Source organism: Bufo bufo, chromosome 2 (genome assembly GCF_905171765.1).
Source record: "Bufo bufo chromosome 2, aBufBuf1.1, whole genome shotgun sequence".
Lineage (NCBI taxonomy): Eukaryota > Metazoa > Chordata > Amphibia > Anura > Bufonidae > Bufo > Bufo bufo.
Window position 1 is genome coordinate 33602533 of NC_053390.1, and position 72089 is coordinate 33674621.

Genomic DNA, 72089 nt, shown 5'->3' on the forward strand with positions numbered 1-72089 from the left:
ATGGTTTTGTGATTTATTTATTTTTTCTTTGTTTTCTGCCATAATTTTTTTTTGCAGTTACTAAAAAAACATTATAAAACTATACCTATATATAGTGCTGCATCTGTAAACGCCATACAATATCCTGGTGTATATAGACATGTATCTGTAGATAGCAGTACATAGGAATACATTATACAGGGTGGGCCATTTATATGGATACACCTTAATAAAATGGGAATGGTTGGTGATATTAACTTCCTGTTTGTGGCACATTAGTATATGTGAGGGGGGAAACTTTTCAAGATGGGTGGTGACCATGGCGGCCATTTTGAAGTCGGCCATTTTGAATCCAACTTTTGTTTTTTCAATAGGAAGAGGGTCATGTGACACATCAAACTTATTGGGAATTTCACAAGAAAAACAATGGTGTGCTTGGTTTTATTCTTTCTTGAGTTATTTACAAGTTTCTGACCACTTATAAAATGTGTTCAATGTGCTGCCCATTGTGTTGGATTGTCAATGCAACCCTCTTCTCCCACTCTTCACACACTGATATCCCATAGTTTCCTTCTGCGCCCTGCCGTGTGCTCGTACAGCAGTTTACGACCACATATGGGGTGTTTATGTAAACTACAGAATCAGGGCAATAAATATTGAGTTTAGTTTGGATGTTAACCCTTGATTTGTTAGCGGAAAAAAATGATTAAAATGGAAAATCTGCCAAAAAAGTGAAATTCTGAAATTTCATCTCCATTTTCCGTTAATTCTTGTGGAACAATGTTTGTAAAATCTGTTTTTAATACCTTGAGGGGTGTAGTTTCTAGAATGGGGTCATTTTTGGGTGGTTTCTATTATGTAAGTCTCACAAAGCGACTTCAGACCTGAACTGATCCTTAAAAAGTGGGTTTTGGAAATTTTCAAAAAAATTTCAAGATTTGATTTTAAACCTCTAAGACTTGTAACATCCCCAAAAAATTAAATGGCATTCACAAAATGATCCAAACATAAAGTAGATATATGGGAAATGTAAATAAATAACTATTTTTGGAGGTATTACTATGTATTATAGAAGTAAAGAAATTGAAACTTGGAAATTTGCTAATTTTTCAAAATTTTGGCTAAATTTGGTATTTTTTTTATAAATAAAAATGATTTTTTTTACTCCATTTTACCAGTGTCATGAAGTACAATATGTGACGAAAAAAACAATCTCAGAATGGCCTGGATAAGTAAAAGCGTTTTAAAGTTATTCACACATAAAGTGACACTGGTCAGATTTGCAAAAAATGGCCTGGTCCTTAAGGTGAAAATGAGCCCGGTCCATAAGGGGTTAAGGTTCCATTCACATCTCAGTAGAAGTACACATTAGGAGGATCACCCGACATGTACCTCCAAATATAAGGCTGTGATGTATCCCACTTGTTAATATTTTTTACATGAGATTTTGTGTGGTTTTTACGTTGTTTTATCTTGTTTCCATTCAGGTTCCTACAATATAGAATCATCTCCGTTGATATCTTCTGTATAAGAGAATTTTCCTTATTCACCCATCAAGAATGGATGGGGACAGAGACAAGATGACAGAGAGGATATTCCATCTCACCCTAGAGATACTCTTCCAACTTACTGGAGAGGTGAGAGATTCTGATGATGTCACATTACATCATTCTTATCTATGGTAATAACAGATGATATGACTGGAGAGGTGAGAGATTCTGATGATGTCACATTACATCATTCCTATTATTTATCTTATTTGCTTATATAATGCCTTCATATTCTGCAGCACTTTACAGCATTTTCATCATTCATTGTACCCAGTGGTGCTCACAATCTCCCTAAAAATATGTCTTTTGATGTGTGGGAGGAAACTCATGCAAACACATGGAGAACATACAAACTTGACCCAATACATTGACTCCATCACTGCAAGACAGCAGTGCTAGCTTCTCAGCCACCATTCTGCCCAACAGATGGCCATAGTGATATGTATTATTGTATCTCCCAATATCCAGGATTACACAGTGGTGAAGAAGACCTCTAGTGAGCTCTGTCAGGCTCCTGTGTCTGAAGGATGGGGAAGAACCTTGAGCCCAATCACGAGGCCTTCACCTCACTCCATTATACATGAGGAGATCAATGAACAGAAGATCTTAGATCTCATCCACAAGATGATGGAGCTGCTGACTGGAGAGGTGACACTGCTGGGAATGCTGGGACATTATACAGTAACAGCACTGGAGGGGTCTGGGTGATGACTGTATCATTGTGTTGTCAGGTTCCTATAAGGTGTCAGGATGTCACTGTCTATTTCTCCATGGAGGAGTGGGAGTATGTAGAAGGACACAAGGATCTGTACGAGGACGTCATGATGGAGAACCACCAGCCCCTCAAGTCACCAGGTAATAGACAGGACTGAATACACCCGTCCTTTAAAATTCTGTATCGAAAAAATGAATTCAGTCACTGTATGTGTCTCCTACAGGAAGATCGAGTAAAGGAATGGCACCAGAAAGATGTCCCAGTCCTCTTCTTCCTCAGGATCATCAGGTAGATGGAAATATTCCCTGTGATCTGTAGAAGGATGTGAAGTCTTGTTTTGTCAGTCTTGTTTATCCCCATAGAATTATATGTTTATATCTGTGTAATGAGAAAGGTGGAGATGACGGGGTTAAAGCTGACCATAGACATTAGATGTTGTCTGGATGTAATCACTATGTTCTGACCATGAAGACTGCTGGTGGGAATAAGGGTCCTTTCACAGGCAGATTCTCTGTCCACTAAGAAGCACCAATCAGCAATACAGCATGCTGACCGGTACTCATTTACTGCTGCATTTATCTACGTGCGGCTTTTATGGTTAGTATGGGAGGAACATTCATAAATACATTCCCATACAGATTTCCTTTGATGGCTGTACATCCTCCGTCTACACAGGGCAATGTGCTGCCGTCAAATTATGATCTATTAAATCATTCAGTCACCCAAGAAATGAGTGTTTGCCAGGAGATCAAGAGCATGATTACACGTGAAAATTATCAGTCAAATGAACATTTATATGAATGTTTGTTTTCTATCATGACCTCACTTAAATTGTACTAAAGAACCAGCAAGTTGGATTAATACCCATCTATTCCCAGACAAACAACCAAGAAGCTAATCTTGCTCCACTAAAGCAACCCGAATCATGTCTAGGCATGCTGATAATACATGTGGATGTGGTTCTCATCACTGAGCCAACATCTAATATCTATGGCTCTGAGCCAAATATCATTTGGCTCAGATAACTACTTTTACGTCATTTGTGGACGTCACGATAATTTATGATTTCTTCTGCTCTTTTAGAACCTTCCACGTAACTTCTCTAATTGTCTGGTGACTTTTACAATATTGGTTTCACAGCTTTTGAAACAGGATGAAGATCTGAGCAATATCAATGCTACAGAGGTGTATATGAGGGGTGATGACCAGTGTATGGAGGAAATTCCTACACAGACATATGTGAGGGGTGATGACCAGTGTAAGGACATTCCTACAGATAACCACCAAGGTGAGTCAGTACTGATGAGGAATTTAACTTTTAGTCAGTTAAAGGGGTATTCCCATATCAGACCATATATTTTAGCTATATGCCCCCATTGTCTGATAGTCGCATGTTCTAGAGGTTCTAAAACAAATCCTAAAACAAAGCCATCAAAGTGGTGGCTGGCAGTGCCAGGTCTAGCCGCCACCAACCGTTCTTATTGGCCCGCTGAAAAAAATGGAGGGCGGACATGCATGCCTGGTGTGCCCTCCTTCATTTTCCTGGCTGCGTTTATGAGATAGGTGCAGGTCCTAGCAATATGCCCCCATTGTCTGAGATGGGAAAACCCCTTTAAAACAGTGCATATTTTACCTTATAGTGTTTAGAATGGTACCTTTAAGTCGGGTACATTCTTAGATTGTGCTTGGATCCCAAGGAATTAAATGAAAATTAAATAAAATTATTGCGCTGAAACGCCCCACTCTTTTTCAAGGGCGCTGCGCTACTCGTACAATGGCCTGGGTTTGGGGTGGCCCCACTGCTACGCTGAGTCCCCTGGACACCGTCGAGGTGTCACCACGTGTTGCTGCTCTCTGGAAGAGGTGGTAAGGCGTGGTGCATCCCAATGGGAAATAAGTCCTGAGAGTACGGGGTCTGCAGTAACCAGTCTGCTTCTTTACTGGAGGAACTCAAGGTGCAAAACAATACAGTCAAGACATGGGGTTGGCTTCTCCAGTCTCCTCCCTGGCAGAAGGGTTTGATGCTGAGGAAAGGCCTGAGATAGCTGTTCTTCTCTCTGTCTTCAGAAGGCTGGTACCCTGGTCAAAGGCTGGTGATCCAGGGTCTGTGGCAGCATATCCCCGTCTCAGCATCTTCTTCTGGTTACTTAGTAGTCTGGGAGAGTCTCCTCTTCCCTTTCTTTTTAGAATAGGGAAATGCTTCGATAGTCATTTTCAATGTGTAGAATTTACACTGGAAACAGAAGGAAAAGTGCAATCTAGGATGTCCACATCTCCAAACTTGATGTCTACTTAAACAATTTAAACTATCATAGTACTTGAAAGGCAGAATAATAAACTGTGTCTTTTCATCTTCAAGCAATAGGAACATAGAAAAAAGTACATAGTAAACCAACTGCATCAAACCATTGTGGTAAACCAGCTTGTATATACCAAACCCTTCAATGGCTGCTACTGAAGTTATTTGTCACTTGGTATGGTAAAATTGACTTTTTCCTGAGCAGGTGGGAGAAGGTCTTCCCATGCTGGAGAATAGTGAAGCATAAAAGAATAAAAAAAATAACTTGAAACCGTATCAGAGTTTTTTTTTGTTTGTTTTTTTAAATATGGCTCTGCTTCTTTGTACAATCATAACTGTGTAGAAACAGGTCTTTTTTTAGCTTCCCTAATGTCTCTTTCATCCATATTATTCCCTGTTTCAGCTGCACAGCTAAATACATTTCTCTCAGAAGCTGAAGGTCAGGGGCGTACCTAGAGCATTTGGCACCCGGGGCGAACCCTTTGTTTGGCACCCCCCCCCCCCCCCCCCCCCCCCTTCAAGAAAGTTAAGAAAACATGCACAAACTTTTTTCAATGTTTTCAATAATATTTATTACAAATTTGTAAGCTCTATACCCCCCTAATAAAACCCCTTAACCTCCCTTAATAAAGTAAAACCCTGCACCCTCCTTAATAAAATAAACCCCTGCACACCCCTTAACAAAATAAAACCCCTTAATATAAATAAACCTCTGCACACCCCCTTAACGAAATAAACCCATTAACCCCCCTTAATAAAACCCATTAACCACCCCTTAATAGACCCCTTAACCCTTCCTTAATAAAATAAAAACCTGCACCCCCTTAAAAAAATCACTTTCCATCTGCACCAAAAAGAAAAAAAATCGAAATCCCCATCAATAAAATGAACAAATCCTGCACCCCCCCTTAATTACACCCTCTCTTCTCCCCTTAATTACACCCCCTCCCTTAATAACACCCCCCCTTAATTACACCCCCTCCCTCCCCACCTTAATTACACCCCCCCTTAATTACACCCCCCCCTTAATTACACCCCCTCTCTTCTCCCCTTAATTACACCCCCTCCCTTAATTACACCCCCCCTTAATTACACACACCCCCCTTAATTACACCCCCTCTCTTCTCCCCTCAATTACACCCCCTCTCTTCTCCCCTTAATTACACATCACCTCCTCCCTTAATTACACCCCCTCCCTTAATTACACCCCCCCTTAATTACACACTCGACTCCCCCCCTTAATTACACCCCCTCCCTCCCCACCTTAATTACAAACCCCTCCCTTAATTACACACACACATCCCTTAAATACCCCCCCCCCCCCTTAATTACAAACCCCCACTTAATTACACAATTATTTACTCACATTTTGATGATGCCTCAGGCTCCGTCCGACCGCTGGTAATGGATCCTTCCGCTTCTTTAAAAGATCCGTGAAGGCGGCGCAGCGTCAGCGTCGTGACGTCATGTTGCGCGCCGCCGCAATAATCCTTCCACAGAACTTGAAGCCGGCGCCTGGCGGAGTCGCGTCGCGGTGCAGCAGTGGATGGAGGAGGGGTGACTCCGTCATGGCACCCCCCTTGTGAGTGGCACCCGGGGCGGGCTGCCCCCCCCCGCCCCCCCCTTGGTACGCCACTGCTGAAGGTGTCTCTCTTCTGTGAAATCTGCCAGGACTGTATTGTTGTGATGTCCTTTCCTTGAAATCCCATTATGTTTCTTTTCAGCTCTGGAGCTCATAGAACAAACAAGGAGAGATACATCACACAGACAGGCAGGATGGATGCTCTAGTGATCTTCAGAAGCAGTGTAGAAGCAGTTGTTTTATCAGGCTCAGGATCTCAGCTAACTCTGGCATGCCCCCACTTCCTGTGAACTGTCTTATGTTACTAGGGATAGATCTTGCCTGACAACAGACAGCGGTCTGCAGATAAAGTGGAAATGAGGCCCCTAGTCATCATGACTTTATAGCTTTTGTTTAGGTGGATGTAGGCAGATCTTAAAAAATCTGACAAGCTCAGATTGATTATGCCATCCCCACCTAATTGACTCTAATACTGCTCTGGCTTGGTGCAATAACTGCATATTCTTCTGATCAGTTTTGCTGCCCAGGATCCCCTTTTCATGCCCTAAACTTTTTCCTTTTTCCCCTTATATTTCCACATTGTTGGTTTCACCCATGTTCATTTACTATGTTGGATATATCCTGGGGACTGGGAACATTACTAGGTCTAGCTCACATGGCAGCCATCTTTCTTGTTGCTGGTAACTGAATATACTTCAATTATCTCAATTAGTGTTGAGTGAAGTGAGTTTCGGATGATTCATTCAAAGTCGCTTCGTTCAAAACTTTGGAATAATATTGTACAGAGATTTGTCTCCATACAGTATTAGAATGTAACTTCATTGAATAACTTCGGTAGTTGATTTTTAAATGGAAAACCACTTTAAAACTTGAAACCGAACTCGGCTTCAGTTCCGACTAGTACCTCGGAACCGAAGCTGAGTTCAGTTTGGTTCTCCTGTGACATTTTGTAATGTGAATGTTTTGTCCACTGATGACTCAATTGCCTTCAATGTTGTATTCTCTTTATTTCAAATGATAAAATTATTGAAATAAAAATGTCTGGTGACAGGCGCAGTGCACCTTGACCCTATGAAGATGCTGGCTTCAACTTAAAAGTGAGAGTGTGTCTGGTGTTCTGATATCAAGATCTAATGGTCCTTGCTCGGAGGTCTACTGTTAGATTGAGATCTTCTTTGCCACCAGTATTTCCATTGATAAATTAATTGTTTTACTATTCGTATGAAAATTCTATATAGAAATTTTATAAAATATCAATAATTTTAAGCTTATTGCTTTCAAAATTTTATTCTTGGCAGATAACTATAGCGGGAGCTCAAGGGGACATCTGATATCTTCAGATTTGAAAGCAGATGAAGGTGGTATCACACAAGACACATATGAAGAGCGTGCCATTATCTCAGATGTACCCTCAGCCATTCAGAGCAAAGATTTATCATCTGATCCTGTTAAACATCTCCGATCTTCTGATTCATCACAGGCTGCTCAGCAAAATTCAAGTCACAGACGGGGTGTTGTATATCAAAGAACACACTCAAAGAAGTCATATTCGTGTCCCGAATGTGGGAAAAGTTTTAAACAAAAAACACATCTTCTTCAACATCAAAGAAGTCACACAGGAGAGAAACCATTTTCATGTTCAGAATGTGACAGATCTTTTATTAAGAAATCAGATCTTAATAGACATCAGAGAATTCACACAGGAGAGAAGCCGTTTTCATGTCCAGAATGTGGAAAATGTTTTAGTCAGAAATCATATCTGGTTAGTCATTTAAGAAGTCATACAGGGGAGAAACCATTTTTATGTCCAGAATGTGGAAAATGTTTTACTCAGAAATCGTGTCTGGCTACTCATGTAAGAATTCACACAAGGGAAAAACCATTTTCATGTTCAGAATGCGGCAAATGTTTTACTAAGAAATCAGATGTTGTTAGACATCGCATAGTTCACACAGGAGAGTACAAATTTTCATGTTCAGAATGTGACAGATGTTTTAAAAAGAAATCAGATTTTGTTAAACACCAGAGAATTCACACAGGAGAGAAGCCATTTTCATGTCCAGAATGTGGGAAATGTTTTAATCAGAAATCACATCTGGCTGTTCATCTAAAAAGTCACACCGGGGAGAAACCATTTTCATGTCCAGAATGTGGGAAATGTTTTACTCATAAATCATGTCTGAATAGTCATCTAAGAATTCACACAGTGGAGCAGCCATTTGCATGTTCAGAATGTGAAAAATGTTTCTTAAGAAGAGCATGTCTCCTTGAACATAAGAAAATTCACACATGAAGGCGATCTCCAATTCTGTCCAGGATGACCGAGAGTTAGTGAAGCTCTGTTTGCATACCATCAACCTCCAGCAACTCTCTCCTCCACAAATCTTTTCACTTAACCAAGCCAAGAGGGTAACAAAACTGATCAAAGTAGCACATGGCAATGATGTATTAAAAATACCATCTTTATTGAAACGACATGTAAAGAACACATCTAATCAAAGGACACATCATCCTCAGGGAGAGTGGGTCAGAATCTCAAATTGCAAGGAATGGACACAAAATACTAATAGTACAAGATACATAACAGTAATACAGACAGTAATGCTATTTTTAAGTACAAACTTAGTGGCTCAAAAGCAGCTTATCATCATTTTAACAGAGTTAACAATAGCCATACAATCAGGGCTTAATCATGCTTGCCCATAATGCCTTGTAGTCAGCAGCTCACCGCAGCCAATCAGGAGCAAGTATACTGATGAGTCAGTCAACATTAGTCAGGTACTGATCAAAACATGAAAAAATATTTTGCAGCGCTCACCTACGTTAAGTACTTCCGAAGCATGGACACAGATGGACATGAAGTCCAGCTTCTTTAAAATGTAGTATTCTTTATTTCAAGTGGTAAAATCCATAAGCAGAATACAGTGTAAATCTACGCGTTTCAGACCCTACAATCCTGGTCCTTACTCATGACTCATGGTACTGGACTTTATCCATTTTGTTTGCAAATTAGTAAGGTACTATATAAGCTCCCAAGCTGGAGATACATGTGTATTCTAGGCTTGTACGTTGATGTGTGAGGACACCTGACAAATACAAAGCAAAGAAAAAATATCTTTAAACACACAATACATTGAGCTAGTTTTATGTCAGGGGGGAGTTTCAGGGAAGACAAACACTAGTTAGATGAAATCAATTGTTAGAGCGTGAGAGAGGTTTTAGCTAGGGACAGGACAGCCTCTGGTCAGTGCGCCATTATGTAAAAAGCTGTGCCAGCCATTTTATACACTGCTCCACTGGTATCGCAACATTAAAAGCTAAAGGACTCACTTTTTTTTAAAATTAATGAGCATTAGCCCAATGGCCATCAAATAATTCCCAATCACAGCCACAAATGGTCTAAAATTTTAATCCTGGTGCTGCTAGCATACTGTCTGACTTATTCTTCTGTGTCACAGTTATAGTATATTGTACTACATCTTTCAAAGTTTATAAATAAAATTCAGTTCATCACTATCATACCTGTCCTGATGTATTATTCTGCTCCACTGTTTTACTGTACTGGAATTTTTTTAAAGTTTCAGTTGATCACTAGTGTATGTGACCTGACGTACTGACTGCATCATGTCTGCTAAACTCTAGAGTCACTGCTAGGGCAGTGGGTGTGGAACAGATTTGGTCCTAAGGGCATTATCGTGGCAGTCTTCTGGTATTCACCTATACAGGGATCTTGACTTTGCTGTAGGGGAACCACCAGGCTGCTACTTCCTGGAATAGCCTCTGGGTGGTTGATAGCTGAGTCACAGGGTAAGCGATAACAAAGTAGGGGAACAAGGGGACAGGCACAACTGTAGTCAGGGATATGTCGAGGTCAGGGAAAACAGAGTAGGTGCTAAATGGTCTGAGGCCAGGGCAGGCAGCGAATGGTCAATACGGAAGTCAGGCATGGGTCGGGTCAGGCTGCAGAGGGTCAGAGTCCAGTAAAAAGGCAGAGGTCAGTACACAGGCAGGCAACAAAGACAGCACACATTTGCAGTAACTTGGCAAGCTATGGAACCTATTACTCAGGCACCTTCCTACAGAGGAAGTTCCCTTAAGTACCCCAGGGTTGCCAGCCATTGGCTGGTAAAGATTAGGGTGCACACACTGGCCCTTTAACCAGAGTGAACACGTGCATGTGACCTATGGACACAGGAACAGAGGTTGAGCCAGAAAGCTGGCTGCATCCTCTGTGGCGGGACAAAGCAGACCCGCCAGGAAGAAGGCAGTGGGAGGTGGGTCCAGGCCATTGGGTGAGATACAGTAAGTAGGACAGGAATGGCTAACAGACTTTACTATAACAGTAGCCTCCCCATTATGACCTCTCTTCTTTGGTCCAGTTGCTGCACAAACTTCAGAAGAACAGGGGCATCAATCTTTTCAGCCAGTTCCCAAGATCTTTTTTCTTGGCCATTGTCCTTTCAATCCACTAAGAAGAAGATGCTACCTCTTTTCTTAATTATTGCAATCAGCTGAGCTTTTCATGTGAGTAGAAGCCTGAAATAGAGTTTAGATTTTTTGCCATATCTGGGTAAAGTTGTTGATTGAGTGAACTCTGCTGACAGAAGGAGACAGTCATAGAAAGAGGAATTGCAGTGGCTACGCTGGGTCCCCCAGGCACTCATGATGTGTTGCTGCTCTCCGGAAGGGAAGGCGTGGTGCACCCGAATTGAAAATTACTTCAGAGAGTCAGGGTCTGCAGTAAACCAGTGTGCTTTTTTATTGGAGGAATTCAGTTACAAAACAATACAGGCAAGGTATAGGGCTGGCTGAACTAGCTATCCCTCTCTCCCTTCAGAAGGCTGGTAGCCTGTTCAAAGGCTGGAGGCCCATGGTCTGTAGCTCAGTAGTCCGGGTGGCTCCTTGGTCATAGGGATGGTGACCCATGGTCTGTGGCAGAGTATCCCCATGTGTCTTCTTCTGGTCACTTATGTAGACTGGCAAAGTCTTCCCCTCCAAGCACTGGTCCCTAACTGCAGAACACTAGAGGCTCTGACTGCTCTCCTTATATACCATTTCTAGCTAAACTAGAACCTTCTAGTGAGAGGGGTGGAGTGGAGAAATTCAGTACAAATAGATACATTGTTACACTTAACATCTCTCATAGACTTACATTAGAACTTCAATGGCAATGACAGCAGTTTTTCCAGACAAAACATAGCTAAACCAGACATCCAAAAGGTCAGTCTGTCTAGTTTTGGTGATGAACAAGTTTGGCTTTTTCCCCTCCAAAACATGCTCTTCTTTAAGCCCTATGGTAGCTGTGGAAAATTACCAGCTTTTCAATCAAAGTCCCAAAAGTCTCAGTATTAACTCTTTCCGCAGTACTGTGCAAAACAACAAGGTATATGTCACACCATACATATGAACTGCAGTTCCACAGTATTAAACAAGTCACTGCAAGTTAACCCTTTAAAGTGAAACAAAGGAAGAAGTTTATAACTTTGCATAGGGGAAATGGGCAAGTGTCCACAAATGTCGAGACTTCAAAGTACCCCTGCTCCAGGGCACTACAGAATTCGTAATTGGCCGCCATACACCATGAAAAAAGTGGTCTTACCAGAATATTCGCTAGAATGGTTGTTGTAACAAAACTTTGCTCAGTGGAGTAAAGCAGCCCAATCATCATGACATGTCTCAGAGAGTTGATCGGGACTTGATTAATGCGCACACCTGACAATTAGTTTACGATGGTAGGCTAAGGAAAAATCCAGTTTAATATACAGCAACTTTCGGATAGCTCTCCACTCTTCACACCCCTATCGGACATTACATGTAAGCGCAACCAATGTAGTTAGAAAATATGTTCCACAAACAATTTGGCCAGTTGGTTGGCAGGCGAGAAATCAAGCAGAGGTACAAAGTGAGCTATCTATGAGAATCGATCAGCCACAACCTAAATTAGCATGCACTCTGACAAAAGAGAAAGTTAAGTGATAAAATCCATGGTGATATGCTGTCATGGGGCATCCAGCACTGGCAAGAGGGGTAGGAGTTTTGCAGGTTTTTGTTTAGGAGACTTGTTCTGGGCACAGGTAGGACAGGTGGCAACAAAGTCCTGATCATCTTTAGAAAATATAGACCACTTGTAATGCAAGTAATCAGATTAACTGTTTTGAGGAGACCAAGGTGACTAGTGACTTTGGAGTGATGCCCCCAGAATAAGACCTCCTTCCTTTTGGCCATAGGGATAAACGTCTTGCCAAGCAGAATGTCCATAAACTGAATTGGAGCAACAGGGATGATGTGGGCAATACTGATGATGGGCTGGGGCTCCTCAGACCGATCAGCAGGGTCAAAGGAATGGGAGACCAGACCTTCTTTTAGACATGGTGACAAGGGTACTAACTTCAGGGCGAATCTCTGGATCTTCATGAGGGTCTTGGAGACTGAAGACGCTTTGAGTAGGAGTTTCTTTACTCTAGTTGAGCAAAAACTCCGGACCTATTAACCAAGAAGAGACTCTACCAGATATAGTGCCACTGTTCAGGTTTAGAGGACCTTCTAATCCTTTCAATGCGGTTACTGACATAGACGTAGAAGCGTTTCGACTGGTTGTATATATAACCCAACAACCTTACTATCTGTGTAAAATTAAATGTCATCCATATGAATATCTAGCTCATGCTGTATGAAGTCTGCAATCATTACAGTTAGTACAGTCCCACAAAGTTCAAGCCTAGGAATGGTGTGCTCGGGTTTTGGAGCTAATTTAGCCTTTCCAAACAGAAATCCAACATGAGCTTCATTGCAATAGTCTATTATCTTCAAATAAGCAACAGCTGCGATTGCTTCAGTAGACGCATCAGAGAAGATGTGGATTTCTTTCCTCCGAGTTGTTGTAAGGGATGTTGGAGTGTAGCACCGTGGTATGTGAATCCTGTCTAATGCATGCAAGCATTCCTTCCAAAACTCTGTTGCTGTTTGTCAGAGGGCAGTGGAGCATCCCAGTCCGAAATAGAGTCTGAGAGCTGTCTTAACAGGAATTTGTCTTGTACAGTCAAAGGTGCTACAAATCCCAGGGGATCATATAGGCTGTTCACCACTGAGAGAACTCCCCGTTTAGTAAATGGTTTATCTGCACAGCTAACTTGAAACTCAAGGGAGTCATTTGATAAGTCCCACCTCAAACCCAGACTTCTCTGTACTGGTGGATTGTCTGTCCCTAGATTCAAGTCTCTGAATTCTGTGGCATGATCACAGGGCTGGAAGGCTTTCATTACAACAGCACAGTTAGGGGCGATTTTATGTAACCTCAGACAAGATTTTGAAAGCATACCTTGTGTCCTTTTGAGCAGATCTATGGCTTAACTGAAAAGAATGGCGTGGTATTAAACAAGTAGGAAGTGCTCAAACCCACATGCAGTTGTGCATATACACTCACCTAAAGAATTATTAGGAACACCATACTAATACGGTGTTGGACCCCCTTTTGCCTTCAGAACTGCCTTAATTCTACGTGGCATTGATTCAACAAGGTGCTGATAGCATTCTTTAGAAATGTTGGCCCATATTGATAGGATAGCATCTTGCAGTTGATGGAGATTTGAGGGATGCACATCCAGGGCATGAAGCTCCCGTTCCACCACATCCCAAAGATGCTCTATTGGGTTGAGATCTGGTGACTGTGGGGGCCATTTTAGTACAGTGAACTCATTGTCATGTTAAAGAAACCAATTTGAAATGATTCGAGCTTTGTGACATGGTGCATTATCCTGCTGGAAGTAGCCATCAGAGGATGGATACATGTTCTCATTCTGTTTACGCCAAATTCGGACTCTACCATTTGAATGTCTCAGCAGAAATCGAGACTCATCAGACCAGGCAACATTTTTCCAGTCTTCAATAGTCCAATTTTGGTGAGCTCGTGCAAATTGTAGCCTCTTTTTCCTATTTGTAGTGGAGATGAGTGGTACCCGGTGGGGTCTTCTGCTGTTGTAGCCCATCCGCCTCAAGGTTGTGCGTGTTGTGGCTTCACAAATGCTTTGCTGCATACCTCGGTTGTAACAAGTGGTTATTTCAGTCAACGTTGCTCTTCTATCAGCTTGAATCAGTGGGCCCATTCTCCTCTGACCTCTAGCATCCTGTAATGACCGGCGTCATGCACAGGGAGGGAAAAGGGAAAGCCCTGCCCAAGGGAGAGGGAAAGGTGGTGACCCCTGACTCACCTTGCAGCTGGCACCTGACTGCCCTGACGTCCCTAGACGGGTTCCTCACCCGTGCGGCGATCACGTGCCTAAACCCTGGCTTTCCCTAAAATCAGCCCTAGATAGTGAACGGGCCGGTGGGATCGCTAGTCCGCACCACTGACACTAAGAGGGAAACACCAGGGAGAGGACAGACAATACAGACAAACACATACACCCAGATGGGCGACCACAGCAGACCACAAAGGTCCAACAGGGATCCGGAGGGTAACGTTCTGGACCAACAACCAGAGAACGCAGCAACACAACTCCAGAGGGTCAGTATAGAAGTCCAGGCAGGAAGCTCTATATCTGACAACCAGAGAAGTGTGAGAGGGGAATATAAGGAGGTTGGGAGTGCTGGACAAGGAACAGCTGAGGAGAAGGAGCTACGGATCCCTGAGTGAGCCAAAAAGGGTTGCAAAGCAAACCCAGAAAGCTACCATAAGGAAACAGCCCTATCTTACATAGAGCGCGCAGCCAACCACTGCGACTTCCTGACCCCGGGTATAACGGAGTCAGGCGTGGTTCTTGACACCCTCGTGACAGTACCCCCCTCCGAACGAGGGGCCTCCGGACACTCAGGACCAGGTCTCTCAGGATGAGAGACATGAAAAGCCCGAACTAGCCTGTTGGCGTTTACCTCAGACGCAGGAACCCACATTCTTTCCTCGGGACCGTAACCTCTCCAATGCACCAGATATTGAAGAGAGCGGCGGACCCGACGAGAATTAACAATTTTGGATATCTGAAACTCTAGATTACCATCCACAACAACAGGAGGGGGTGGCAGCGGTGACGGTTCTAGAGGTGGAACATATTTTTTGAGTAACGACTTATGAAAGACGTTATGGATTTTAAAAGTCTGAGGTAGCTCCAGGCGAAAAGCCACGGGGTTGATGATGGCTACAATTTTGTAAGGGCCAATGAACCTAGGACCCAGTTTCCAAGAGGGAACCTTTAATTTAATATTCCTAGTAGACAACCACACATAGTCATTCACTCCTAGGTCCGGACCTGGCGACCGTCTTTTATCAGCCATGCATTTGTATTTACCTCCCATATTTTTCAAGTTAGCTTGCACCTTCTGCCATACCGATGAAAGAGATGACGAAAACCGTTCCTCTTCGGGAACCCCAGAAGACCCCCCCTCTTTGAAAGTACAGAATTGGGGATGAAAACCATATGCACCAAGAAATGGTGACTTGCCAGTGGATTCCTGACGACGATTATTTATGGCAAACTCAGCTAACGGTAAATATGATGACCACAACTCTTGGTTTTCAGACACAAAACACCTTAGATATGTCTCCAGGTTTTGGTTGGTACGCTCAGTCTGTCCATTCGACTGAGGATGGAAAGCTGAGGAAAAGGACAAGTGTACCCCCAAACGGGAACAAAAAGCTTTCCAAAATTTAGAAATAAACTGGGTACCCCGATCCGAAACAACATCGGAAGGGACCCCGTGAAGCTTCACGATTTCACTGATGAATACCTGAGCAAGAGTCTTAGCATTAGGTAGTGCGGGTAACGCAATGAAGTGTACCATTTTGCTAAACCTGTCCACTACTACCAAAATAACTGTTTTACCCGCAGACAAAGGTAAGTCAGTGATAAAATCCATTGACAGATGTGTCCATGGTCTATTGGGAATGACGAGTGGTAATAGAGACCCTGCAGGACGTGTATGAGAGACTTTTGCGCGCGCACAGGTAGAACAAGAAGACACAAAATCCAATACATCCTGACGCAACCTTGGCCACCAAAAACGACGAGACAATAGCTCCAAGGTTGCTTTACTACCCGGGTGCCCAGCAAGTGCCGAATTATGATGTTCCTTTAATAATTCGAAACGCAGGTTCAACGGTACAAACAATTTCTCTGAGGGGCAAGAGACCGGGGCGTCCCCCTGGGCCTCTAACACCTTCCCCTCCAGAGCAGAGTGTACCGCAGAAACAACCACTCCTCTTTGAAGAATGGGTACCGGATCACTCACATTACCCCCTCCAGGGAAACAACGAGATAGTGCATCAGCCTTGGTATTCTTTGCCCCAGGACGATAGGTAATAACAAAGTTAAACCTGGTAAAAAATAGCAACCACCTAGCTTGTCTAGGGGTGAGACGCTTAGCTGATTCGAGGTACAGAAGATTTTTGTGGTCCGTAATCACAGTGACGGGGTGGACTGCCCCCTCTAAAAAGTGACGCAATTCTTCAAACGCTAGTTTAATAGCTAATAGTTCCCTATTGCCAATATCGTAGTTCTTTTTTGCTGCAGATAGTTTTTTAGAAAAGAAAGCACAAGGACGCCATTTGCCAGGAGTCGGACCCTGAGACAGCACCGCCCCCACTCCCACCTCTGACGCATCGACTTCAACAATAAAAGGCTGAGAGACATCAGGTTGGACTAGTACAGGTGCCGAGGTAAACCTCTCTTTTAGAGAGGAAAAAGCAACTTTAGCGGCGTCAGACCATTTAGAAAAATCAGTCCCCTTCCTAGTCATGTCAGTAAGGGGTTTTACAATAACTGAATAATTTTTAATGAATTTCCTATAGAAATTCGCGAAGCCCAAGAACCGTTGCAGTGCTTTGAGGTACTCAGGAAGATCCCAATCTAAAATTGCCTGGACCTTCCTAGGATCCATACGGAAACCTGAAGCAGATAAAAAATAACCTAGGAATTGTATCTCCTGAACGGCGAAGACACATTTTTCAATTTTAGCATATAATTTATTCGTCCGTAGGACCTGCAGTACTTGTCTGACATGCACCTCATGTGTTCTCAGATCAGACGAATAAATTAAAATATCATCTAGGTATATTACCACAAACCTGCCGATTAGATGACTAAAAATGTCATTAACGAAATGTTGAAAGACGGCAGGAGCATTGGTCAGACCGAAAGGCATAACTAGATTTTCATAATGCCCCTCAGGGGTGTTAAAAGCTGTCTTCCACTCATCCCCCTCCTTGATACGAATCAGATTGTAGGCCCCCTAAGATCAAGTTTGGAGAACCACCTAGCACCCGCAATCTGGTTAAACAGGTCAGGAATGAGAGGAAGAGGGTATGGGTCTCGGATGGTTATCCGATTTAATTCGCGAAAATCTAGGCAAGGACGCAGTCCCCCATCTTTCTTTTTAACGAAGAAAAACCCTGCAGCCACGGGTGAAGAAGAGGGTCTGATGTGTCCCTTAGCCAAGCTCTCGGAGATATAATCTTTCATGGCTTGTCTCTCGGGACCCGAAAGATTATATAACCTGGTCTTGGGTAATTTTGCGCCAGGAATAAGGTTAACCGGGCAATCATAAGGACGGTCAGGTGGTAACTTCTGACAACCCTTTTCAGAAAAAACGTCCTCAAAATCCGAAATAAATGTAGGTAGGGTAGTTATGGAGGCGACCAAGCAATTGCTATTTAAGCAATTTTCTCTGCAATGCTCACTCCACTCCGATATCTCCCTGGCCTGCCAATCCACCACTGGATTGTGCGCTACCAACCAGGGAAGGCCCAGCACTACCGGAGTGGGAAGCCCCTCCAGAACATAACATGAAAGCATCTCGTTATGGTGGTCCCCTACCCGAAGGTGTAAATTATGAACAATGTGGGTGAGGTTTCTCTGAGACAGAGGAGCAGAATCAATAGCGAATATGGGAATAGGTCTCTGTAGCGCACAGAGAGACAAACCCATAGTGCGGGCAAAATGGGCATCTATCAAATTTACCCCTGCTCCACTGTCTAGAAAGAAAGAAATAGTCTCCGTCTTAACACCAAAAACAATAACCGCTGGCAACACAAATTGCGATGTACGTATGGAGGAAACATATACCCCCCCCCGGCTGACATCCTCCACACAGCCTGGGGTTAGTAGTTTTCCGACGGTCTTTTGTTTCTGATGAAAGAAGGACAGACATTAATGAAATGACCCCTCTCCCCACAAAAAAAAAAAAAAACACGCCTACGGCGAGCCGCAGGAGGACGGACCTGACAGGTAGTTCCTCCTAGCTGCATAGGCTCGTCTAAGTCCGTACAGACTAACTGCTGCTTGGGAGGGGTTACCAATTGCTCCGGTTTTTTCAACCTGTCCCTAAGGCGTCTATCTATTCGGATAGAAAGGGACATAACCGCATCAAGGGAAAAGGGGGTCTCATATAATGCAAGCGCATCCTTAACCCTTTCGGATAACCCAGAGCAAAACTGACTCCTGAGAGCCGGGTCGTTCCATTGGGTATCCGTAGCCCACCTACGGAAGTCAGAGCAATACTCCTCTACCGGCCGCTCTCCTTGTAGGAGTCTCCGTAATCTTGATTCAGCCAGTGCGACTCGGTCAGGGTCGTCATATATGAGACCCAAGGCCCCAAAAAACTCATCCACTGACCGAAGAGCCTGGGAATCAGTGGGTAAAGAGAACGCCCAGGACTGCGGGTCCCCCTGCAGCAGGGAAATAACAACCCCCACCCGCTGTTCTTCATTACCAGAGGAGTAAGGGCGCAGTTTAAAATATAATTTACAGGCCTCACGGAATGTCAAAAACTTGTCCCTTCCCCCAGAAAATCTGTCAGGGAGAGGGACCTTGGGTTCCGCAACAACCTGGTTACCAGTAGCAACCGCTGGGCTTGCGGTCAGTTGTAATTGCTGCTGTTGCTGGAGGACCGACGCCTTCAATCCTGCCACCTCCAAAGACAGGCCATGAAATTGTTTGGACAGAGCAGCAATTGGATCCATACTGGATTCTAAGTAGGTAAAAAAAAAAAATGTATTATTATTTTTTTTTTTACCTACACAAAATAAGGGCCAGATATAATGTAATGACCGGCGTCACGCACAGGGAGGGAAAAGGGAAAGCCCTGCCCAAGGGAGAGGGAAAGGTGGTGACACCTGACTCACCTTGCGGCGGGCACCTGACTGCCCTGACGTCCCTAGACGGGTTCCTCACCCGTGCGGCGATCACGTGCCTAAACCCTGGCTTTCCCTAAAATGAGCCCTAGATAGTGAACGGGCCGGAGGGATCGCTAGTCCGCACCACTGACACTAAGAGGGAAACACCAGGGAGAGGACAGACAATGCAGACAAACACATACACCCAGGTGGGCGACCACAGAAGACCACAAAGGTCCAACAGGGATCCGGAGGGTAACGTTCTGGACCAACAACCAGAGAACGCAGCAACACAGCTCCAGAGGGTCAGTATAGAAGTCCAGGCAGGAAGCTCTATATCTGGCAACCAGAGAAGTGTGAGAGGGGAATATAAGGAGGTTGGGAGTGCTGGACAAGGAACAGCTGAGGAGAAGGAGCTACAGATCCCTGAGTGAGCCAAAAAGGGTTGCAAAGCAAACCCAGAAAGCTACCATAAGGAAACAGCCCTATCTTACATAGAGCGCGCAGCCAACCGCTGCGACTTCCTGACCCCGGGTATAACGGAGTCAGGCGTGGTTCTTGACACCCTCGTGACACATCCACAAGGCATTTTTGCCCACAGGACTGCCGCAATCCTGGATGTTTTTCCCTTTTCACACCATTCTTTGTAAACCCTAGAAATGGTTGTGCGTGAAAATCCCAGTAACTGAGCAGATTGTGAAATACTCAGACCGGCCCGCCTGGCACCAACAACCATGCCACGCTCAAAATTGCTCAAATCACCTTTCTTTTCCATTCTGACATTCAGTTTGGAGTTCAGGAGATTGTCTTGACCAGGACCACACCCCTAAATGCATTGAAGCAACTGCCATGTGATTGGTTGACTAGATAATTGCATTAATGAGAAATAGAACAGGTGTTCCTAATAATTCTTAAGGTGAGTGTATATAGGGGAGCAAATCCTGCACTTGTGGCCCGTTGCTAATGACGATCCCCAGCAAAAATGCATACAGTGGAGGATGCCCGCAGCGAACCACAAGTACCACAATAGACATCTTACACAAGATAGCAATAATGTGGATGTTATAATCAATATAGCAATATAACAAAATAATAGCAAAGACAGGTGCACTCTGCGGTCTTACTAAACCCTCAAACTGATTTTAAAATTGAGAGATTAGCCAACATATCCTACGGTGTAGGACATGTCTGAGCCCGAGCACCGCGCCAAGGTTTCTCAAGTAGCTCGGGGACCTAACACTCACCTACCTGAGCCGTATGGGCTATACCAGGAGCCAGTGGGCAAATTACAGGAGCATGAGGCCGACTCACAAACAACTCACCAGTTACCTCCAGCATGTAACCATGCTTGCAAATCTATGGCTTCCTCCGCTGTGGGCAAGGATTTGAGTGTGTCGTCCACGTAGAAGTCTCTTTCAACGACGTTTCAGACATCTTTCCCAAACTCTGACTCACCATCAGAGGCAGCCATGCGGTATTCAACCATTTCCTTACTGGTGTCATTGTCTCTGTGCCAAAGAAACCTGAGATAATTTCTGTGGTCTTGCCGTACAATAAAGCAGTGGAATATTTGTTCAATGTCTGCAGTAATGGCAACTGGCTCCTTTCTGAATCTCATAAGTACTTCTACCAGATTATTGGTCAGGTTTGGACCGGTGAGAAGGATGTAGTTCAGAGATACGCCATTATGTTTGGCACTTGAGTCGAATATCACTCTTATCTGGTTTGGTTTCCGTGGGTGATATACTCCAAAGGAGGGAAGGTACCAGCATTCTTCATGCTCTTGCAAAGGTGGAGCGGGTTTGCATGGTCATTGTGAAATATCTTTTCCATAAAGGCCACAAAAAGATTTTTCATTTTGGGTTTGTTTTTTAACGTACGTTGCAAGGAGATGAATCTGGATAGTGCCTGTTCCCAGTTGTCAGGAAGTCTGGCTCTTACAGCACAGAAAGGTAAAGGTGCAGCTCAATGGTTAGATGCATCTTTGAAGAATCCATTGTCCATTATTTTAATAAACTCTTTGTCATCTATGGACAAGGCTAATCTGTTGTCCTCTAGTGTTGTACAAAACACTGATATTCCTAAATTATAATAAAGGGTAGGAATGATGTCTGGCGGTGATGGCCAGTTCGCAGTGTTCGCCAGCGAACACATGCGGGCTGCCATCTTGACTCACAAGTCTCGGAACTGCCTGCTCCCGGTGACCGCATTTGATTTCAGACCGGCTTGCGGCACCTTGTGGACTCTCAAAATGTCTCTCCCGAGCAAGAGTAGGACGTCAGCATTCATGTCCATAGGAGGAATCTCACTAGCTAGATGTTTCAAGTGGGAATGATGGTATGCAGCTTCTGGAGTAGGAATCTGGTCGCATTCAATTAACGTTGGCAAGGGTATATGAACGTTCCCTTTAATTGAGGAGATAAGGTATCCAGTGGCTTTTCTGCCATAAGTCTCTACACGATCAGAACAAGTGTTGAGGGTGTATGGTGTTGTTTCTCCCGTTATGCCGAAGATCTCAAATTTAGGTTTTGTGGGGGGTTTTAACATCATTTTATTGCTTTTTATTTCCAAATAAATGTACATTAATACACAAATAAAGCAATCCAATACTCAACACAAAGTGTGCTATTCATTTGGATATAACTATTCCAGAGTTATCCCTCTCAACTCCCTCTCCCACCCTTCCAACCCTTCCAAAGAAATTATTCCCTATGCAGCCACTACTCAAGTCTAACCCTCCTCTGAGATGTCCTCCCAGTACATTTCTGTTAAGTTTCCCTGTACAATCATAGTTTCTCAACACCAAGAAACCAGAGGTTTAACTAACCTTTAGTTTCCCCAGGGTGCCCTTCAGATCCTCTAACAAGTACCAGGCCGAAAGCTTGAAGGGTCCCAACACTCTCGGGTATTCTGAACACGGGACGTATTCTAAAATAAATTGTTTCCACGTTTGGAATAATTTCTTCCCCAGTGTCTCCGATTGTTTGAGAGACTCAAGCTATTCAAGATGGAAGGTATGCTTGAGTTGCCCAATCACTACATCCATGTCCAGAATAACCGAAGTCAGCCATTGTGCCAACAGAGATCTTTTGGCTATCATCAACAGCTTGTGTCCTATTGGGGGAAGGCCCCTATTCCACCTATCACCATTTTCATGTTTGTCCGCATCCTCCTCTGCATGTAAGATCACTAAGGATGGTTTAATAGCTCCTTGAAATATGCAGATTTTATTCAGTATGCGTCCCACTTGTATCCAGTACCCATTACATTTTGGGCAGCTCCATAGGCCGTGATATAAGTCAGAGTTTGATAATGTACATCTGGGACATGCTATTAGCCTATCTGGTTTCCCGGAGGACCTGGGGAGGTCAAATGCATATACTGCGTGGTGTAATATTTTAATATGAGTTTCCCTCCGTTTATTATTGCTTTATATAAAGCCATAAGGCATTTACGGGCAAGGTTTGTAACCTCTTTGATACCTAGAATCTGACCCCATTTTGTAAATAACCCTTTGGGGTCTTTGGTTCTCAACCTGTCCCTCACTGCCTGATATAGTGATGTTATTGATGGACTGCCAGTGCATTTAAGAAAGGAGTCAAAGTCAGAATTTAGGTTTTGCCAGAGACCTATTGATTTGTTTACCTATAATGGCGTACATTCTGGTGGCCTTTTCAGATTGCCCTTCTGGGTAGACGTTGATCAAACACACTTTTGCACAGCACTTGGAACCAGTCTCCTTGCCACATATTTCCATACAGGAAGAGGAGACAGTCGTAGCTAGCTCTTGAGCTGGTGGCTCCCCCCCATGAAGTGCAACAGCGTTGGTTGCGGCTTGAGATTGTGCGTTGTCTGGAGGCAAAGTAGGATGCATGGCTGTAACATGCTTGTCACTGCTGCATTCTGCACACCTGATGATAGCTTTACAGTCTTTTGCCATATGATTTGACAAAGCACAACACTTGTAACACACTCCAAGCTCTTTGAGCATCTCTCTGCGTTCTTGCAAAGTCTTTGCCCTGACCCCATGACATTCTTTTAAAGGATGAGGTCTTTTGTGGATAGGGCACATGCGGTGAGGGTCCTTTTCTTTAAGGACAGGAGTGTTCTTCCTAGTAGTGGAGGTGTCACAGGGCGCCAGCTTCGTCCTCCTTCCCTTCGGGGGCACCGGCACCGTGCGATAACTTCGGAGCGAGGACGTGTGCTGCGTCCTCGTCTCCAAGGCAACAGGGGGCGGAGAGGATGCGGCCTCGCACGCCTCCTTTGCGTGGCCGGCGTTCTCCGCTCCCATAAGTTCAACGAAAAGTCTGAGCGCCGAACTGGACACTCGGCGCTCAGCAGTGTGCAAGGGGATGAGTCATGTGACGCTGGCCACGTCACATGACTCCTTCGCTCCCCTATTTAACAGGCAGTCTGCTGGCCACAGGTTGCCTGTGATTAAGGTCCTACACCTTGTGGTTACTCGGTTTGCATTTGGACTTTGTATTTGAACTTTGGCTTATTACTTTACTTCGTCTCTTGCTTGCTCCTTTTGTTTGACTTGCTTCTCCTGGTATTGACATTCGGTTTGCTCATTGACTTTGCTTCTGCCTTTTCCCTTTTACCGCCTTGACTTCCTGGTTTTGACCTTGCCATTCGACCTCTGTCTGTTTGTATGTTTGTTTGTCCCCCCGCACTTACGCAGGTTAGGGATTGCGCTCCGTTACCTAGGACGGGTAAGTGCAAGTAGGCAGAGGAGTGGGTGGAGTCAGTTTGCACCTTCCCATCCCCTTGGACATTTGTTTTCCTAACGGATACTGTTCCCTTTAAGTCTCTATGTTTACTTGTTGTGTTGTCATACCTTGAGCATGAGGATGAAGCAGGTAGAGTGGATTCTGTGAAGTCAAAGCTGAGATCATTCTTCTTCAGAGCTTGGTCACTAATGAATCTGGAAAAATAAGAGAAAGAGGGAAAAGACACATTGTGTTCTCTCTTGTATCTGCAGCCCTGGTCTGCCTATTTTTCTTGCATGCCGTGTGGTAGTGTCAACACAATTGGATTGACACCATGGGCAGCATCAAGGTAACTCAGTCCTGGCAGATGTGGGTCCATTTTAGCCAATTCTAATTCCTTTAGTAGGTCGCTCAGATCCTGGAGCTTGCGATTGTCCTTGCCAGTTATCTTTGGGAAGGCTTGAAGTCTCTTGAATAAGGCACTTTCTATAGCTTCAGAACTGCCATAGGTCTGTTCAAGTCTCTCCCATGCTGCAGCGAGACCTTCCTCTGAGTGGCCTGCTTGAACTGCACTTAATGTCTTTACGCGTTCTGCAGATTCTGGGCCTAACCAGTTGACAAGCAAATCAAGTTCTTCCTTGGCAGTGAGGGTAAGATCACGGATTACAGCTTCAAAGGTCGAATTCCAGGCTCTGTAGTTTTCATCACGGTCATTATACTTCGAGAGACTAATGTTAATCAGCTCCCTGCGCATTATGTATCTGGCAAAGTCTGACATGTCTGATCTCCCATTCTTTGTTGCTGGATTGCATTGTGGTGTCTCTGGGGCATGTAGACGCTCTGGCCTATAAGGCTGAGATTGATCAGGACAGAATGATGTGGCATAAGGATTAAGCTGTGGTGAAACTGTGCCTGCTGCCAGAGCACAAGAAACACACTCATTCACGATACCTAGCTTCATGTCCCAGTTTGCAGGGTGGCGCAGGACACCACTCTTGAAGTCAGACCAGTGCGACCAGGTGGTCGGTTGGATTGCAGCAGATAATGCTTTCAGTCGGTTAAGCACCACCCTGTCTTCCAAAAAGTCCAGTCTCAGTAGCCAAGAGTCTGGTCAACAGAATCCTCACCCTGATACTCCTTCCTCCCACCATGGAGAGTCTTGGCAAACAAGTGATCCCACACTCGGATATTCAGAGGAGCTCTTTTCATCAATATTCCTTGATTTGGGCCTCTCGACAAGCCCGCTTGAAGAGGGACATGAGGAGATATTGTGCCCTGATTCCCAAACTCTTGAGCATCCACAGTCAGAAGAAGATGACGGTGGGGAACGGCAATTAGTGTCTCAAGAGGTTCATGATGAGGATGAGACACAGTTGTTAATAACTGAGCTTGTTTTTAGGTCAACAAGTCAGGAGGATAACCAGAGTGAGGAAGTGGAAGAGGAGGTGGTGGACGATGAAGTGACTGACCCAACCTGGGAAGGTGGCAAGCCGAGCGAGGAGAGCGGTACAGAGGGGGAGGGATCCGCAGCACAGCAACAGGCTGGAAGAGGCAGTGGCGTGGCAAAAGGGAGAAGGCAGGCCACACCAAACAGGCCCACAACTGTTCCATGGAACACCCCCTTGCGGCAATCTCCCTTGCCAAGGGGTAGGTGTTCCACAGTCTGGCACTTTTTTGAGGAAAGTGCGGACAATAAAAGAATTGTCATTTTCAGCCTGTGTACTGTACCAAAATGAGCAGGGGCGTGAACACTAGCAACCTCACTATCACCAGCATGATCAGCTACATGGCATCAAAGCACCCTAATAGGTGGGCCGAACGCCTGGGTCCACTATCAGTGTCTGCGGGTCACACCACTGCCTCCTCTTCCCCTGTGTTACGTGCTGGCCAATCCCCTGTCAAAGACGCAGGTCTGGATGCCTCCCGCCCTGCACCTGGACCTTCGCAAGCACCATCAGCTAGCACATCCACTTCTGTGTCCCAGCGCAGCGTACAGATATCCATACCCCAGGCCTTTGAATGAAAGCGCAAATACCCAGCCACCCAGCCATAGCACTAAATGCACTAAATGCGCACCTTTCCAAATTGCTGGCCCTGGAAATGTTCCATTTAGGCTTGTGGACACTGAGGCTTTCCGCAGCCTGATGGAGGTGCCGTCCCGCGTTACTCTGTCCCCAGCTGCCAATATTTTTCACGGTGTGCAGTCCCAGCCTTACACCAGCATGTGTCCCGTAACTTCACCCGTGCCCTGACCAACGCAGTTAATGGGAAGGTCCACTTAACAACTGACACATGGACAAGTGCTTTTTAGCAAGGGACGCTACATTTCCCTGACGGCACACTGGGTGAACGTTGTGGAGGGCGGGAGCGAGTCGTACCCTGGGATGGCACAGGTGCTACCGACGCCAAGGATTGCGGGCCCTACTTCCATCAGGGTTTCTGCCACCACCTACGTTAGTGGCTGCAATTCCCCCTTCTCCTCCTCCGCCTTCTCGTCCACTTCCACCTCTGAATTACCATCTTGCTGCAGCAGTCAGACATCAGTCTGTAGCTGGAAGCAGTGCAGTGGGAAAGCGGCAACAGGCCGTGCTTAAATTGATCTGCTTAGGTGACAAACAGCATACCGCCACAGAGCTGTGGCAGGGGATAAGGGACCAGACTGAGCTGTGGTTCTCGCCACTCAACCTAGAACCAGGCATGGTTGTATCTGATAATGGCCGTAAATTGGTGGCGGCTTTGGAGCTCGGCAAGCTCACACACATACCATGCCTAGCCCACTTGTTCAACCTAGTGGTTCAGCGGTTTCTCAAAACCTACCCCAATTTGGCTGAGCTACTGGAGAAGGTGCGCCGCGTGTGTGCCCATTTCTGCAAGTCACCGACAGCTTCCGCCAGTCTGGCAACGCTGCAGCAGCGCTGGCAATTGCCAGTTCACTGACTGTTGTGCGATGTGAGCACGCGCTGGAACTCGACGTTCCACATGTTGGCCAGGCTTTGTGAGCAGCAGAGGGCAGTAGTGGAATACCAGATGCAACATGGTCATCGCCTTTCCAGTCAGCTTCCGCTCTTCACAAGCGACGAGTGGGCATGAATGTCTGACCTCTGTGAGTTTTTACGCAACTTTGAGGAATCAACACAGATGGTGAACGGCGATAAAGCTATTATCAGCGTAACCATTCCACTTCTGTGTCTACTGAAACACTCGCTGCTCACAATGAAGGCGGACGCTTTGCATGTGGAAGAGATGGAAATGCAGGAAGACAGTACGCAGGGTGATAGCCAGACCACCCCCAGTTCGTCTTCTCAGCGCAAATTGGAGGAGGAGGAGCAGGAGACAGTTGCCTCTGCTACAGAGAGTAGTACTCATGGAAGTTTTATTCCATCTGTTCAGCATGGATGGGTAGAAGAGGAGGAAGAGGATGAGGAGATTTAGAGTCATCCTCCTGATGAGGACAGCGAAGTCTTGTCTGTTGGGACTCTGGCACAGATGGCTGACTTTATGTTAGGCTGCCTTTCCCGCGATTGTACGCGATTACTGGTTGTTCACCCTTCTCGACCCCCGCTACAAAGAGAACTTCTCATTTCTCATTCCTGTGGTGGAGAGGACGAGCAAAATGGTGCAATACCAGAAGGTCCTTGTGGAAAAATTGCTCCAAAAATTTCCAGCTGACAACGGTGGCTACAGAGTACATAGTTCCTTGGGCAACCGAGGAGGAGAGACGAGGGGAACACACAGCAGTTCCAATAGAGGCAGGGCAACACTCTCCAAGGCCTGGGACAGTTTTATGACACCCCACCAGCATCCTCACCCTGATGCGCGGCCTAGTGTCACAAGGAGGAAAACATTTTGGAAGATGGTGAAGGAGTACGTAGCAGACCGTGTCAGCGTCCTCAGTGATCCCTCTGTGCCTTACAACTATTGGGTGTCCAAGCTGGACACGTGGCACAAACTGGCGCTCTACGCCTTGGAGGTGCTGGCCTGCCCTGCCGCCAGCGTTTTGTCAGAGTGTGCATTTAGTGCTGCTGGTGGCGTAATAACTGATAAGCGCATCTGCCTGTCAACTGAAAATGCTGACCGGTTGACTCTTATAAAAATTAACAAGGCCTGGATTGCCCCTGACGTCTCTACTCCACCAGCGGAAAGCGGCTGAACATAAAGGCACTCTAAATGTGTCTTTTATGGTGTATTAAATACACTGTATTCCCTTCCACCACTAAACAGAGTATATGGTTCAATCTCCCTTTTCTCGTCCTCCTACTCTATCATATCAACATGCTTATTAGGCTGCCTTTGCTCCTAATGTTTTAGAGGGTCAGCTCAGCAGCAGGCCCTCAGCCATAATGTTTTTGAGGGTCACCAGCAGGCCCTCAACCATAATGTTTTTGAGGGTCACCAGCAGGCCCTCACCCATAATGTTTTAGTGGGTCACCAGCAGGCCCTCGCCCATAATGTTTTAGAGGGTCACCAGCAGGGCCTTGTTCATAATGTTTTTGAGGGTCACCAGCAGGCCCTCACCCCTAATGTTTTAGATGGTCAGATCAGCAGCAGGTACTCGCCCCTAATGTTTTAGAGGGTCAGCTCAGCAGCAGACTCTCACCCCTAATGTTTTAGATCAGGCATCCTCAAACTGCGGCCCTCCAGCTGTTAAAAAACTACAACTCCCACAATGCCCTGCTGTAGGCTGATACCTGTAGGCTGTTCGGGCATGCTGGGAGTTGTAGTTTTGCAACAGCTGGAGGGCCGCAGTTTGAGGATACCTGTTTTAGATGGTCAGATCAGCAGCAGGCACTCGCCCCTAATGTTTTAGATGGTCAGATCAGCAGACCCTTGCTCCAATCGTTTTTGAGGGTCACCAGCAGGCCATCAATCATAATTTTTCAAGGGTGTGTATGATGCCCTCCTTTATGTGTAATAAGGGGTGTATTGTAGTGCCGGTTCCTTGTAATTTTTGGCAGCCCTTTCACTTAGTGCATAGGCTTCATGAGTGTAGGAGTCCCACTACCTGAACAATTGTACCACAATGTGAATGAGGCCCTCCTTTATGTGATATACAGGTTGTATCGGAGTGCCTCTTCCTGGTAATGTTTGGCAGCCCTTGCACTTTATATACAAGTATTAAGGCCGATTAATTGGCCTGCATTTGTGGGAGGGGCGCCCTGCCCTATATCTAGGACGCACCTTTCTCCAGAGGGGACGGACGGCAGCAGTGTTCCTGTTACAGCCGGCGGCGTCAGCATCTCCTAGGCGACAGAGCGTCACTTCCGGTCGGCGCTTCCTCCTGCAGTCCGGCGTCCTGTTCCTCCTCGTGCGGCTGCCTCAGCGCAGTGTCGGCTCCTTAGTCCGGTCGGTGGGGTCGGTCCCTCTAAGGTATGAGAGGGACATCCCCACACCGGAACGGCAGTCTGGCAGCACGCCCCGCTCCCACGTGACTTGCACGCAGGTAGCAGGAGTCAGCGGGACTCCGTTCGTATATTTGCTGGGGCAACTCGCATTAGGCTCTATCTTTCTGCATTGGGGGAGGCTTGTAAGGGAGTAAGGACGGGGGGAGGGGGGGGATGTCAATGAGAAGGCTAGTCTTTGAGGGCGGAGTTTCAATCTGCCTGATTAATCACAGCCTAGCTGTTTTAACTTTTCTGTCAAGACGAATTTTGTATAATCACCATGACTGTTATATGGGGGGCAAAGTCTGGCACGGGCCGCCGTGCTGTCAGTTAGGTAGGGGGTTAATGCCATACAGCGTGATGGTGATGAGTTGTTGGGGGTAGTACCCCCAGTAACAGGCGCCCCTAGACGTAGGCCAGCAGGGGCACGCCAGACCCTTCACATTGTATGGCATTCATTGTTCTGTTTCAGATGGGCAGGTTTCTCATTTGCCTGTCTTCATACACTTGTCGCAATTTGCTTGCTACGTAGATAGCTGTGTTTTTATTTTGGCATAGGCCCGTCAGCCGTTCAGCCAACTCCGTGAGAACCCCGGCAATCTGACAATCGTGTCTCGTCACCCAGCTTCGGGCCACCTGAACGCAGGCGCAAGCGTTGTTAAAAAAAAAAAAAAAAAAAAAAAAAATAAATAAAAATTATTCTGCTTAATTCATGCGGATAGGTCTATTTCCACGGTTGGTTCCTTGTGTTCTTCTCATATCAGCATCGTGTCCGGTTTCCGGTAAGGTCCTCCTTCTTTGTCTCTAATTTATTTTCCCCTGTCACACGTCTCCTCTTTCTCCGTACCTGTCGGGTGGTCACCAGGGTCGGTTACCTTTGCATGATGGTTTCTGCAGTGGCGGTGGTGGTGTCAAGGCACGGGTGGTGGTCAAATTGTTGCTAAACAGTGGTAGTGACGGTCCGTTTTTTGCTTGTTTTACAGTCACAGAGAGCATGTCAGCTAGGTTGCCGGAAGACAAGTTGGTTAGGGTCCGCGCAGCCATTCACAGTTTCGTCACTGGTAGGGTCACCACCAAGGTGGAACTGCAGTCGTTGTTAGGCATGTAAATTTTGCGATGCGCGTCATTCCTCAGGGTAGGTTTTCGTACCACTCCCACTGTCATAGCTATTATCCAGCCGTGTCTCAGTTATTCCCACTGTCATAGCTATCATCCAGCCATGTCTCAGTTATTCCCACTGTCATAGCTATCATCCAGCCATGTCTTAGTTATTCCCACTGTCATAGCCATCATCCAGCCAGGTCTCAGTTATTCCCACTGCCATAGCTATCATCCAGCCATGTCTCAGTTATTCCCACTGCCATAGCTATCATCCAGCCGTGTCTCAGTTATTCCCACTGTCATAGCCATCATCCAGCCGTGTCTCAGTTATTCCCACTGCCATAGCTATCATCCAGCCATGTCTCAGTTATTCCCACTGCCATAGCTATCATCCAGCCATGTCTCAGTTATTCCCACTGCCATAGCTATCATCCAGCCGTGTCTCAGTTATTCCCACTGCCATAGCTATCATCCAGCCATGTCTCAGTTATTCCCACTGTCATAGCTATCATCCAGCCATGTCTCAGTTATTCCCACTGTCATAGCTATCATCCAGCCATGTCTCAGTTATTCCCACGTCATAGCTATCATCCAGCCGTGTCTCAGTTATTCCCACTGTCATAGCTATCATCCAGCCATGTCTCAGTTACTCCCACTGTCATAGCTGTCATCCAGCCATGTCTCAGTTATTCCCCCTCTCAGTCATAGCTATCATCCAGCCATGTCTCAGTTATTCCCACTGTCATAGCTATCATCCAGCCGTGTCTCAGTTATTCCCACTGTCATAGCTATCATCCAGCCGTGTCTCAGTTATTCCCACTGTCATAGCTATCATCCAGCCATGTCTCAGTTATTCCCACTGTCATAGCTATCATCCAGCCGTGTCTCAGTTATTCCCACAGTCATAGCTATCATCCAGCCGTGTCTCAGTTATTCCCACTATGTCATAGCTATCATCCAGCCATGTCTCAGTTATTCCCACTGTCATAGCTATCATCCAGCCATGTCTCAGTTATTCCCACTGTCATAGCTATCATCCAGCCGTGTCTCAGTTATTCCCACTGTCATATCTATCATCCAGCCGTGTCTCAGTTATTCCCACAGTCATAGCTATCATCCAGCCGTGTCTCAGTTATTCCCACTGTCATAGCTATCATCCAGCCGTGTCTCAGTTATTCCCACTGTCATAGCTATCATCCAGCCGTGTCTCAGTTATTCCCACTGTCATAGCTATCATCCAGCCGTGTCTCAGTTATTCCCTGTCAGGATAGTCCAGTGTTCCTGGACAGTCAAGCGCAAGCGGATTTGAGCATGTGGGACCACTTCTTGAGTCATTGGAATGGCGTGTCCATGTTTGTCCCGGCGGTCTCCCACAACTCCCCCGTCATATTCTCCAACAGCGGGGTCAGCACTGGTTTTGCTGCTTTTTTGGCCCCCGTTGGCTGAATGGGGCGTGGCCGGAGGAGTTTTGCGAGGCCACGGGAATTTCCAGGCAACGGAGGCTAGGGACCTGTATCCCGTGGTGGCAGCAGCGCATGTTTAGGGTAACCATTGGACAGGCCGTACTGTGGTCTTAATGACCAAGACCTCCCAGTCAGGTCCCCCTACCCAGGTCAAATTCTTCCCCACGTCTCACAAGTGGGGTCCGGTCCACGTCCTGCAGGGATTGTCAGGGGCACTGGCCGGTCGCGGCACTAACACCCCACTGTTACCCTTCGGGACAGCAGCGTTGTCTACCTCCCAGTTCATAGCGCATGCGCGTATACTGGCGGTCAATCTAGGTTTTGACCCCCTCACGGTGTCAGGGCATTCGTTCAGGATTGGGGCAGCCTCGGCCGCTTCAGGAATCAGGTGCCAGCACACATTATCCGTAAGTTGGGCCGGTGGCGCTCGTCTTGTTACAGCCGTTATGTTCCGAACCCCGTTAGCGATATTTCTTGTGCCTTTCAGAATTTGGCGTTGTAATACGTCAATGAACACGCTTTGTATTTTCATGCTGGGTTTTTGGCCTCTTTCAGGTGTACTCTCGACGGAAGCGGTTATGGCACAACTCAAGCCGCTAGTTCTGTTGGGGCGTACATTAGGGGGTAGGTTCTTTCACATATAGCCCCGACCACAAGTATTAAGGCCGATTAATTGGCCTGCATTTGTGGGAGGGGCGCCCTGCCCTATATCTAGGACGCACCTTTCTCCAGAGGGGACGGACGGCAGCAGTGTTCCCCTCCCAACCCGCCCTTTTCCTTTCACTCTCCTACAGGGTATGCCCTCTTTCAGGTGTACTCTCGACGGAAGCGGTTATGGCACAACTCAAGCCGCTAGTTCTGTTGGGGCATACATTAGGGGGTAGGTTCTTTCACATATAGCCCCGACCACAAGTAAATATACAGGAAAGAATGTTTCCTAACAATTTTTCCTCTAAAATCGATTTTATCTTCGGTTTGGTGCGTATTATTGTCAGTCTGTAAAAGTGGCGTACTACTCGGACAACATCGTTCCCAGCAGCGACCTGGGAGTCCAAGATGCATCCAGACATCCTCCCTATGCTGTTCCCGAACCATTTCGGTGGTGTTTCCATCAATTTCTGACCTTTTCCTATGAACCAGACACCCTCCCTTCTTCAGAGCAGGGGGTGCCTGGTTTAATGCTCGGGTTCTCCCATTGACTTCCATTGTGCTCGGAGCACCCCGAGGTGTTCTACCCGAGCACCCGAGCACTTTGCTGCTCGACTAACACTAATCCTGACACGTAACATCAGCTATTCAAGCACAGCAGACTCCTGTAGCCATAGAGAGCTGGTCATGTGACTCCTGACTCCTCCCACACATGTGACTGATCACATGACAGTGACATCATCACAGGTCCTGTCACCACACGGCTCCTCTACAGTTGGAGGTAAGTGAGTAGTCACTCAGGATTACTGGGGCAGGTTTATTATTAACCCCTTCACTATGATCTACATACTCACCTCATTAGCCTTAGCCATGTTCCTACCGGAAGGACGGTGGAACATGGAGGCTGCACTGGTGGCTGTGTGGTTGGTGCCACTAATCTGACGCTGATAAATGTCTGGGTCGTGGCTTCAATAAAACAGTCTAATTCAGCGCAGAGGGGATCAGATGGCGAGCTATTGTCTTCTCACTGCTGATATAGAAAAAAACAAAACCCGTATGTGACAGTTTTCTATTACAGTCAGTGCAGTCTATCAGGAGGAGATCATTGTATAGTCAGTGCGGTCCGTCAGGAGGAGATCATTGTATAGTCAGTGCGGTCCATCAGGAGGAGATCATTGTATAGTCAGTGCGGTCCGTCAGGAGGAGATCATTGTATAGTCAGTGCGGTCCGTCAGGAGGAGATCATTGTATAGTCAGTGCGGTCCGTCAGGAGGAGATCATTGTATAGTCAGTGCGGTCCGTCAGGAGGAGATCATTGTATAGTCAGTGCGGTCCGTCAGGAGGAGATCATTGTATAGTCAGTGCGGTCCGTCAGGAGGAGATCATTTTATAGTCAGTGCGGTCCGTCAGGAGGAGATCATTGTATAGTCAGTGCGGTCCGTCAGGAGGAGATCATTTTATAGTCAGTGCGGTCCGTCAGGAGGAGATCATTTTATAGTCAGTGCGGTCCGTCAGGAGGAGATCATTTTATAGTCAGTGGGAATTAATATGTCAAGGGAATAAATGATAAGCGAGTAGCAGTTGGAGCTATCTGTAGTTATGTGTATGCCTAAGTATTTCGCTCCCTGCCTTCCTAGAGCCATAACTTTTTTATTTTTCTGTTCACATAGAGGACTTATTTTTTGCAGGACAAGTTTTACTTTTCAACGCCCACATTTAATATTGCATAGAATGTAGTGGGAAGTGGGAAAAAATTCCATTTATTTATTTTTTTGCTGTCATTTTCTGACCCCTATATCTTTTTTGTAGTTATGTGTGCGGAGCTGTATGAGGGCTCATTTTTTGTGGGGTGATCTGTACTTTTCATTGATACCATTCTGGGCCATGTGCAACTTTTTGATTACTTTTTATAAATTTTTTTATGTGGGAGGAGAAGCAACCAAAAAATGGCAAATCGGCCATTTTGACCCTCTTTTTTTTTTTTTTTTACACTTTTTTTTATAGTTCCCATAGGGAACTATAATAAGCAATAATCAAGCTATTATCATAGACTCCAATGCACTAGCATTGGAGTCTATGATGATTTTACTACTTTCCTATGGAGCCCTATTACAGACAAGGGCTCCATAGGAAAGACTGTCATTCACTATGACAGGGGCTGACGCACACAAGCTCCGGCTCCTTCAATCGCCACGCGGCCGGAGCGTCACCGGAAGTGCACACTTTTGGATTTCAGCGCACTCAGATGTCGTGGTCAGGTTTGACCACGGCATCTGAGGGGTTAAATGTATTAGCCGTGGGTGTCTGCTGTAAGAAAGAGCAGGCACTCAGTTGCTAGGCACCAGCTTTAAGGACCCGGCATGTGACTTAATAGTACGTCACATGTCAGGAAAGGGTTAAAATGAGGGGCAGGAGGCGTTCATTTTATAGTAAGTGAGGTGACGTTGATTTCCATCATTTGATGGAGACGGTGCTTCCATTATTTTAATGGTTCTCCTATAATGAATGGTTTTGTGATTTTTGTTACTGAAAAAAATTATAAGACTATCCTCCTGCTTTTATCCTCTAAATGTCCTGGTCTATATAGTGATGTATCTGTAATCGCCATGCAATATCCTGGTATATATAGAGATGTATCTGTAGATAGCAGTACATGGGAATACATTATACATGATAAGAATGGTCAGAGAAAATCCTCCTATTAATTGCATTGGGCTCTGTGGCTGCCTGTAATACAGAAGGTCCTGGTAACGAAAATTTAAAAATAGAGCCTGAATAAACACTAAATACACACAGTTATACCCCAAACATACTGATTTCATCATCATAGCACCGACTGCATATACGGACACAGAGCAGGGACTCCTCATGGCAACCGGCATATCAGCTGGTTGAAGCGACCACTGCGCCCTCCTGACCCCACCAGTCATATATCGATCACCTATACTTGAGGATAGGTCATCAATACAGAAGACCCAAAAAAAACTTTTCGCATTAGTAACACAACTCCTGTGCACATGATGACAAGTATCTAATTTCTGGGGGTCCGATCATTGGGACCCTCAGTTTTTACTAAAACAAGTCCCAAAGTCCCCTATGAGTATGGAGCAGTGGTCACATGTGTGCATCACCACGCCATTCTCATGGGGGATTCTATAAACTTTGTTTTCATGATTGCTGTGGATCTCAGTGGCTTAACCCCAGCAATCAAATACTTATCTCCTATACTGTGCAAGAGGATAAGTGTTCTGAGTGGGAAAACCCCTTTAAGAACGGTAGATACACTTGGCTTTGACCACATACATGAAAGAACCACTTGACCACAACCCATATACATACAACATCTATGCAACATCTGTGCTTTAAGGCTCCATTCACATCTCAATAGAGGTACACATTAGGAGGATCTCCTGACATATACCTCCAATAGAAGGCTGTAATGTATCCCACTTGTTAATATTTTTTACATGAGATTTTTTTGTGCTTTTTACGTTTTATCTTATTTCCATTCAGGTTCCTACGATAAAGAATCATCTCCAATGATATCTTCTGTATAAAATAATTTTCCTGATTTACCCATCAAGGATGGATAGGAACAGAGACAAGATGGTCGAGGGGATAATAAATCTCACCCTAGAGATACTCTTCCAACTTACTGGAGAGGTGAGAGATTCTGATGATGTCACATTACATCATTCTTATCTATGGTAATAACAGATGATATGACTGGAGAGGTGAGAGGTTCTGATGATGTCACATTACATCATTCTTATCTATGGTAATAACAGATGATATGACCGGAGAGGTGAGAGATTCTGATGATGTCACATTCCATCATTCTTATCTATGGTAATAACAGATGATATGACTGGAGAGGTGAGAGATTCTGATGATGTCACATTACATCATTCTTATCTATGGTAATAACAGATGATATGACTGGAGAGGTGAGAGATTCTGATGATGTCACATTACATCAGTCTTATCTATGGTAATAACAGATGATATGACTGGAGAGGTGAGAGATTCTGATGATGTCACATTCCATCATTCTTATCTATGGTAATAACAGATGATATGACGGGAGAGGTGAGAGATTCTGATGATGTCACATTACATCATTCTTATCTATGGTAATAACAGATGATATGACTGGAGAGGTGAGAGATTCTGATGATGTCACATTCCATCATTCTTATCTATGGTAATAACAGATGATATGACTGAAGAGGTGAGAGATTCTGATGATGTCACATTACATCAGTCTTATCTATGGTAATAACAGATGATATGACTGGAGAGGTGAGAGATTCTGATGATGTCACATTACATCATTCTTATCTATGGTAATAACAGATGATATGACTGGAGAGGTGAGAGATTCTGATGATGTCACATTCCATCATTCTTATCTATGGTAATAACAGATGATATGACTGAAGAGGTGAGAGATTCTGATGATGTCACATTACATCATTCTTATCTATGGTAATAACAGATGATATGACTGGAGAGGTGAGAGATTCTGATGATGTCACATTAGATCATTCTTATCTATGGTAATAACAGATGATATGACTGGAGAGGTGAGAGATTCTGATGATGTCACATTAGATCATTCCTATTATTTATTTCTCTTGCTTATATAATGCCTTCATATTCTGCTGCACTTTACAGACATTGTCACCATTTATTGTCCCCACTGGGGCTCACAATCTAGATTCCCTATAAATGTATTTTGGTGTCTGGGAGGAAACCCATGCATCCACACGAAGAACATACAAACTTGATACCATACATTGGACCCCACTGCTTCAAGACACCATGCTACCCAACAGATGGCCATGGCTGTAGATGTGATGGACTCTGGAAATGTCAGTAATGATATTTATTGCTGTGTCTCCCCATATCCAGGATTACACAGTGGTGAAGAAGACCTCTACTGAGCGCTGTCAGGCCCCTGTGTCTAAAGGATGGGGAAGAACCTTGAGCCCAATGATGGGTCCTCCACCTCACTCCATTATACACAAGGAAATCAATGAACAGAAGATCCTAGAACTCACCCACAAGATGATGGAGCTGCTGACTGGAGAGGTGACACTGCTGGGAATGCTGGGACATTATACAGTAACAGCACTGGAGGGGTCTGGGTGATGACTGTATCATTGTGTTGTCAGGTTCCTATAAGGTGTCAGGATGTCACTGTCTATTTCTCCATGGAGGAGTGGGAGTATGTAGAAGGACACAAGGATCTGTACAAGGACGTCATGATGGAGAACCACCAGACCCTCACATCACCAGGTAATAGACAGGACTGAATACACCCATCCTTTAATTATCTGTATGTAAAGAATGAATTCAGTCACTGTATGTGTCTCCTACAGGTAGATCCGATAAGAGAAGAACACCAGAGAGATGTCCCAGTCCTCTTCTTCCACAGGATCATCAGGTAGATATTCCTTATGGTCTGTAGAGGACTGTGAAGTCCTCTTCAGATCACTGGGATAAAGCTGACCATAGACCATTGACTGGGTTAAGGCTGACCATAGACATTATATGTTGTCTGGATGTTATCACAATGTTCTGGTTATGGCAGGGGCGTTGCTAGGGTCTCAAAAGTTCCCGGGGCCCAAGCACCAATGCATATGGCCCAAGTTGAACAACCGCATTCCCCCCTTCCCCCTGCAAACACTAGCACTGAAGACATTTTACTGTACTTGCTATACAGCAGCACTTACCTCTCACATCCAAGGCCTCCCATGTGACGTCTCCTCCGACATAGATCTTCTCTGTCATCATCTTCTTCATTTCGGTCTGGAGAACTTCTCTCAGCCGCCTTATATCTGCAGAGTGTAACACACAGACATCTTAGCTTCCTTACTTTTCTGTACCCCCAAATACTATCCTGAAGAAAAATAAGTGCCATACAGATAATTATCCCCATAGTAATAGTGCTCCTCATAGTCCCACCAATAGTAATTCCCTTCTAGAATGCTCTCATTAGTAATACTGCCCCCTACAGTGCCCCCAACAGTGATAGTGCTCCCCAAGAGTGCGCCCATTAGTAGAAGAGCCCTCCAGTATTAATAATACCCTCACAGAGCCCCCAGTAGAAATAAGGCCACTATTGTTCCTTCAGTAGTAATAAGACCCCCACAGTGCTCTTAGTAGAAATAAGGCAGATCTATAAGTCCCTCCTATAGAGTCTCCAGTAGTAATAATGCTCCCTATTGTTCCCCCAGTGGTAATTAAGCTATCTACAGACCCCTCAGTAGTAATAAGGACCCCCATAATGCTCTTAGTAGAAATAATGTGGATCTATAAGTCCCTCCTATAGAGCCCCCAGTAGTAATAAGAACGCCTAATGTCCCCTGGATTTAAAATACCCCCACAGTGCCCCCAGTATTTATATCGCCCATACTGTTATAATGCTCGCCCTGAAGCGCCCCAAGTATTTATAATGCCGCCTGCAGTGCCCCCAGTATTTATATTCCTCCGTTTAGTGTCCTCAGAAATTATAATTCCTCAACACCTCCGCCATACAGGCCCATGCAAATAACACTATTTCCCTCCCTCCCCCATAGAGTTCCATATAAATACCATCACACCATCTCTCCAGCCCCCTCCAATATACAGTCCCATGTAAATAACATCCCTGTCTATCTACAGCCCCTCCAGAAAACAGTCCCATGTAAATAACATCACCTCCTCCCCAGCCGCCTTCAACATACAGTCCCATGTAAATAACATCACCTCCTCAATATTCAGTCCCATATAAATAACATCACTCCCTCCCCCAGACACCTTCAACATACAGTCCCATGTAAATAACATCACTCTACACCAGCCACTTCCAAATTTCCGTCCCATGTAATTAACATTTCCACCTCACTGTCCTATGTAAATAACGTCCCTCCCTTCAGCCCTAACATACAGTCCAAGTTAAATAACTACAACTCCCAACATTGCTCTGCCTCTCACGCTGAGTAAGGGTCCATTCACACGTCCGTTGTTTCTTTCCTGATCTGTTCCGTTTTTTGCGGAACAGATCTGGACCAGATCTGGACCCATTCATTTTCAATGGGTCCTGAAAAAAAATCATTGAGCTGTCCGATTTTTTTTTTAGGACCCATTGAAAATGAATGGGTCCAGATCTGGTCCAGATCTGTTCCGCAAAAAACGGAACAGATCAGGAAAGAAACAACGGACGTGTGAATAAGGCCTAAGGGTACTTTTACATTAGCGGCAGGGTAGTCCGGCAGGCTGTTCCGGCAGGTGAACAGCCTGTCGGATCCGTCCTGCCGCTAGTTCATGTGTGCCCCCGGACTGCCGCTCCGTCCCCATTGACTATAATGGGGGCGGGGGCGGAGTTCCAGCGGCAGCGCACGGCGAGAGGCAGCAGGACTAAAAGTACTGCATGTGTTTGCTTGTTTGTCAGGAGATCAAAAGCATGATTACACTTGAAGAATATTGGTCAAATGAACATTTATATGAATGCTTGTTTTCTATCATCACTCCACGTAAATTGTCCTAAAGAACCAGCAAGTTGGATTAATACCCATCTATTCCCAGACAAACAACCAAGAAGCTGATCTTGCTCCACTAAAGCAACCCGAATCATCTGTAGCCATGCTGAATATACATGTGGATGAGGTTCTTGTCATTAAGCCATCATCTAATATCTACCGTCAGGTCCATAAATATTGGGAAATCGACACAATTCTAAAATGTTTTACTCTATACACCACCACAATGGATTTGAAATGAAACAAACAAGATGTGCTTTACCTGCAGACTGTCAGCTTTAATTTGAGGGTATTTACATCCAAATCAGGTGAACGGTGCAGGAATTACAACAGTTTGCATATGTGCCTCCCACTTGTGAAGGGGCCAAAAGTAATGGGACAGAATAATAATGATAAATCAATTTTTACCTTTTTAATACTTGGTTGCAAATCCTTTGCAGTCAATTACAGCCTGAAGCCTGGAACGCATAGACATCACCAGACGCTGGGTTTCATCCCTGGTGATGCTCTGCCAGGCCTCTACTGCAACTGTCTTCAGTTCCTGCTTGTTCTTGGGGCATTTTCCCTTCAGTTTTGTCTTCAGCAAGTGAAATACATGCTCAATCGGATTCAGGTCAGGTGATTGACTTGGCCATTGCATAACATTCCACTTCTTTTCCTTAAAAAACTCTTTGGTTGCTTTTGCAGTATGCTTTGGGTCATTGTCCATCTGCACTGTGAAGCGCCGTCCAATGAGTTCTGAAGCATTTGGCTGAATATGAGCAGATAATATTGCCCCAAACACTTCAGAATTCATCCTGCTGCTTTTGTCAGCAGTCACATCATCAATAAATACAAGAGAACCAGTTCCATTGGCAGCCATACATGCCCACGCCATGACACTACCACCACCATGCTTCACTGATGAGGTGGTATGCTTAGGATCATGAGCAGTTCCTTTCCTTCTCCATACTCTTCTCCTCACATCACTCTGGTACAAGTTGATCTTGGTCGCATCTGTCCATAGGATGTTGTTCCAGAACTGTGAAGGCTTTTTTAGATGTTGTTTGGCAAACTCTAATCTGGCCTTCCTGTTTTTGAGGCTCACCAATGGTTTACATCTTGTGGTGAACCCTCTGTATTCACTCTGGTGAAGTCTTCTCCTGATTGTTGACTTTGACACACATACACCTACCTCCTGGAGAGTGTTCTTGATCTGGCCAACTGTTGTGAAGGGTGTTTTCTTCACCAGGGAAAGAATTCTTCGTCATGCACCACAGTTTCTTTCCGTGGTCTTCCGGGTCTTTTGGTGTTGCTGAGCTCACCGGTGAGTTCCTTCTTTTAAAGAATGTTCCAAACAGTTGTTTTGGCCAGGCCTAATGTTTTTACTATCTCTCTGATGGGTTTGTTTTGTCTTTTCAGCCGAATGATGGCTTGCTTCACTGATAGTGACAGCTCTTTGGATCTCATCTTGAGATTTGACAGCAACAGATTCCAAATGCAAATAGCAGACTGGAAATGACCTCTGGACCTTTTATCTGCTCATTGTAATTGGGATAATGAGGGAATAACAGACACCTGGCCATGGAACAGCTGAGAAGGCAATTGTCCCATTACTTTTGGTCCCTTAACAAGTGGGAGGCACATATGCAAACTGTTGTAATTCCTGCACCGTTCACCTGATTTGGATGTAAATAACCTCAAATTAAAGCGGACAGTCTGCAGGTAAAGCACATCTTGTTCATTTCATTTCAAATCCATTGTGATGGTGTATAGAGCCAAAAATGTAAGAATTGTGTCGATGTCCCAATATTTATGGACCTGACTGTATATTTTGGTTCTAGGAGTCTAGCAGCTATTCGGCTCAGATAACGACTTCTACATCATTTTGGACGTCACGATAATTTACAATATCTTCTGCTCCTCTTGAACCTTTCATACAACTTTGCTAATTGTCTGGTGACTGTTACAATATTTGTTTCACAGCTTTTGAAACAGGATGAAGATCTGTACGATATTAATTCTACATATTTATATGTGAGGGGTGATGACCGGTTTAAGGAGGAAATTCTTACAGAGACATATGTGTGGGATGATGACCAATGTAAGGACATTCCTACAGATAACCGCCCAGGTAAGTCAGTATTCTGTCAGTTAAAATAGTGCATATTTTACTTTCTTATAGTATTTACAATGATACCTTCAACTCGGGTATATTCTCAGATTGTGCTTGGGTCCCAAGGAATTAAATTAAAATTAAATAAAATTGTTCCTGCTGGCGTGCCCCGCTCTTTCCTGCGGGCACAGGTGCTGCGCTACTTACCCTGGTGTCCGGTCCCATTCTCCTCTTCTTGACCGCGGAGCTCCTGGTCGCCAGCATCCTCTGCAGGCTGTGACCTGCATGTCTGCTCTGTTGGCATACTAGACAGTTTCTTTAGGTCCAAATCATTCCCCAGCCAATGACTGAGGGTCTCTGGCTATTTAAAGGGGTTCTGCACTATGTTTTAACTGATGATCTATCCTCTGGATAGATCATCAGCTTCTGATCGGCGGGAGTCCGACACCGGGGACCCCCGCCGGTCAGCTGTTTGAGAAGGCAGTGGCGCTCCAGTAGCGCCGCGGTCTTCTTACTGTTTACCGCCGGCCCACTGACGTCACAAATAGTATCAACTAGCGTGGGTGGGGCTAATTCAAGTGAACAGAGCTTAGCCCCGCCCACGCTAGTTGATACTAGTCGTGACATCAGTGGGCCGGCGGTAAACAGTGAGAAGGCCGCGGCGCTACTGGAGCGCCGCTGCCTTCTCAAACAGCTGATCGGCGGGGGTCCCGGGTGTCGGACCCCCGCCGATCAGAAGCTGATGATCTATCCAGAGGATAGATCATCAGTTAGAACATAGTGCAGAACCCCTTTAAGGTACCCTCCCTGAGGATGAGTTTTAGGTGTCCTAGTCTCTGTGACCAGCAAATGTGTATTCCCTGTCTGACTACCCATGTTTTATACTCTAGCCTGACTACTGACTCTGACTTCTAGCCTGCCCTGACCTTAGCCTGTTTCTTGTATTGCCCTACTGCCGCCTGCCCTGATCTCGGATTTGTCTCACGAAAAGGCTTGTACACTACCTGCCCGGACCTAGGTCCATCTTCAGACTATGCATATTGCCTAACCTCTCAGGACTTCAAAGCAGTGTCTCTGACCCAGTGGATCAGCTGTCAACCACACCTGGGCCCCCCACTGATCAGCTGTTTCTCCGGCTTTTCCTAGGCCGAGTAACTTCGCGTTCATCGGTTACATGTACAATGTTGTTTCTTAGTAAACAGAGAGAAGGCTGTGGGACTACTGCGAGCGCCGCTACCTTCTCAAACAGCTGATCAGCCAGGGTTCCCGGTTGTTGGACCCCAACCAGATACTGATGACCTAGGATAGGTCATCAGTAGTAAAGTCTTAGAAAACCCCTTTAATAGAAGCAGGAGGCTATGTGCCTTACACCATGTGCAAGATACCAGTTTGTGTTTTTTTTTTTGGGATTATGTTCTGATCCCGAGGTTTGTCTTAAAACAATACAACAATTTTTACGAGGAGCAGTTTGGAAGTCTATATAGATGACTTATAATATGCTATATTGGGGAGTGGATACTTAATGGGTTTATATCCTCCAAATAAAGCATCTTATACTTCATTTGTGGTTCTTTGGACATTTTTTAGATTTTATTTTACTGTACTATTTTGTCCCATTAGGGAATACAAATCAGTGATCCTCTAATCACTTATTTTATAGACTACAATTGCATACTGCAGGCGGGAATTAAAAGGCAATTTCCTATGGGAGGCCTAGGAGCCTTCACAAGGCCCCAAGCTGCCATTGTAACTGATGGGAACCCTGCAATTTCATAGCAGGAGATTCAATGTAATGGAACCATTGCCAGTGATAATCTTGGTCTCTCGCTAGGTTAGTTGTTCCCTGTTCCTGCATTTGCTGATTACTCTGTGTTTCTGACCCTGGCTTGTCTTTTGAACACTCTCTGTCTCACGGTTTGGTACTGTGTAGCCCGTCTGGTTTTGACCTAAGCATGCCTTCTACCACTCCCTGTCTCCCATTTTGATACTGCGTAACCAAATGTTTTGACCTCAGCTTGTCTTCTGACCACTCTCTGTCTCAAGTTTTGGTATTGCTTAGCCCATGTGGTTCTTGTCTATTTCATACAACTGTCCTTTTGAGTTGTCCGTTTGTGTGTCTTGTTTGTCCTGCACTTAACAAGTGTAGAGACTGTCGTCCAGTTGTGGTTTTGCCATCTAGGGCTTACACTGCAAGTAGGTAGGGGAAGCTTGCTGGGTTCTAGTTCAAGGACTTGCTGTCCTCATCTGTCCTTACACTCAACCCTTTATTCCAAGTGATCATTTGCATATTTTTCTAGAATAGGGAAATACATAGCAAGGCCAGTAAAAGATGCTCCAACAGTAATTCTCACTGTGTAGAATTTACACTGAAAAGGGAAGGAAATGTGCAATCTGGGATGTCCACATCTCCAAACTTGATATCCACTTAAACAATTTAAAGCATCATAGTACTTGAAAGGCAGAATAATAAACTGTGTTTTCCTCTGCAAGCAATAAGAATATAGAAAATAGCATATCCTAAACCATTGTGGTAAACCTGCTTGTATATACCAAACCCTTGAGTGGCTGCAACTGAAGCTATTTATCACTTAGTATGGTAAAATGGATTTCTTTCTGAGCAGGTGGGAGAAGGTCACCTCATCCCAGAGACAAGTGAAACATAGAAGAATAAAGATAACTTAAGGCGTATCAGTTTCCCAAAAAATGGCTTTGCTTCTTTGTACACTCATAACTGTAAAAGGAACGATAGCTTCCCTAATGTCTTTTTCAGCCATATTATTCCCTGTTTCACATGCACGGCTAAACACATTTCTCTCAGAAGCAGAGGGCATCTCCAGTCTGTGAAATCTGCCAGCACTGTACTAATGTGATGCCATTTCTCTTACTTGCCACAATTTTTTTGTTTTCAGCTCTGGAGCTCACAGAACAGATAAGGAGGGGGAAATCACACAGAAAGACAGGATGCTCCTGTGATCTTCTGCAAGCAGTGTAGAAGCAGTTCTTTATCAAGCTCAGGATCTCAGCTACCTCTGCCCCTCCCCACCCCCCTTTCTGTGAACTGTCTCATATGTCTCAATCACTAGGGATGGATCTTGCGTGACAACAGACAGTAGACAGCAGATTTGGTGGAAGTGAGACCCCTGTGTGGGCATGACTTTACAGCTTTTTTTCAGGTGGATGCAGACATATTTTATAAATGGGGTGAATCATTAAGCACTTTAATAGCACAGTGTGGTGACCTAGATTAACATGAGGAATTTCTATAAAATCTGTCAAGCTGGGATTTATTATGTCATCTCGACCTAATTAACTCTCATATTGCCCTGGCCTAGTGCAATAATATTGCATATTCTTCCTATTGGTTTTAATAAGCTGCCCAGGGGCCCCCTTTTCATGCCTCACACTATTTTCCTTTTCTTTCTACATTTTTGGTGTCACCCATGTCACTATGTTGGCTGTATCCTCACTGGGAACATTTCTAGTTCTAGCTCACTTGGCAAAAATACCCCTGGGCAGCCATCTTTCGTGTTTCTTGTAACTGAATATACTTCAATCATCTGAGCATTTTGGTTGACATAATATTTGTTTTTCATCTCCTGTGACATTTTGTGATGTAAATGTTACGTCTACTGATGACACTATTGCCTTCAATGTTGTATTCTCTTTATTCAAATGATATAAACCTATTGAAATAAAAATGTCTGGTGACAGGCTAAATGCACCATTACCATATCAAGTAGAAAACTGCAAGAGAACAGTCTGGTGGCCTAACATCAAGATCTACTTACTGGTGCTTGCCCTGAGGCCTACTGTTAGACTGTGATCTGCTCAACCACTGTTCCAGTTAATAATTGAATTGTTTTACTACTTGTATGAAATTATTATATAGAAATGATATACGATACCAAAATAATTTTGAGCTTATCACATTCAAAAATAATAAGCTCCATTTTGTTTTTGGCAGATGACTGTACCGGGAGCTGGGAGGAACATCTGATATCTTCAGATTTTAAAGCAGATGATGGTGTCACACAAGACACATATGAAGAGCATGCCATTATCTCAGATGTACCATCAGCCTTTCACAGTAAGGATCTATCATCTGATCCTTTTAAACATCTTCTATCATCTGGTTCATCACAGACTGTTAATCAAACTGCAAGTCACAGAAAGGGTGTTGTATATCAAAGAACACACTCGAAGAAGAAGCCATATTCATGTTCAGAATGTGGGAAGTGTTTTACTGAGAAATCAAATCTTATTGTCCATCAGAGCACTCACACAGGAGAGAAGCCATTTTCATGTTCAGAATGTGGTAAATCTTATACTTGCAAAGCATATCTCCTCATACATAAGAGAACTCACACAGGAGAGAAGCCATTTTCATGTTCAGAATGTGGTAAATGTTATACTGATAAATCAGGTCTGTTTAAACATCAAAAAAGTCACAGAGGGGAGAAGCCATTTTCTTGTTTAGAATGTGGGAGATGTTTCACTTCGAAATCACATGTCCTCACACATCAAAGAAGTCACACAGGGGAGAAACCATTTTCATGTCCAGAATGTGGCAAATGTTTTACTAAGAAATCTGATGTTGTTAGACATCACATAGTTCACACAGGGGCAAGACCATTTTCTTGTTCAGAATGTGGCAAATGCTTTACTCATAAAACATATCTTGTTGCACATCAAAGAACTCACACAGGGGAGAACCTATTTTCATGTTCAGAATGTGACAGGTCTTTTATTAAGAAAACAGATCTTGCTAGGCATCAGAGAATTCACACAGGAGAGAAGCCATTTTCATGTCCAGAATGTGGAAAAAGTTTTACTCAGAACTCATGTCTGGCTAGTCATCTAAGAAGTCACACAAGGGAAAAACGATTTTCATGTTCAGAATGCGGCAAGTGTTTTACTAATAAATCAGATGTTGTTAGACATCATATAGTTCACACAGGGGAGAACCTATTTTCATGTTCAGAATGTGACAGATGTTTCATTAAGAAATCAGATCTTGCTAGACATCAGAGAATTCACACAGGAGAAAAGCCATATTCATGTCCAGAATGTGGGAAATGTTTTACTCAGAAATCATATCTTGTTAGTCATCTAAGAAGTCACACAGGGGAGAAACCATTTTCATGTCCAGAATGTGGCAAATGTTTTACTCAGAAATCATGTTTGAATAGTCATCTAAGAATTGACACAGTGGAGCAGCCATTTGCATGTTCAGATTGTGAGAAATATTTCTTAAGAAAAGCATGTTTCATTGAACATAAAAAAACACACACAGGACAACGAGCTCTGGTTCTGCCCACGATGACTCAAAGTTATTAAAGCTCCATTACACACCTTTGACCTTCAGCAACCCTCTCCACAACTCTTTTCACTGTATAATTGACCTACTCCTAAGCATCTCCTGGGCCAACCCAAAAGGGTACAAAGTCACGAAGATCACATAGTGTCTAAGTGATTATTTTTTTCCCAGCCCTTTAATGTGAAAGAAATGGCCTCAACTAATCTCATTGTTCCGACAGTAACTCTTCCTCTACCAGCCTCCCCATAACTGACAACTACCAAAATGCATGGTAGCTGAGAATTCAAAGCCAGAGAGGCAGACCTGCAGCCAGCTAGTTTCTTCTCAGTGCCATGGTGGTACAGATCTGACCATACCTTTTGTATAGAGATTATCTGTGAATCTCAGACTGGATCACCCAAGTTTAGCTAAGCAGAGACCAAAACTGTCTTCACCAGATGATCAGGACTTAGAGGCAGAATTGCTCAGGGCACCCCTTTGAGAAAGCAATGCTACTTTTAAGTACAAACTTTATTAAGACCGGTGTTTTAGACGCCGGTCTTAATAAAGCTCTAAACTGGCAGTGGTTCTGCCGAAGTTATGAAGAGACCAAGGCCTCTTCATATCTTCGGCGGATCCTCAGCCAGTTCTAAATCACTTTTGCCCATAATGCCTTGCAGTCAGCACCTTACATCAGGAGGCATTATACTGATGAGTCATTGTACATGTCACAGGTACTATATAAGCTCCCAAACAAGAGCTGTAAATGTATTCTATGCTTGTACATTGATGTATGAGGACATTTGACAAATATAAAGCAAAGAAAACCTATCTTTAGACACACTATACATTTAGTTAGTTTTATGTGAGGGATAGTTTCAGGGAAGACAATAGCTAATATATTACTTTTTAAACAGAGAGAGAGGTTTTAGCTAGGGACAGGACAGCCTCTGGTCGGTGTGTCATTATGTAAAATGCTGTGCCAGCCATTTTCTACACTGCTCCACTGGTACAGCAACATTTAAAGTTAAAGTATTATTATTATTTTTTTATGATCATTAGCCCAATGTGCATCGAATAATTCGCAATCACAGACAGAAATTGTCTACAATAGTAATCCCAGTGCTCATTGCGTACTGTCTGACCTATTCGTCTATGTCACAGTTTCCGTCCAAATGACATTTGAAAATATAGAATAAAAACTTTTTCAAAAACTGTTGATCACAGACCAGTGTACTTGACACAGTAACCATATATTGTACTGGACTCAAAAATCTTTCGAAATGTATCAATAAAATTCAGCTGATCATTGTACCTGTCTTGACGTATTGTTCTGTGTCACTGTTTTGTTGTACAGGAATCTGTCCGATTGTTCATTTTCTTCTAAAAAATTCAAAACTTATTAATAGAATTCTGTTAATCACTAGTATTGACAGTGTCCTGCCTACTAAAAGATAGAGTAGCTGAAAGGGCAGTGGGTGTGGAACCACTGTGTCAACCAACAGATTTGGTATGGTGTGTGGCAAGGATTGCATAGTACGGTGTTAGCCCACAAAAGCAATGCGATGTTGAATACTTTTGCGTTAATAATAAATACAAAAGTATTAAGGGAGTGATACCTTTATAGGCTAACAAGACAAAACATATTGCAAGCTTTCAGAGCACAAACAGATTTGGTAGTAAGGGGGTTATTCTGGCAGTCCTCTGGTATTCACTTAGACAGGGATCTGGACTTTGCTCCTCCTGGAGTAGCCTCTGGGTCGTTTGATAGCTGAGTAGCACAATCAGAGACATCAGTGGGGAGCACTGAGGGGACAGGCACAATTGTAGTCAGGGACAGGCCGAGGTCAGGGCAGACGGAGTACGCGCTAAATGGTCTGAGGTCAGGCAGGCAGCGAAGGGTCGATTACGGAAGTCAGGCATGGGTCAAGTCAGGCAGCAGAGGGCCACAGAGAGAGTCCAGTGAAAAGGCAAAGGTCGGTGCACAGGCAGACAACAGACAGGAATTTGGCAAGCTATGGAACCTTTTGCTCAGGCACATTTCCACAGAGGAAGTTGCTTTAAGTACCCCAGAGCTGCCAGCCATTGGCTGGTAAAGATTAAGGTGCACGCAGTGGCCCTTTAACTTGAGGGAAAACGTGTATATGCCCTATGGAAACAGGAAAAGAGGCCGAGCCTCCCTGTGTGAAGGGACAGAGCAGACCCACCAGGAAGAAGGCAGCTGGAGGTGAGGTCCAGGCCGCCAGGTGAGGAAAATAGCAATGGCTCACATACTTTGCTGTAACAGTAGCCTTTCCATTCTGGCCTCTATTCTTTGGTCGGGCAGAAACTTCAGAGGAACAGCAGCATCATTGTTTCCAGCCAGTTCACAAGATCTTTCTTCTTGGCTATAGCCCCTCCAATCCACTAAAAAGAAGGTGCTGCCTATGATTTTCTTCATGTCTAGAATATTCTTGACTTTACATATACATCTTCAGTACTGACAGGAGCAGAAGCAGGAACAAAACTTCTGGAATAATGATTGAGCACAACCGGCTTAAGGAGGGGAACAGGAAAAGAGTTAGGAATACACAAAAAGATAGGCAGGCACAACTTATAGCAGACCTGAAGTGGAGACCTGTGCTTGCTATCAGATGACTTTTTCATGTGAGCAGAAGCCTGAAGTAGAGAAGTTTTAGTTTCTTTCTGGATGAAGTTGTTAATAGTGGACTCAGCTGCCAGGACTACGGAGGAGACAGTCATAGGAAGGTGGGACCTATTGAGAGTTTATATATTTTTATCCTTTTATGTTGCTACCCATGTATTATTTATTTAAATAAAATTCACACGATATTTGGAGGAAGCGCTGGTTATCGGTCTTTTTTGTGGAATCTTAGTGACAGGAAGAGGAATTCGCAATTGGCAACCATATCCCATGAAGACTCACTAGAATGGTTGTTGTAAGAGAACTGTGCTCAGTGGAATAAAGCAGCCCAATCATCATGATGTGCAGAATTGACGTGTCTCAGGTAGTTGACCAGGATCTGATTAATGCACTCCACCTGACAATTAGATTATGATGGTAGGCTGAGGAAAGGTCCAGTTTAACATTCAGCAACTTTCAGATAGCTGCACACCGCCATAAGACACGATATGCAAGGGCAACCCATGTAGCCATGAGAGACCAATCAGAAGTATAAAGTGAGCTATCTACGAGAACTGATCAGCTATCTCACAAATTAGCATGCACTCTGAGGTAGGGTCAGGGATAAAATTCATGGTGATATGCTGTCACAGGACATCCAGCACTGGCAAGGGGTGTAGGACCTCTGACGGTCTTTGTTTAGGAGACTTGTCCTGGGCACAGGTAGGACAGGCGGCAACAAAGTCCTGAACATCTTTAGAAATTGCAGACCACCAGTAACACTAATCAGATTAAGGGCTCATGCACATGAACATATTTTCTTTCCGTGTCCGTTCCATTTTTTTTAGGGACCGTATGCAGAACAATTCATTTCAACGGGTCCGGAAAAAAAAAAACAGAAGTTGCTCAGTGTGCATTCCGTTTCCGTATGTCAGTTCCGCAAAAAAATAGAACATGTCCTATTATTTTCTGCATTACGGAGAAGGATAGTACGGTTCTAGCTGTTCCGTTCCCTAAAATATGGAATGCACACGGACGTCATCCGTATTTTTTGTGTATCTGTGTTTTGCAGACCGCAAAATACATACGGTCGTGTGCATAAGCCCGAACTGTCTTGAGGAGACCAGGATGACTGGTGACTTTTAAATGATGCCCCCAGATTTTCCACCTCCTTCCTCTTGGCCATGGGGATAAACGTCTTGCCAGGCTGAATGTCCTTCTACTGAATTGGAGCAAAAGGGATGATGTGTGCAGGATAAATCATGTGCTGGGGTTTCTCAGAGCGATCAGCAGGGTCAAAGGAATGGGAGAGGGTATCCAAATTGGTATTCTTCTCAGCTGGACAGAAATACAGAATTAAATTGAAGTGTGCAAAGGATAATGACCACCGAGCCTGCCGAGAGTTGGGTGATTGAGTTGACTGGAGATAAGTGAAGTTCTTGTAGTCTGTGTAAATAATGACAGGATGGCAGGTGCCCTCCAGCAGATGATGCCACTATTTAAAGGCTAACTTGACTGTGAGCAACTGCCAGTCACCAAATGAAATCATTTAGTTCTGCCAAGGAGAAGGCCTTTGAGAAGAAGCCACAGGTGAACTTCTTGCCAGAGGTACTCAAGTGAGGGCAGCTTCTTCTTCCACTGAAGATCTGTCTACCTCCAGAAAGAACTGCTTGGAGACATATGGATGTTGAAGTATTGATGCAGAAGAAAAGGCTTGCTTGAGAGACTGGAAGGCTGACTTAGCATTCACCTAATTCCAGGTAAGAAGATCACAATAGATATCATTAACGAATTCTTAAAACACCACAGGAGAATTACTGAGACTAAAGGGCATGACAACATATTCTGTGACCATCTCAGATGTTAAAAGTAGTCTTCCATTTATCACCCTCTCGCATCCAAATGAGATTATAAGCTCCTCAGAGATCCAACTTCATGAAGATCCTGGTTCCACTGAATCTATCAAAGAGCTCCTGGATAAGTGGCAAAGGATATCTTTTATTTACAGTTATTTTATTCCTTCCATGTTAATATAATTCACTTACTAATATATGGTATCTTTCATTCATTAGGGGATACAACCACCACTGCAATCCAGCAGTGGTGGCTGTGCTTGCTCACTGCCAGACATGGCTCCTGTTAGACCTTCAGTTTTTGCCCACTGCCGTCCTGCTGTTCCTTGTGAGTGACGCCGCCGCACTGCTCACCATGGCATCTGGCATCCTCTCCATGTTGTAGCCTCCATTATCTTCGATAGTGAGCCCATAGGGCATGTGCTCTTCTGTTCAGCCAGTGCACGTGCTCACTAAGCTTTCCCCAGCCAATGGCTGAGGGGCCCAGGGTATTTAAGGCACCCTCTCCCAGCAGAGGGTGCCTGAGCTTTAAGGTTCCCTGTGAGGTATTTGGAAGACTTAGGAAGACTTAGTAGGAAATTTATCAAACTGGTTCAAAGTAAAACTTTCTTAGTACCTAATCAGATTTCACCTTTCGATTTTCAGAGCTTCTTTGGAAAATTAAAGGTGAAGTCTGATTGGTTGCTATGGGAAAGCCAGTATTCCTTTACACCAGTTTGATAAATCTCTCCCCTAGTGCTTCAGCGATTCCCTTGCGTTATGCAGTCTGTGTTGCCGTACGTGTTAGTGCCGTGAACCCATCCTTCCTGTGCACTTCTGACAGGGGCGGACTGGGAGCTCAAAGCTGCCCTGGAAAAGAACGTAAAAGTGGCCCCATGTTGTAGACGTATACTTGCCAGCTTTTTTGTTGGTAAAAATCGGGACATTGAAAACCTCGCCCCTGGGAACACCCAACCCTGACCGGAAACGCCCAGGGACTGTCCCTGTAAATTCAGGACAGGTGCCAACTTTGTAGATGGGACCAAACTGGTAGAAGGTGTGGTCAAGACAAGTAGGAAGGCTTTTTTTGCGGAGCAATCTGTAGTTTTTATTGTTACCCTTTTGGAATGTATATGCCCTACTACAGAATAAATACATTTATATTTTAATAGTATGGGGATTTTGTGCGCAACAATGACAGTAATCTTTAGTTTTTATTGTTTGTTTTTTTCACTTATTTTAAGTCTCCTTAGGAGACTTTAACATACAATTACCTGATCACTTCTCCCATATACTGGAATGATTTACCATTGCAGCCACAGACAGGCCTCCATAGGAACATTGCTATGGCAGGCCTAGGAGTCTTTCAAAGGCACAACGCTGCCAAAGCAACCGAATGGCTTCCTCGATCTATTCAGGCCCTGGAAGCACAGGACTCCAGGGAAAAGCTGCCTCAGATGCCATGGTCGCAATTGACCACAGCATGTGAGGGGTTAAATGTCTGTGATGTGACCAGCATTATGGCAGATTGCAGACAATGTCTGCTGTGTAAAGCTTCTGAGCAGGCGTCGTGTTTAAAGTCTTAAAGTCTCAAGATGTATGGTAGAAGTCGGAAAAGGGTTAAAATAATTCGAGATGGATCTGTAGATACCAATGTATTGTACAGGAATACTACTGACGGTTTTCAGTTTGATCAATTCCTCCCATTGATAACAGTGTGCTCTGTAGCACGCTGGCATGTGTCAGTCTCCCATACAGAAGTTCATGAGTTTCAGATTTGGTAGTAACAATTTAAAAGTAGAGACTGAATACATTTTAAACATACAGGGGTAATACCCATACGCTGCCAGAATGATAAAAGTGTTTGGAGATGCCTCCAATGTTGATGGAAATAGCCATAGTGTCAGCTTGGGATTCCAGAGCAGCGACTCCATATGGCAGGGCTGGCTGCGATGTGTGTTAAAGAGTGAGTGTGACACTTCGCTGGCAGCCACCTGCATAGAAAAGGCAATGGGCCTACCAGGAAAATTCCCAGTGAGGTGTGCAGAAGCACGGAACGCTAGAAAGCACTCCCTAGAGCTTCCGTAGCTTTCCGTTCCGCATCTCCGGACCCATTGAAATGAATGGGTCCGCATCCGAGATGCAGAATAGCAACGGAACGGTGCCTGTGTATTGCGGATCCGCAAATGTGGTCCGCAATATAGCAATGGGCATCACACGTTTGTTTGAACGAGCCCTAAGTCCGTATTTCAGATCTCCTAGTCTGTCTGCCCTACAGTTTTGGTTCCTGCCTGCCCCATCACTACCCCGCCCGCAAGCTCTCTTAGGCTGGGTTCACACGGGCGTTGCGGGAAAATGTGTGGGTGTGTTGCGGGAACACCCGCGATTTTTCCTGCACGAGTGCAAAACATTGTAATGCGTTTTGCACTCGCGTGAGAAAAATCGTGCATGTTTGGTACCCAAACATCACAGAAGTTCGGGCTTGGGATCGGTGTTCTGTAGATTGTATTATTTCCCCTTATAACATAGTTATAAGGGAAAATAATAGCATTCTGAATACAGAATGCATAGTAAACTAGCGCTGGAGGGGTTAAAAAAAATAAAATAATAATTTAACTCACCTTAGTCTACTTGATCGCGTAGCCCGGCATCTCCTTCTGTCTCCTTTGCTGAACAGGACCTGTGGTGAGCATTAATTACAGGTAAAGGACCTTTGGTGACGTCACTCCGGTCATCACATGATCCATCACCATGGTAAAAGATCATGTGATGGATCATGTGATGACCGGAGTGACATCACCAAAGGTCCTTTACCTGTAATTAATGCTCACCACAGGTCCTGTTCAGCAAAGGAGACAGAAGGAGATGCCGGGCTACGCGATCAAGTGGACTAAGGTGAGTTAAATTATTTGTAATTTTTTTTAACCCCTCCAGCGCTAGTTTACTATGCATTCTGTATTCAGAATGCTATTATTTTCCCTTATAACCATGTTATAAGGGAAAATAATAATGATCGGGTCTCCATCCCGATCGTCTCCTAGCAACCGTGCGTGAAAATCCGCACTTGCTTGCGGATGCTTGCGATTTTCACGCAACCCCATTCACTTCTATGGGGCCTGCGTTGCGTGAAAAACGCTGAATATAGAGCATGCTGCGATTTTCACGCAACGCACAAGTGATGCGTGAAAATCACTGCTCATCTGAACAGCCCCATTGAAATGAATGGGTCGGGATTCAGTGCGGGTGCAATACGTTCACCTACCGCATTGCACCCGCGCGGAAATCTCGCCCGTGTGAACGCAGCCTTATTGTCTCCAGTTCAGTTTCTGCAGTTCCAGTATTGAGACTGTCCAGACTACTTCTGCCGTTGTGGTGTGGTTTCCCTGCATCTCTGTTTTCGAGCCAAGTTTATAGAATCAGTATGAGTGACTGTTCAGACTGTACCTCCAGTTTTGGTGCGTTTTCTGTGTCTAGAGCCTCAGGTGCTTACACCAGTGTCCCTGACCCCAGTGGGTCAGCTGCCAACCACACCAGGACTATCCCAGGAGGTAGTGGTCTGGTTGCCAACCTGCAGCAAAGTCCAGATCCCTGTACATGGGTTAAAGGTGAATAATGGGAAGCGCCAGATTAACGCCCTTACACTTAGCCCTAGTGATGGACGAACATCTGCCGGGACGGTTCGCGAACGCGATCAAATGTTCGCGAACCACAAGTTTGCGGCGGGTCCCATTCATTTTAATGGCAGGCGAACCTGAAAAACCTTCAGCTCATATTTGCCGCCAAGAAATAATTACTAGAAGTGCACAAATAGTCCCACAACATGGACAGTGACATACCAGATGTATTATTCGAATTTGCGATCTCCAGTTATTTATTTTTTTAATGCAAAATATCGGCAATATAATTTTCGCGTACGCGCATGCGCAAATGCACAATACAGTACCCAAATGCACTATAAAAAAAGTATATTGGTTTATAACACGCTTCAATCAGTTTTTTTTTGGTGGGGGGACTGGTATATCACACCAGTAGAAATTATTTGTTCCAATAACGCTTGTCCCTCTATATACCTGCAGTATCGCAGCAGAACCGCACACAACGGCCGCACAATACAAATGCACTATAATATACTGTCTAACATAGAAAGTATATTATAACATTGTACAAGGAAGGCAATCCATTAGAATATACATAAAGATAAAACGTTACCTTTAATAATGTTACTATGAGGGTCCATTCACACGTCCGTAAGTATTCTGCGGATCCGCAAAACACGGACACCGGCAATGTGCATTCCGCAATTTGTGGACCGCACATCGCCGGCACTATAATAGAAAATGCCTAATCTTGTCTGCAATTGCGGACAAGAATAAGACATGTTCTATTTTTTTGCGGAAATGGAAGCACGGATCCGCAAATGCGGATGTGGATCCGCAAATGCAGATGCGGACAGCACATTCCGGCCCCATTGAAAATGAATGGGTCTGCACCCATTCCGCAAAATTGCGGAACGGATGCGGACCCATTTTGCGGATGTGTGAATGGAAAAGATATCCCTCAAAATGAAAATAAATTTCATTAATAAAGTTAAGCAAAAAGCATAGATGTGGTCGGCAATAACAAGTGCTCGGCGGCACTAAATCAGAAACCATATGTCCTACCACAATCAGGGGGGTTCCAGTGCACATCCATGAATCCCGGAGGGAAAGCAAAAACCATCCATCCCTGGGCTAGATGATGATGTGGTATTGAAGGACAGGGTGGGCAAAGAACTGTCCCTGATATTGCCCTACAGGGGGGGTGCTATTCTGGCCCTGATAGCCTAACCACAGACCACCCGCCCCGATAAGAGTGACCCCATCCGGAACCTTACCCTATATAAAAATGGCCCTAGTAAGCCCCTAGCCCCTAGGCCCCTGACTTCCAGGTGATCACTATATAGATCTATGTATTTTTGACTCATTATAAAAGTATATTATAAGTATATCGCACCCCTCTGTGTATCACACCTATCGATAGCACACCTATACTAGTGCTTAAAAGGACTTTTGTGGCCCTATTAGCTAGCGTTTGGTGTCCCTAACAGCCTGTCCCTGCTCCACACAGCAACCTCTCCCTACACTGGCAAAACACTGAATGGCGGCCAGATCAGGTTTATTTAGGGTTGTCCATGTGCTGAAACGTCTCAATTGGCTGTCCTGTCCCACCTGATGGATGTGTCATGGGCCAAAGTTCTTCACAATGTAAAAGAATATGGCAGGCGCGAATATCTCCATATGTTCACATGTTCGGCGAATCGCGAACGCGCAAAGTTCGCCGCGAAACGACCGCTGGGCGAACCGCAAGGCCATCTCTACTTAGCCCTATGCCAAACCGTTAGTTGGCACTGGGTTCACATTCACTGATTTGTAACAGCACCAGCCCCTCTGGTGGCCAGGATCATTGGAGCACACATAGGCAGGCTTATGCAGCAGCTCCCGTTCCAGCAGCTCATATCACAGATCCAGGGCTTGCTCAATAGCCCTGGATCTGTAATATGTGTCATCTTGTGATATCGTAAACTTCTAGGGCTTGCGCTTTAGCCCTGGAAATTTACCAGACATCGAATCAGAGCGATTGTAGCAGTCACCCCATTATCGGGGGTCAGACTGTGCGCTTGCTCAGAAGCACTATCTGTATATGCATATGTAGAGATAACAGTATGCAATTTGGAAGCTGCTAGTGAAAATTATTCACCAGCAGCCTCGGGAACTGGTAGGCACATGCTTCTATGTGCCTTTCATCAAACTAGGACTCACCGCCCCCTATGCAGCAGATAGTACAGCGACAGCCCTAAACTGCTGAGCTGAGACGACCAACCCCTTTAATATAATCAGACATAGCTTGGGTTTCAGGTAGAGAGAGACAATGGGCAGAGTCGCAGTCTCCTTCTCGAAGACATCAGTTGCTGACATAGGCAAGAGGTAGACCCTTGTTATGGAAACCCTTCTTTCTTGAATTTGGAGGGCTTCGTTCTCGATATAGGTGCAGGTCCCAGCGGTGGGACCCGCACCTATAAGACAATAGGGGCATATCCTAACGCTATGCCCCCATTGTCCATGATGAGACAACCCCTTTAATTATCAACAGACATAATTAGGCGGGATTACATTAATCAAATCAGTGTAAAGCAAAACCACACATTTACCTCTTACTGTGAAGACTAGACATGACGCAAATTACATTGGGTACAGGAAACATTGTACAAATATGTCCATACGGGAGTTCCCCTGTGTCCGCAATACTATACCAGTATGAACTGGTTTTGTCCAGTTTGCACCATCCTATGCACGTAGCTTATGAGCTCTAAACGACCCTACAATAAGAGAGAAGAAGGAGATGTGTGAGATGTAAATGCAGAACTTATCTTTATCATCTTGAAGGTTCTGAAAACCTGGTAGAGCTCGGGCAGCCTCCACCAATGCCAGACAGCTAGAGTTAGACTAAGACAGAGCCAGGGCAGTCCCAATTGGAGAAGACTAGTAGATACAGGCAAGACAGAGAAATAAATCTTCTCTGTATGTAGAATTCCCACTTGAAACTCCATGGTCAAGTGGCATAAGGTATAGATTCTGAGAGTTCCACCCCATAAACAGATGTCACCACCAAGGACTTCTCTCGGAGAGTGTCGGGTCACCAAGGCCTAATGCAGGAGGTTACCGAGTGTCCAGGTAGGCCTCCATAGTAAACCATGCCTCACCACAAGACACCAGGTATCTCAAGTCTCCCGGAAGTTCAGGGAGTCTCCCGCTATTAGATAGCGGCTCCGACACCCGCATGTGAGACAATATATCCCGGAAAGGTTCACTGATAGCAGAGCAGAGAGAAGAGAAGTGACAGATGACACAGAGTTTAGATTACAGGTTGAATTAACCCTTTAGGGTCAAATTGGCTTCTCAAGGAGATATATATGTTAAAGGCATCCCTTCTTCTGTCTCATTCAGTAGCTATATAACTTTTGACAGAGATGTATTTTTTTTAAATACATTTACACATTTAACCCTCCATTTTAATTATACTATTTACCCCAGTGTTAAATTCACCCCCCCCCCCCCCCCGATGCTTGTTTTTTTCCTACAGTGGGGTAGATAATTACACACAGGGTTTTAAAGAATAAACTTCCTGACTCAGACCAAGAGCCGACTCAGCGAGTCAGCAAGTGAATGGAAGCATCCGTCATCAGCGCATTGCGCAACCTAAGCTTCGGTTCACTTGCTTCTTGTCAGCTCAGCGAATGAACCGGAGATTTGATTCATGATTCAGTTCATTTGAATGAACCGATTCATGTGAAAGATCCGAACTTCCCATCTCTAGTTTACTCGCAGTAAACCTTTCCGGCAACCTGTAGCAGTGCCCCCTTCTCGGCGCGTGCGCACAGTGCAAGAAGAAGCCGATGCCAGCAGTCCACAACGGCGCATCAGGCTGAGCCTGTGCGCACGCGCGGAATCTCAAAGCGGGAGGAGGGGGAGGGAGGGAGAGGCGGCACTGAGGAGTAGAAGGCGGCGCTGGGCACCATGCATCCACAGACCTCCCCTGCTTGTGCACCTTAATTCAATGATTGACAGGTTAGTAAAACCTGTTTTTCCGCAGAATAAAGCCACAAATAGCTTTTATAAGGCCACCTTAGAAATCAGAATGCTGCCCTGGACATGAGCAGATGTTTAGCTCACAGGGCTTATAGGTGGTGACAGAATCCCTTTAATCATATACAGGGTAATGAGCCCAGTCCTCCACACCATAGAGCAAAGTGTGCAGATACTGCATATGTTTGGAAAATGTAAGAAGCGGTAACTTTGGAGAGAGCTTATCTTTGCCCAGGGTGGTCTCTCCAACCGACTCTAGGAGCTAGAGTTTCCTACCTACAGGGGACAGGTAAGTACATAGGGGAGGATTTATCAAAACTGGTCCAAGGGAAAACTGGCTTAGTTGCCCATAGCAACCAATCAGATTCCTCCTTTAATATTCCAAAGGAGCTGTGAAAAATGTAAGGTGGAATCTAAGCCAGTTTTCCCTTGCAACAGTTTTGATAAATTCCCTTCATTCCTATGGGAGCGCCGAAAATAGCCGTGCGCTGGCTTGGCCCCTTAGAAGTGAATGGAGCTGTGGCCGCGCTTGCACAAGGTGCTTCGTATTCATCCAATAAGACTTCTGAAAATAGCTGAGCAAGTCGCACGGCTATTTTCCGTGCTCCCAAATGAAATGATTGGATGCCCCCCCCCCAGCAGTGGAGAGAAGATATTTGGGGGAGATTTGTCAGAATTGGTGTAAAGGGAAATAGCAACCAATCATATTCCACCTTTCATTTTCCAAAGCAGCTCTGAAAGATGAAAGGTGGAATCTGATTGGTTGCTAGGGGCACCTAAGTCAGTTTCCATTTACGCCCCTAGAAGATCTTTGTATGTAGGAATAGTAGTTCTTTTCCTTCTTCTACTGAGCTGTGCTGGTAGTTGTAGTTCTCTCCTCTGACGGCCTACAGTATCGGTCTGTACATGCTGGTAGTTGTAGTTCTCTCCTCTGACGGCCTACAGTATCGGTCTGTACATGCTGGTAGTTGTAGTTCTCTCCTCTGACGGCCTACAGTATCGGTCTGTACATGCTGGTAGTTGTAGTTCTCTCCTCTGACGGCCTACAGTATCGGTCTGTACATGCTGGTAGTTGTAGTTCTCTCCTCTGACGGCCTACAGTATCGGTCTGTACATGCTGGTAGTTGTAGTTCTCTCCTCTGACAGCCTACAGTATCGGTCTGTACATTACACACACACAGCTCTCTACATGTACATTACACACACAGCTCTCTACATGTACATTACACACACACAGCGCTCTACATGTACATTACACACACACAGCTCTCTACATGTACATTACACACAGCTCTCTACATGTACATTACACACAGCTCTCTACATGTACATTACACACACAGCTCTCTACATGTACATTACACACAGCTCTCTACATGTACATCACACACAGCTCTCTACATGTACATTACACACAGCTCTCTACATGTACATTACACACACACAGCTCTCTACATGTACATTACACACACAGCTCTCTACATGTACATTACACACAGCTCTCTACATGTACATTACACACAGCTCTCTACATGTACATTACACACAGCTCTCTACATGTACATTACACACAGCTCTCTACATGTACATTACACACAGCTCTCTACATGTACATTACACACAGCTCTCTACATGTACATTACACACAGCTCTCTACATGTACATTACACACACAGCTCTCTACATGTACATTACACACAGCTCTCTACATGTACATTACACACACACAGCTCTCTACATGTACATTACACACAGCTCTCTACATGTACATTACACATAGCTCTCTACATGTACATTACACACAGCTCTCTACATGTACATTACACACAGCTCTCTACATGTACATTACACACAGCTCTCTACATGTACATTACACACAGCTCTCTACATGTACATTACACACACAGCTCTCTACATGTACATTACACACAGCTCTCTACATGTACATTACACACAGCTCTCTACATGTACATTACACACACAGCTCTCTACATGTACATTACACACAGCTCTCTACATGTACATTACACACACAGCTCTCTACATGTACATTACACACACAGCTCTCTACATGTACATTACACACACACAGCGCTCTACATGTACATTACACACACACAGCTCTCTACATGTACATTACACACAGCTCTCTACATGTACATTACACACAGCTCTCTACATGTACATTACACACAGCTCTCTACATGTACATTACACACAGCTCTCTACATGTACATTACACACACAGCTCTCTACATGTACATTACACACAGCTCTCTACATGTACATTACACACACACAGCTCTCTACATGTACATTACACACAGCTCTCTACATGTACATTACACATAGCTCTCTACATGTACATTACACACAGCTCTCTACATGTACATTACACACAGCTCTCTACATGTACATTACACACAGCTCTCTACATGTACATTACACACAGCTCTCTACATGTACATTACACACACAGCTCTCTACATGTACATTACACACAGCTCTCTACATGTACATTACACACAGCTCTCTACATGTACATTACACACACAGCTCTCTACATGTACATTACACACAGCTCTCTACATGTACATTACACACAGCTCTCTACATGTACATTACACACACACAGCTCTCTACATGTACATTACACACAGCTCTCTACATGTACATTACATACACACAGCTCTCTACATGTACATTACACACACACAGCTCTCTACATGTACATTACACACACAGCTCTCTACATGTACATTACATACACACAGTTCTCTACATGTACATTACACACAGCTCTCTACATGTACATTACACACAGCTCTCTACATGTACATTACACACAGCTCTCTACATGTACATTACACACACACAGCTCTCTACATGTACATTACACACACAGCTCTCTACATGTACATTACACACACACAGCTCTCTACATGTACATTACACACACAGCTCTCTACATGTACATTACACACACACAGCTCTCTACATGTACATTACACACACACAGCTCTCTACATGTACATTACACACAGCTCTCTACATGTACATTACACACAGCTCTCTACATGTACATTACACACACAGCTCTCTACATGTACATTACACACAGCTCTCTACATGTACATTACACACAGTTCTCTACATGTACATTACACACAGCTCTCTACATGTACATTACACACACACAGCTCTCTACATGTACATTACACACACAGCTCTCTACATGTACATTACACACAGCTCTCTACATGTACATTACACACACACAGCTCTCTACATGTACATTACACACAGCTCTCTACATGTACATTACACACAGCTCTCTACATGTACATTACACACAGCTCTCTACATGTACATTACACACAGCTCTCTACATGTACATTACACACAGCTCTCTACATGTACATTACACACACACAGCTCTACATGTACATTACACACACACACAGCTCTCTACATGTACATTACACACACACAGCTCTACATGTACATTACACACAGCTCTCTACATGTACATTACACACAGCTCTCTACATGTACATTACACACAGCTCTCTACATGTACATTACACACACACAGCTCTCTACATGTACATTACACACAGCTCTCTACATGTACATTACACACAGCTCTCTACATGTACATTACACACAGATCTCTACATGTACATTACACACAGCTCTCTACATGTACATTACACACAGGTCTCTACATGTACATTACACACACAGTTCTCTACATGTACATTACACATACACAGCTCTCTACATGTACATTACACACAGCTCTCTACATGTACATTACACACACACAGCTCTCTACATGTACATTACACACACACAGGTCTCTACATGTACATTACACACACAGCTCTCTACATGTACATTACACACAGCTCTCTACATGTACATTACACACAGCTCTCTACATGTACATTACACACACACAGCTCTCTACATGTACATTACACACACAGCTCTCTACATGTACATTACACACACAGCTCTCTACATGTACATTACACACAGCTCTCTACATGTACATTACACACAGTTCTCTACATGTACATTACACACAGCTCTCTACATGTACATTACACACACACAGCTCTCTACATGTACATTACACACAGCTCTCTACATGTACATTACACACAGCTCTCTACATGTACATTACACACAGTTCTCTACATGTACATTACACACAGCTCTCTACATGTACATTACACACAGCTCTCTACATGTACATTACACACACACAGCTCTCTACATGTACATTACACACAGCTCTCTACATGTACATTACACACACAGCTGTCTACATGTACATTACACACAGCTCTCTACATGTACATTACACACACAGCTCTCTACATGTACATTACACACAGCTCTCTACATGTACATTACACACAGCTCTCTACATGTACATTACACACAGCTCTCTACATGTACATTACACACACACAGCTCTCTACATGTACATTACACACATCTCTCTACATGTACATTACACACACACAGCTCTCTACATGTACATTACACACATCTCTCTACATGTACATTACACACACACAGCTCTCTACATGTACATTACACACAGCTCTCTACATGTACATTACACACAGCTCTCTACATGTACATTACACACACAGCTCTCTACATGTACATTACACACACACAGCTCTCTACATGTACATTGCACACACACAGCTCTCTACATGTACATTACACACACAGCTCTCTACATGTACATTACACACACAGCTCTCTACATGTACATTACACACACACAGCTCTCTACATGTACATTACACACACAGCTCTCTACATGTACATTACACACACACAGCTCTCTACATGTACATTACACACACACAGCTCTCTACATGTACATTACACACAGCTCTCTACATGTACATTACACACACAGCTCTCTACATGTACATTACACACACAGCTCTCTACATGTACATTACACACACAGCTCTCTACATGTACATTACACACAGCTCTCTACATGTACATTACACACAGCTCTCTACATGTACATTACACACACAGCTCTCTACATGTACATTACACACACACAGCTCTCTACATGTACATTACACACACAGCTCTCTACATGTACATTACACACAGCTCTCTACATGTACATTACACACACAGCTCTCTACATGTACATTACACACAGCTCTCTACATGTACATTACACACACACAGCTCTCTACATGTACATTACACACACAGCTCTCTACATGTACATTACACACACAGCTGTCTACATGTACATTACACACAGCTCTCTACATGTACATTACACACACAGCTCTCTACATGTACATTACACACAGCTCTCTACATGTACATTACACACAGCTCTCTACATGTACATTACACACAGCTCTCTACATGTACATTACACACACACAGCTCTCTACATGTACATTACACACATCTCTCTACATGTACATTACACACACACAGCTCTCTACATGTACATTACACACATCTCTCTACATGTACATTACACACACACAGCTCTCTACATGTACATTACACACAGCTCTCTACATGTACATTACACACAGCTCTCTACATGTACATTACACACACAGCTCTCTACATGTACATTACACACACACAGCTCTCTACATGTACATTACACACACAGCTCTCTACATGTACATTACACACACAGCTCTCTACATGTACATTACACACACAGCTCTCTACATGTACATTACACACACAGCTCTCTACATGTACATTACACACACAGCTCTCTACATGTACATTACACACAGCTCTCTACATGTACATTACACACAGCTCTCTACATGTACATTACACACACAGCTCTCTACATGTACATTACACACACACAGCTCTCTACATGTACATTACACACACAGCTCTCTACATGTACATTACACACAGCTCTCTACATGTACATTACACACACAGCTCTCTACATGTACATTACACACAGCTCTCTACATGTACATTACACACACAGCTCTCTACATGTACATTACACACACAGCTCTCTACATGTACATTACACACACAGCTCTCTACATGTACATTACACACACAGCTCTCTACATGTACATTACACACAGCTCTATACATGTACATTACACACAGCTCTCTACATGTACATTACACACAGCTCTCTACATGTACATTACACACACAGCTCTCTACATGTACATTACACACAGCTCTCTACATGTACATTACACACACAGCTCTCTACATGTACATTACACACAGCTCTCTACATGTACATTACACACACACAGCTCTACATGTACATTACACACACACAGCTCTCTACATGTACATTACACACACAGCTCTCTACATGTACATTACACACACAGCTCTCTACATGTACATTACACACACACAGCTCTCTACATGTACATTACACACACAGCTCTCTACATGTACATTACACACAGCTCTCTACATGTACATTACACACACAGCTCTCTACATGTACATTACACACACACAGCTCTCTACATGTACATTACACACACAGCTCTCTACATGTACATTACACACACAGCTCTGCTGCACTCATCCTGACACATAACATCAGCTATTCAAGCACAGCAGAGTCCTGTAGCCATAGAGAGCTGGTCATGTGATTCCCGACTCCTCCCACACAGGTGACTGATCACATGACAGTGACATCATCCCAGGTCCTGTCACCACACGGCTCCTCTACAGCTGGAGGTAGGTGAGTAGTCACTCAGGATTACTGGGGCAGGTTTATTATTAACCCCTTCACTACCCTCTACATCTGACCGTTTCTCCTATGCTCCCCTCGCCAGCCTCATCTATGCTCCTTCCAACACCCCCCACTACCAGGGTCACCACCTTTCCCAGCAACAAATACCAGCCACGGTTACATCGGAAAAAGGGGATGTGGTTTCGGGCAGGGCTCTTTACACCAGCGCTTTCATCATGTTTTGAGTTTTTTCATTTTACTACTTTATTGTGCAGTGGCTTAAAGGGGTTTTCCATGATTTTTGAACTGATGACCAATCCTCTAGATAGGTCATCAGTATCTGATCGGTGGGGGTTCAACACCAAGGACCCGCGCCGCGAAGACATGGCGCTCGCAGCCTTCTTGCAGCTGACTCCATATCCGGACATAGAGCAGGGGGGACTCCTAAGCCATAGATGGAGTCAGAGCAGGGACTCTGGAACTTCAATGGGCCGGTAAAAATAAAATCCCAAGTCCCAGACGTTCCTAGAGCAGGCTCTGGTTCCAGCAGAGGGCTCTTTACAAAGGAGCACACTGACTGCGAAAAGTGAGCCACTTAGATGCCACAGTCACTAGTGACCATAACATCTGAGGGGTTAAGCAAGCTCTGATCATGGCAGTTGCAGCAGTGGCCTGGCTTTGTCTAACAACTGAGCTGCCACCACAATCCTGTGGGTACATTGGGCAATGCCCTCGAAATCGCCATGATGCGAGAACGAGCAACCACGGTGAATATATCGGTCATTTGTTGTTAAAGGGTTTTTCCTGGGTCTTCTATTTTGTAGACCTATTCTTAGGATAGGCCATCGATATGTGATTGGTGGGGGTCTGGCTCCAGGCACCTCCACCGACTGAACTGCAGCTAGGCCATATGACGATTAATGTGATGTCCCCGGTGGGGGGCGCCAAGAGTCAGACCCCCTACCATTCCTACATTGGTGACCTATCCTGAGTATAGGTCATCACTAGTGTTGAGCGAACTTGTGTTTTAAGTTTGGCGTCTAAAGTTCGGGTTCGGGTTATCGAAGAATCGCGTTATGGATTCCGCTACCACGGACCATAACTTATGGTCCGTGGTAGCGGAATCCATAACGCGATTCTTCGATAACCTGGACTTCAGACGCCGAACTTAAAACACAAGTTCGCTCATCACTACAGAAGACCCGAACAACCCTTTAAGGGCAGTGAGTGTCTAATTGCTGGCAGTCCGACCACTATGACTGCCAATGTTCACTAAAACAGAGGTCCCAGAGTCGCCTATGAGAATGGAGCAGTGGTCTCGTATGCACGTCACCATGCTATTCTCATGGGCGACTCTGGGACCCCTGTTTTCATGATCACTGGGAATCCCAGTAATTAGACACTTATACCCTTTCCTGTGCATAGAGGATAAGTATTTTTTGTGGGAAAACCCCTTTAAGAAGGGGAGGCACACTTTGACATGACATTGTCCGCATACACGGAAGAGCTGCCCTCATCTCAATCCAAACATAAAGAGAGAATATAACATCTACACGTCACCTACATCCAATCAGAGGTACACATTAGGAGGATCTCCCAACAATAGAAGGGATTCTGCCTGGTTTTTAAATTGTTTTGTCTTTTCTCCATTCATACTTCTACAAAATAGACCCATCACCATTGATATCTTCTAGAATCTTCCTTTTTTAGCTAATTCCTCAAGAATTCACTCCTTCACTCAAGAATGGATAGGAACAGAGACAAGATGGCCGTGAGGATGCTAAATCTCACCCTAGAGATACTCTTCCAACTTACTGGAGAGGTGAGAGATTCTGATGATGTCACATTACATCATTCTTATCTATGGTAATAACAGATGATAGGACTGGAGAGGTGAGAGATTCTGATGATGTCACATTACATCATTCTTATCTATGGTAATAACAGGTGATATGACCGGAGAGGTGAGAGGTTCTGATGATGTCACATTACATCATTCTTATCTATGGTAATAACAGATGATATGACTGGAGAGGTGAGAGATTCTGATGATGTCACAATACATCATTCGTATCTATGGTAATAACAGATGATATGACTGGAGAGGTGAGAGATTCTGATGATGTCACATTACATCATTCTTATCTATGGTAATAACAGATGATATGACTGGAGAGGTGAGAGATTCTGATGATGTCACATTACATCATTCTTATCTATGGTAATAACAGATGATATGACTGGAGAGGTGAGAGATTCTGATGATGTCACATTACATCATTCTTATCTATGGTAATAACAGATGATATGACTGGAGAGGTGAGAGGTTCTGATGATGTCACATTACATCATTCTTATCTATGGTAATAACAGATGGACATGGCTGTAGATGTGATGGACTCTGGAAATGTCAGTAGTGATATTTATTACTGTGTCTCCCCATACCCAGGATTACACAGTGGTGAAGAAGACCTCTAGCGAGCGCTGTCAGTCTCCTGTGTCTGATGGATGTGGTAGAACCTTGAGCCCAATCACGGGGCCTTCACATCACCCCCTGATACATGAGGAAATCAATGAACAGAAGATCCTAGATCTCACCCACAAGATGATTGAGCTGCTGACTGGAGAGGTGACACTGCTGGGAATGCTGGGACATTATACAGTAACAGCACTGGAGGGGTCTGGGTGATGACTGTATCATTGTGTTGTCAGGTTCCTATAAGGTGTCAGGATGTCACTGTCTATTTCTCCATGGAGGAGTGGGAGTATGTAGAAGGACACAAGGATCTGTACAAGGACGTCATGATGGAGGACCACCAGACCCTCACATCACCAGGTAATAAATACCCACGTTCTTTAATTATCTGTATTACTGTTGAGCAAATCAAGCTTCAAATCATAGATCCGAAGTTGATTCACTCAAAACTTAGTTTTAATGCTGTATGGAGTCCTGTCTCCGGACAGCATTAAATTAGTTATCACCGAAGCCACGCAAGACTTCAGTGAATAACTTGAATTTTTAAACTTGAAAACCATTTTAAAACAGGAATCCGAAGTCGGCCTTGGTACGGTCTGGTACCTCGGAACCGAAAACCGACTTCTGATGCAAGTTTTAAAATGGTTTTCAAGTTCAAAAATCTAATCCCGAAGTTATTCACTGAAGTCCAGCTAGACTTCGGTGGTGACGAATTTCCCTCACTGGAGCCCATACATTTGAATTCTGTACAGAGACGAATCTCCCGTGGAGCATTCAAGTAAAATTTGGAGCGAATCAACTTACGATCTATGATCCGAAGCGCGATTTCCTCAACACTAATCTGTACGTAAAGAATGAATTCAGTCGCTGTTTGTGTCTCCTACAGGAAGATCCAGTAAGAGAAGAACACCAGAGAGATGTCCCAGTCCTCTTCTTCCACAGGATCATCAGGTAGATGGAGATATTCTCTATGATCAGTAGAAGGCTGTGAAGTCCTTGTGTTCTGTCTTGTGTTATCACTTAGTATTATATGTTTTATGCTTGTGTAATGAGAAAGGTGGAGGTGACGGGGTTAAAGCTGACCATAGACATTAGATGTTGTCTGTATGTTATCACAATGTTCTGGTTATGAAGACTGCTGGTGGGAATAAGGGTCCTTTTACACAAGCACCAATCAACCAATCAACAATACAGCATGCTGACCGGTACTCATTTACGGCATTTATGTACGTGCGGCTTTTATGGTTATTATGCGATGAACACTTATATATACGTGGACAAAATTGTTAAAGATAAACCCAGAAAGGTCACTGAAATAACTTAAAAGTGACAAAAGTAATAAAAACATCAACTAATAAAAATCAGACATTGGTTCTGAATTGTGGTTCAACAGAATCATTTTAAAAAACAAACTAATGAAACTGGCCTGGACAAAACTGATACTACCCTTAATGGCAATGTTCATCTTCAAGGGCAATTATTATATTTTTTTTTAACAATTGCATTTTTACTCATTTTGGGCTAAAATCATTTTTTTAAATTGGCCTTTATTAAAAATATTCAGCTATTCTGTCACAAAGGGTTAACTGTCTGTCTAGTTTTGTGAATCGTGCTTTCGCTTGGTGCCGGTCATCTAATAAACCTTATCTCTAAAAAGGTGATAAACACTTATTTGAGCCACATTCCTATCAGTGAGCTATAATGATAGAGATCAGAGATAAGGAGCTGTCAAACAGATCCTGCCACTAGAGAATCTCAGAGCTGTACAGAGAAACGGGCTCAACATTTTTAATAAAGACCAATGGAAAAAATTATTTTTAGCTCAAAATGAGTACAATAAAAAAAAAACACTTCAATCAAGCGATTTCTGTAAGTCTCTCAATGAGGCTTCTGCACCTGTCCATAGGTATTTTGGCCCACTCCTCGTGAGCAAACTGCTGCAACTGTGTCAAGTTTGAAGGGTGCCTTCTCCAGACTGGATGTTTCAGCTCCTTCCACAGATGGTCAGTAGGATTTAGATCAGGGCTCATAGAAGGCCACTTTAGAATAGTCCAATGCTTTGCTCTTGGCCGATCTTGGATGTTTTTAGCTGTGTATTGTGGGTGATTATCCTGTTGGAGGACCCATGACCTGAGAGAGAACAAAGCTTTTTGACACTGGGCCGCACATTTTGTTCCAGAATGCCTTGATAGTCTTGAGATTTCATTGTACCCTGCACAGATTTAAGACACCCTGTGCCAGATGCTGCAAAACAGCCCCAAAAAGATAACCAGGCCTTCTTCATGTTGGGTACAATGTCCTTTTCTTTGTATGATTCATTTTTGCATCTATGAACATAGGTCTCATCTGTCCAAATGACATTCTCCCAGAAGCTTTGTGGCTTGTCAATATGCATTTTGGCAAATTCCAGTCTTGCTTTTTTATGATTTTCTGTCAATAGTGGTTTCCAACTCGGTCGTCTTCCATTAAAGGATTATTCTAATCTGAAACAATGGGGGCATATCGCTAGGATATACAGTACCCCCATTGTCTGACAGGTGCGGGTCCCACGTCTGGGGCCTACACCTATATCGAGAACGGAGCGGGCAAAGTGGTGGCTGAAGGACTCTGGCCCCACCACCCCCAAGCCTTCTCCCATAGAAGTGAATGGGAGCGCACCACGCATGCACGGCCACCGCTCCCATTCTCTTCTTTGGGCCCGACGGAAATAGCCGAGCTAGTGGCTGGCTATTTTCGGCGGCCCCATAGAAATGAATGCAGGGAGGCTGCACATGCGCAGTGCGCCTTCCACCATTTTCGGGGCTCCCTTTAGGACATAGGTTCAGGTCTGAGCCAAAATGCACTTACAGGGTTCTTCTCATCTGGAGACAATGGAGGCATGTCACTAGGAGCTCGAATATTTCCTGAAGTTGTTCCTGGAAGTTGTTCTGGGCTCTTTGATTACCATTTGTATTATCTGCCTCCTCAATTTGTCATCAGTTGTTCTCTTGTGGCCATGTCCAGGGAGGTTGTCTACAGTCCCGTAGATCTTAAACGTCTGAATAATATGTTTCTGTAGTAACAGGAACATAAAGCTGTTTGGAGATGGTCCCATTCCCTTTACCTTTTAACATAATGTTCTTTCTAATCTCCTTAGACAACTCCTCTTTTTTTATTTTTCTTTGGTCCATGTTCAGTGTGATAGCCAACAAGATACAAAACAGCGCAGTGACTACTTGTCACCCTTTAATTAGGCAGACTGACTGATTACAAATTTAAAGATACCGGTGATGCCAATTACAGGACACACCTTAGTTAACATGTCCCTATGGTCAAATTATTTTC

General features: G+C 44.4%; 3 protein-coding genes and 1 long non-coding RNA gene across 4 annotated transcripts in view; all 4 read left to right on the top strand.

Moving 5' to 3' along the window:
* The first annotated feature begins 2464 nt into the window (after window positions 1-2464).
* LOC120992126 (oocyte zinc finger protein XlCOF6.1-like) lies at window positions 2465-9628 on the top strand. Its single transcript, XM_040420900.1, has 3 exons — window positions 2465-2532; window positions 3385-3532; window positions 7424-9628. Exons 1-3 carry the CDS (start codon window positions 2485-2487, stop codon window positions 8416-8418), a joined length of 1191 nt encoding a protein of 396 aa, XP_040276834.1. The 5' UTR covers window positions 2465-2484; the 3' UTR covers window positions 8419-9628.
* A 28159-nt stretch (window positions 9629-37787) lies between these two features.
* On the top strand, window positions 37788-48098 carry LOC120992113 (gastrula zinc finger protein XlCGF26.1-like). The gene is made up of 4 exons (XM_040420886.1): window positions 37788-37833; window positions 37917-37981; window positions 42024-42171; window positions 46118-48098. Exons 1-4 carry the CDS (start codon window positions 37800-37802, stop codon window positions 47488-47490), a joined length of 1620 nt encoding a protein of 539 aa, XP_040276820.1. The 5' UTR covers window positions 37788-37799; the 3' UTR covers window positions 47491-48098.
* Window positions 48099-66109: 18011 nt separating this feature from the next.
* Window positions 66110-68757, top strand: LOC120992139. Its single transcript, XR_005776929.1, has 3 exons — window positions 66110-66294; window positions 67984-68111; window positions 68739-68757. It is a non-coding gene; the product is annotated as an uncharacterized LOC120992139 (long non-coding RNA).
* Window positions 68758-69100: 343 nt separating this feature from the next.
* The window catches only part of LOC120992124 (oocyte zinc finger protein XlCOF6.1-like), a 14606-nt gene continuing 11617 nt past the window's right edge, over window positions 69101-72089 (top strand). Inside the window, exons 1-2 of the mRNA XM_040420898.1 lie at window positions 69101-69125; window positions 69652-69716. The gene's annotated coding sequence lies outside the window, so the exon portion shown is untranslated. The remainder of the gene's footprint in view (window positions 69126-69651; window positions 69717-72089) is intronic.

Coding starts and splice junctions, on each gene's coding strand:
- LOC120992126 (XM_040420900.1), top strand. CDS start 2,485: ATGGCACCAGAAAGATGTCCCAGTCCTCTTCTTCCTCAGGATCATCAG. Junction 2,533..3,384: donor TTCTTCCTCAGGATCATCAG/GTAGATGGAAAT, acceptor TTGGTTTCACAG/CTTTTGAAACAGGATGAAGA. Junction 3,533..7,423: donor TCCTACAGATAACCACCAAG/GTGAGTCAGTAC, acceptor TATTCTTGGCAG/ATAACTATAGCGGGAGCTCA.
- LOC120992113 (XM_040420886.1), top strand. CDS start 37,800: ATGATGGAGAACCACCAGACCCTCACATCACCAG. Junction 37,834..37,916: donor CCAGACCCTCACATCACCAG/GTAATAGACAGG, acceptor TGTCTCCTACAG/GTAGATCCGATAAGAGAAGA. Junction 37,982..42,023: donor TTCTTCCACAGGATCATCAG/GTAGATATTCCT, acceptor TTTGTTTCACAG/CTTTTGAAACAGGATGAAGA.